This window comes from Diceros bicornis, unplaced genomic scaffold, assembly GCF_020826845.1.
Source record: "Diceros bicornis minor isolate mBicDic1 unplaced genomic scaffold, mDicBic1.mat.cur scaffold_54_ctg1, whole genome shotgun sequence".
NCBI classification, from domain to species: Eukaryota; Metazoa; Chordata; class Mammalia; order Perissodactyla; family Rhinocerotidae; genus Diceros; species Diceros bicornis.
This window is the reverse complement of record NW_026691418.1, coordinates 458938-531026: the sequence shown is the minus strand read 5'-3', so window position 1 is coordinate 531026 and position 72089 is coordinate 458938. Positions and strand designations below refer to the sequence as shown.

The 72089-nt window shown below is 37.7% G+C and overlaps 1 pseudogene; it reads right to left on the bottom strand.

The window, feature by feature from the left end:
* Window positions 1-28524: 28524 nt before the first annotated feature.
* On the bottom strand, window positions 28525-29580 carry LOC131403057 (homer protein homolog 2-like; annotated as a pseudogene).
* Between the last annotated feature and the right edge of the window lie 42509 nt (window positions 29581-72089).

Genomic DNA, 72089 nt, shown 5'->3' with positions numbered 1-72089 from the left:
AAGTGTACCTCTTCTTCAGGTTTTTGGAATAGTTTGAGAAGTATAGGTACTGAATCTTCTTTGAATGTTTGGTAGAATTCTCCAGAGAAGCCATCTGGTCCTGGACTTTTATTTTGTGGGAGGTTCTTGATTACTGTTTCAATATCTTTACTTGTGATTGATCTATTCAGGTTCTCTATTTGTTCTTGATTCAGTTCTGGGAGGTTGTATGAATCTATGAATTTATCCATTTCTTCTAGATTGCCCAATTTCTTGGCATATACTTTTTCATAGTACTCTCTTATTATCCTTTGTATTTCTTGAGAATCTGTTGTAATCACTCCTCTTTCATTTCCAATTTTATTTATTTGAGCTTTCTCTCCTTTTCTCTTAGTGAGTTTGGTTCAAGGTTTGTCAATTTTGTTTATGTTCTCAAAGAACCAGCTCTTAGTTTCATTGACGCTTTCTACTGTCTTTTTGGTTTCAATATCATTTATTTTTGCTCAAATTTTTATTATGTCCCTCCTTCTGCTGACTTTGGGCTTTGTTTGTTCTTCTTTTTATGGTTCTGATAGGTGTGGTTTAAGACTCATTATTTGAGATTTTTCTTGTTTGTTGCATCCCATATGAGTTGGTAGAGTGTATTTTCATTTTCATTTGTCTCCAGATATTTTTTGATTTCTCCTTTAATTTCTTCAGTGATCCATTGGTTGTTCAGTAGCCTGAAGAAAGAAAGGAAGTTTTTTAAGAGAAAAATGTATTAATTTCTATTTTATTTCTATTTCCCAATATTCAAATATTTTTGTTGAAGTCTGCATTGGTCTGTATGTGGATAATAATTTAAAAAATTTACATCATTATAAATGAACACCAAAGGTAGGAAGAAGTTTGGCTTTGATGAAATTTACATTAAAAGAATTATAAAGGATTATTCAGAACTACATATTGGTCTGTTATGTAAAAGAAAAATAATCATCAGGTGTTTATACTTAATGGATGTCATCACTTGTAATTAAGTATTATTTTCTTAGTCAAACTAAAAAATCTTTATTCAAATAAACAATGATATTTGACATGAATCTAACACACATATAGTAAACTAACTGGCATTATTGTCAGTTTGAGGGATATTTTTTAGATTAAGTATAGATTTCTTCACCAAATTACAGGATAACAGAAAAGAGAACATAAAATTTAGAAATAGTCTCTGGATAAATAAATATGAATGAATCATATAACAGGAAACAAAACAAAATAAAATAAAATTTTCAAGAAGAAGTTCAAGTAAATTCATGGATAATAAGTCTATAACACAGTACTAGGAAGAAGTTTTTCCTTGTTCTTTTAGTTTTAGGTTTTTGTTTGTTTTTTCATTTGTTGCTACCCCCAAACACCAAATAGTATGATGCACATATAGATACTCAGTAAATGAGCAGTTACTCTTTTCTGTTAGAACCTCAATTCATATTAACAAGGAATTTTTTTAAATGGACAATGAAAGGAAAACATTTTATGTATGAAGAATAATATTATGCAGCTGATGACGATGAGTTAAAATTGACAGCAAAGGTTATTTTGACTAGCATTCTTCATAAGTCATTTATTGTAAGATTTGCCTCGGAGTTCTGGACCAGGTATTCCTCTACTGGATCACAGCTTGGTTTGTGACCTAGACCAAGTCACCTAATTTATCTTGGATGTTAGTTTTCTACTTTGTGAAATTAGGGATTTAGGCCAAATGACTTGCATTTCTTTGAGTGTATCATACTCAAAACGCTGTAACTTCTTATCAAGAGAAGTAACAGAACACTGAAGCTTATGTCGTGAAGTTCTTTATGCTGTGAGCAGGTGGGTCTCTATATGTACAGCTATGGACAAATGAATTGTAAATGAACACAATGGATTCTAACATTAACAAATGCCCCCTCAAAGTTAGTTCTCTCCAAGTTAACTATAAAGTAGAAAACATTATCAACAGTAAAAACAAAGTAAAATTGGGACAAAAAGGTCAGTGTTCTCTCAAGTCATGTTAATTAAACCCAGTTGATGGATCATTGAAGAGCATATGACTGAAAGAAAAAGAAAAATATATTTCAGTCCTGTGGTAAGAGGAGGCTGGCTGTCACTAGAGACTATTCAAGATTTGGGAGAGGAAGAGTTCAGTTTAGGAAAATAACCATCACAGATGCACGGAAGGTTATTGGATGGAACTTAGGCTTAGGCTCATCCATTCTTTCACAAAGGAGGACCTGAGAGACGAAAATGAGTGGTTTCTGTCTGGGGGAGACATTTACTTGAAATTGTCTCTCTTGCCTGAAAAGCAGTGATAAAAACTGGCACTTGCTTAAAGGAGTGAAAAACAGGTAAGACTATTTTTCTTTCTGAAGAAAATGAAAATTACCCTGAAAGGGGCATGTGCCTAGACACACATAGTTGGAGGGGTTAAATCTAGGGAAAGGAAGACACGGATATGGGGGGAGGTTTAAAGGAAAGAGGATCAGCCTGCTCATGGGAAGGCTAAAATCTAAAACAACACAGGTAGAAGACTCGTGGTACAGAAGCGACAAGAAGGGGACCCCACTATGTTGGTCACCTGAAGGAGGGGTCCAGTCCTCCCAGCGCATCACAGAAGACACCTCTAGGAGGGACAATTAAAAGGTGAAGTTCCAGTCTGCGGATGTCGGTCTGGGGAATGACAACCGGAAAACTGGCTGCAGGGCTGCACCGCCCGCCCGCAGAACTGCGCCGAGCCCTCACCCAGCCTCTCCCGCCGGCGCCCGCCTGCAGAGAGGGCTGGCACCGGCGGTCTTGGCGCCCTGCAGCCGCCGGCCTGTCCTGGGCTATGTATCCGGTACCCCCGGGCCTGTTCGCCTGTTCCCCAACCGCTGGCAGAGCCAAGGGTCTGTGGAGGCCGCGAGGTGAGCCCCCCGGAGCACAAAGGGAAACAGAACCATCGGGGGCCCCGTAGGCCTTGCCCGCCAGAGACCCAAAGGAGGGCGCGGCACTCGGGTTGTGTCTGTGTGTGTTTACCATTATTAGTTGTTGCTGGTGTGGGTTCTTCTTCTTTTAGTTCTTAAATCAACCAGAGGGTATTGGTACTGTGGACCGAGGTATTAGACCCATCAGACCCTCCTGACTGGAGAATGTGACCACCTGCTTAAGGCCAGGCTGAGTCTGGGGCTTTTTTATCAAGCAGGCACTGCATGATGACGTTTAGGTCAATGCTGGACCATATATAGGAGGTGGCCCTGTAAGATTAGTACCATGTAGCCTAGGTGTGTAGTAGGCTATACCATCTAGGTTTGTGTAAGTACTGTAGGGATGGAAAAAGTTGTCCTCTACCCTTCCAGCTGGTTTAAAATTAAATTGACGTGAAATGGATTAACAGGAGAAAAATGAAAGTTTAATAATGTATACATGGGAGAAACCCAGGAAAACAAGTAACTTGCCAAAATAACAGAATCCCTCACTTTAAATACCTTCCTGGCCTCAAGACAAAAGAAGACATTGGGGGTGGGGAGAGTCAGGGACTTTAAAGGGAAGGAAGGCAAGTCACAGGTAGGTGAAAAGGAGCAAATATTTGGAAAACAAGTGGCCACACAGAAACAGAAGAACAGACAGGGGAGCCCAACAAACAGGCTTTTCTAGGTTCCTCCCTGTCCACCACCTAGTTTATGTGATACTAAGGTGAGACCTCCCTTCCTCAAACAGTTTTTTCTAATCTGATATCTTTTAGGCAGTTAAGGGGGATGTAACAAGAAAAACCTCTGTCTTTTTTTTTTTTTAAATCATCCTAAAATAATCTTCATGTTAAAAACACATTTTCAGGTCACAGATTTGTTCCCATCCAGCACACTCTGATGTATACACAGGAAGGAAATTGCCTGAGGAGGTTTTTCTTGGAACTATCCCCACCCTCAAACAATGCATGACTGTGCTTACCAGGCATCCGCTTGTTATCTCACCTTAGACTCAGGTGCGATTTGTTGCCCTACAAGATTTATATCAGGAAGCCACTTTTCCTTTAGCCTCCCATCACGAAATTGACACCTGTGAATAGAGACAGAACAGGTACCTTACCTAGCCAAGCCAAACTTTATTTTCACTGAAAGGCTAAAACCCGTTTTTCCCACTCTGACTCTCTTATGGGGTCTCTGCCTGACATTATTGCTGCTACAAAATGGTCTCATGAAATTCCAGTTTACTGTTTCTCTCTAAGCATAAAGGAATTAAACATTTCAATTCAGAAAATACCCGAGTGTCTCCCCTGGCCACTCAGGCAAGGGGACAGGAGATACAAATATGAATTAAGTGCAATTTCTGCCGTTCAGTAACTCAAAATCCAATGGATCAGAATATGCCTACCAAGAAATTAGGTAGTGTGATTAATGATATACTAATGATGTGGGCAAAGTGTCTGAATTGTGTAATATATTTTCCAGCATATTAAGGTCTTTAGCATTATAATCCTATTGACTAGATTTTGCCTTTTTTTTTTAGAATTTCCAAAGAGGTCATTGTAGAATAAATGGGAAAATATCAGTGATGTAAGTGTGAGTCCTGAGGCCTACACCAAAAGTTGCTGTGCTAGATATGGAAATTTGGCCCTCACATCTACTTTAAAATCAAAACGTAGCAATATGATAACAGTACATACTTCTAATAAAAGTAATCAATTGAGTACCATAGCTTTTGTTATGGACTGTACAAACATCTCACTTTACTTGCGGAATAGAACGATATGTAGTATATATGTGTTTATACTCTCATTCCAAAAAGGATTTTAAGAAGCTTATTGAAATAAATTTAGCCTTAAAAAAAAAACCCTGAGATGATCATAAATGTAGGGTACTGGAATCTAAATGACTAGGAAGTCTTTTTGTCAATATACAAAGAGCTTGCCATGATGTCCAGTAAACTCACATTTGGCTGGCTGTTCTCAAATTTGATTCTGCTTTCTCTAGCTCTGAGCACAAAGTAAGAAATATAGATAGTACTATGCCCACTAAAATATGAGAGATGGTAAGATCCTACAACTAGTATATTTCTGATTTCAAAGCCCTCATTCTTTCCATTATGCTAACTATCCAGAAATACAATGTGAGGAGTCCTAACAGGACACAATCACTGGAACCCTTAGACACCCCAATTACCACAGTTACTTCTGAATTATGCAGGTAGGCTTTTGCTTGTGTCACATTTATTTCAAATGTTTGAATAGAGCTGTGGACAAGATGTTTTTCTATCAATTTTTTCTATCAAAAAATGACTACTAAAAAATGTTTAAGAGAAGGTTAAAATCCATAAGTTTAATTTATCTACATTTTAAATTACAAAATTTATGTTATATTAAGGAAATAGGTATTTTAAAAATCGGTCAGATAAGACAGAAAGACATGTCCGGGGAAGAGAGAAGTCCAAAGGAAAATAGACATAAGAAGACATGTATAGAGAGAAGAAAGTGGACAGAGACAGTATTAAAAATGAGGTTAAGGGGCAATGGGGAGAGAGCTAAGGCCCATGTATCCTGTCTAGCCTGCTTCTGACCCCACATTACTCAAGCGTATGGTTTTTCCTCTTCAACAGCCTCCATTAAAGTTGTACCATAATTCTATCCTAGCCAGGGTCCTAGTTCTTCAAAACTTCCACTCTTAGTTTTTGTTCTACAGGAGCAGAACCTTTTTCTAAGTTGTCTTGTTGATTCCTTATCAGTCTTTGCAGAATAATCATTAAGGATCTTATTTATTCTATAATTTTCGTCCTTTTTCTTAATGTATTTGAAAAACCTATTTTTGGTGTTAGAATCTCTTACTCTTCTGCCAAATATGCCTTTCTTGTTAACCATGCAGAATGTTTTTATTTTTGTTGTCATTTTGAGTATCTGGCATTTTTTTCCTCAGTTCACTCAATGTTTATTCCACATATGTTTATTGAGTGCCTACCACATGCTAGGTATTATGCAGATCAAGGGTGAAACCAGATATAGTCCCTCCTTTCATGGAGCACACAGGCTTCCAGTTCCAACCAAGATGGAATAGGTCCACTACAACCTATTTTCCACTGCTCACAACCAAAAACTCTGAATAAAATGTAAAGAACAACTACCTGAGGACTCTGAGAAGTAAACAAAAGCAGGTGGATTGTGAAGGAGAGTCAAACCTACAGGAGTGGATTTCTCTTGCTCTTGCTTCTTTGACCTGAAGGCAGGCCCCAGTCATGCAACTATGCAAGGACAGCAGAGGAGGCCAAAACTAAAATAGAAAACCTGTTTTTATGGCATAAAGAGTTGGGGAAATAGACCCTATAGTCCACAGAGAGTGTGAGCAATCCTTTGGGTTGTTTTTTTCCTCTAGCAGGTTTTCCCAAAGGGCAGGCCATATATATGGCATTATGGGCAGCTAAAATGCATTAATAAAACTCATTTTCTGACTGGAGAAACCAGGAAAAGAGACCTTGAGAAATACAGAGTGTGTGCTGGTGGTTGGGTTGCATAGAATAAAAGGGAGAGAAAGCTGGGGAATGGAGTTCCTTAATTCTGTGTATGAACACCACCAAGTGTCTTACATCACCTCCAGTTGTGCATGCATGAGACAGGCCCAAAGCAGCATAGCAATGGCTTTAGGAACTGACATAAGATTTCAAACAAACCACTCTCCCAGTCACAGACTAACCCCTGATTGCCTCACACATGGGACAGACCAAAGGTAGCTTAACAAAGCCTTTGGAAACAATTGAGGTTAGGACCAATGCCCACAGAAAATGAGAGAGTTTATGATCTGCAACTAAGCAAGTTGATTGCCTGCTAAAACAAACAAAACATTTTTAAATATTCCTCAGAGGATTTTAACAAGATTGAGAGTCTATAAATTAAATGTCCAGGATTATCCAGAAATATTTGACATATGAAGAACCAGGAAATGAATGTCTTAAGGGAAAAGAAAATCGACAGATGCCAAACCAAGATGACATAGATGTTGGAATTATCAGACAAAGATGTTAAAGCAGCCACTATAACTATATTTCATGTACTACAGATAAGCATAGTTGTAATGAATGGGGAGATACTCATTCACAACAGAGAAATAGACACAGTAAAAATGAAGCAAATAAGAATGATGTCAGAATCATGGTGGAGTGAGCTGTTCCATTAGTCCCTTTCCCCTAACTTACAACCAAATGGACATTCATTAACCAACAGAGGATTCCCTACAAAGCACAACAGAACATCTGAGAGACCCACTCAGCTATACATCCGAAAATGGGGTACTGGGTCCCCAGGAAGCAGTGAAAGAATGAGAGCAGATCACCTCCCCCTCCGCAGTGGCAGTGATCTAGGTCATGGATCCTCAAGCAGCAGCCAGCATTCTTTTGCTTTGGGCACTGCAGCCTGGGATTCAGAAATGCTCCATACCAAGTGATGTGGCTCAGCCACCCTGTGCATGCCCCAACAAAGGCCAGCAGCCCAGGAAAGCTTCCCATGTGTGCAGAGAAGGCCCACACACGTGGAAAAACATGCCTCTCACCTCCCCACCCTCCTAGCCTACCAGCTTGGCCATTCCTGGCCAAGGCAGCAGTTCCACAACAGAGGACTTGTGCATGCATCTGTGACCCACCAAGGGGCTGTGGCCAGTGGGCAAATGCAGATAAGCCCTATTGACACACCTTCTATCAGATGCAGAAGGTTCAGAAAACACAAATCCTGCCTCCCCAGCGGTGGAAGGTGGAATCTGCGACCTGATACTACCACTATGCACCAGCAAAGGATCAGTTCATCAAACACCATGAAGAACTACATTAACACTCCAGACCAGAAGGAAAATGACAAGTCTCCAGAAACAAACCCTGAACTCACAGAAATTTACAATCTAAATGACAGAGAATTCAAAATATTTGTCATAAAGAGACTCAATGAGTTACAAGTAAACTCAGAAATACAGTTCAATGAATGCAGGAATAAAATTAATGAATAGAATGAATTCTTTTGCAAAAAGATTGAAAGTCTAAAAAAATAATTCTTGAGATGAAGAACACAATTAATGAGATAAAAAACAATGTAGAAACCTTAAAAACAGAGCTGATATTATGGAGGACAGAATTAGTAATTTACAGGACGGAGATCTAGAAATGCATCAGGTGGAGGAGGAGAGAGAACTAAGAGTTAAAAAAAATGAAGAAACTCTTTGAGAAACATCCTACTCAATTAGGAATTACAACATAAGGATTATAGGTATTCCAGAGGGAGAAGGGAGGGAGAAAGGAGCAGAAATCTTGCTCAAAGAAATAATAGCTGATAACTTCCCAAACCTTGAGAATGAATTGGTCTTAGAAGTATATGAAGCCAATAGAACTCCTAATTGCATCAATGTAAAAAGACCTTTTCCAAGGCATATAACAGTAAAAATGGCAAAAGTCAAAGACAAAGGAAAAACATTAAGGGCAGCAGGGAAGAAGAGAACAATCTATAAATGAACTGCCATCAGGATTTCAGTGGATTTCTCAGCAGAAAACTTACAGCCTAGGACAGATTGTACTTATATATTCAAAGTACTGAAAGACACAAGCTTTCAGCCAAGAATAGTCTATCCAGCAAAATTATCCTTCAGATACGATGGAGAAATAAAATCTTTCCCAGATAAACAAAAGTTGAAGGAGTTCATTGCCACTAGACTTCCATTGCAAGAAATGATAAAGGAATCCCTCCTACCAGAAACAAAAAGGCAAAGGTTTCCAAAGCCTTGTGCAAGGAGATAAATATGCAGACATATTCAGAAAATTGCAGCACTCTGTCAGAACAGGTTAGCAAACACAACATAAAAGATAAAGGGAAGAAAAGCTATAGTTATCAAAAATAACTATAAACATCATTTTAATCACAAAATCACAACACAAAACAGAATAATTTTTGACAACAATAACGTAGAAGGGGAAGAGGGAGGGATGGGATTTGCTTAGGTTAATGGAGATAAGAGGCTATCAGAAAATGGACTATCTCATCTACAAGATCTTTTATACAAACCTCATGGTAACCAGTAAAGAAAAATTCAGATCAGTAACACAAATTATAAATAAAGAGAAAACTATCGCAGGAAACCAGCAAACTGAAATGGCAGTCAGAAATACAAGGGAAGAGAAACAAGGGAAATATAGAATAACCGGAAAACAAGAGATAAGATGGTAGTCTTAGGCCCACATATATCAATAATCACTCTAAATGTAAATGGGTTGAATTCTCCAATAAAATGACATAGACTGGGGGCCGGCCCGGTGGCGCAAGCGGTTAAGTGCGCGTGCTCCGCTGCGGAGGCCTGGGGTTCGCTGGTTCGGATCCCAGGCGCGCACCGACCTACTGCTTGGCAAACCATGCTGTGGCGGCGTCCCATATAAAGTGGAGGAAGATGGGCACAGATGTTAGCCCAGGGCCGTCTTCCTCAGCAAAAAAAAGAGGAGGATTGGCGGATGTTAGCACAGGGCTGATCTCCTCACCAAAAAAAAAAAAAACAAACAAAACAAAACAAAAAAAAAAATGACATAGACTGGAGGATGGATTAAAAAACAAAACCTAGCAATATGCTGCCTCCAGGAAACACATATCAGCTCTAAACATAAATACAATCTCAGCGTGAAGAGATGGATGATTATACTCCAAACATATGGTAAGCAAAAGAAAGCAGCTGTTTCCATACTTATATCAGACAAAGCAGACTTCAAGATAAAAGAGGCAATGAGAAACAAAGAGGGGCAGTGTATAATGATAAAAGGGACGCTCCACCAAGATGACATAACACTGATGAATATATATGCAGCTAACGCAGGAGCACCAACGTATATAAAACAACAATTAACAGACCCAAAGGGAGAAATTAACAGCAACACAATAATAGTAGGAGAGCTCAACACCCCACTTACATCAATGAATAGATCATTCAGACAGAAAACCAACAAGGAAATAGTGGGTTTAAATAAAACACTGGAGCAGATGAACCTAATAAATATATATGGAACATACCATCCAAAATGAGAAGATTATACGTTCTTCTCAAGTGCACATGGAACATTCTCAAAGATAGACCATATGTTGCGAAACAAGGCAAGCCTCAATAAATTTATGAAGATGGAAATCATGTCAAGCATCTTTTCCAACCACAATGCTATGAAACTAAAAATCAACTACAGGAAACAGCTGGGAAAGTCACAAATATGTGGAGACTAAATAACATGCTACAGAACAACCATTGGATCAATGAGGAAATCAAAAGAGAAATCAAAACATACCTGGAGACAAGTGAAGGTGAGAAAACATCATACCAACTCATATGGGATGCAACAAAAGTGGTTCTAAGGGGGAAATTCACAACAATACAAGCCCACCTCAACAAACAAGAACAATCTCAAATAAGTAATCTTAAACTACACCTAACGGAACCAGAAAAAGAAGAACAAAGCCCAAAGTCAGCAGAAGGAGGGAAATAATAAAAATTAGAGCAGAAATAAATGAAATAGAGACTAAAAAAATGGTAGAAAGCATCAATGAAACTAAGTGCTGATTCTTTGAGAAGATAAAAAAATTGACACATATTTAGCCAGCCTCACTAACGAAAAGGAGAGAAGTCTCAAATAAATAAAATTAGAAATGGAAGAGGAGAGATTACAATAGATTCTGCAGAAATACAAAGGATTATAAGAGAATACTATGAAAAATTTTATGCCAACAAATTGGACAATCTAGAAGAAATGGATAAATTTACTCATACAACCTCTCAGAACTGAATCAAGAAGAAATAGAGAACCTGAAAAGACCAATCACAAGAAAAGAGATTGAAAGAGTAATGAAAAACCTTCCAGAAAACAAAAGTCCAGGACCAGACGGCTTCTCTGCAGAATTCCACCAAACATTCAAAGAAGATATAATACCTATCCTTCTCAAACTATTCCAAAAAACTTAAGAAGATGGAATGCTTTCTAACTCATTTTATGAGGCCAACGTCACTCTGATCCCAAAACCAGACAAGGACTACACAAAGAAGGAAAATTACAAGGCAATACCACTGATGAATATAGATGTAAAAATTCTCAATAAAATATTGGTGAACTGAATACAGCAATACATTAAAAAGATCTTCACACAATGATCAAATGGGATTTATGCCAGGGACACAGGGATGGTTCAACACTTGCAAATCAATCAATGTGATGCACCATATTAACAAAACGAGGAATAAAATTCACATGATCATCTCAATAGATGCAGAAAAACATTTGACAAGATCCAACATCCATTTATGATTAAAAAACCTCTCAATAAAATGGGTACTGAAGGACAGTTACTTAGCATAATAAAGGCCATATATGACAAACCCACAGCCAACATCATACTCGATGTGGAAAACCTGAAAGCTGTCCCTCTGAGAACAGGAACAAGACAAGGATGTCCACTAGTGCCGCTCAAATTCAACATAATACTGGAGGTTTGGCCAGAGAAATTATGCAACAAAGAAAAATAAAAGGTACCAAAATTGACAAGGAGAAGTGAAACTCTTGCTGTTTGTGGATGACATGATCCTACATATACAAAACCATAAATAATCCACCGTAATGCTGTTATAAATAATCAACAGCTACAACAAAGTTGCAGGATAGAAAATCAACTTACAAAAATCAGTTGCATTTCTATATACTAATAACGAATGAACAGAAAGAGAACTCAGGCATACAATCCCATTTACAATTGCAACAGCAAAACATAAAATGTCTAGGAATAAATTTAACCAAGGAGATGAAAAACCTATACGCTGAAAACTATAAGACATTTTTGAATGAAATCAAAGGTGATATACAAGAAATGAAATGATAGTCCATGCTCATAGATTGGAAGAATAAATGCAAAGTGTCCATATCACCTAAAGCAATCTACAGATTCAATGCAATCCCAAGCAGAATCCCAATAACATCTTCATGGAAATAGAACAAAGAACCCTAAAATTTATATGGAACAAGAAAGGATTCTGAATAGGCAAAGCAACCCTGAGAAAAAAGAACAAAGCTGGAGGTATCACAATCTTTGCCTTCAAAATATATGACACGACACAGCTATAATAATCAAAACAGCATGATACTGGCACAAAAACTGACACACAGACCAATGGAATAGAATTGAAAGCCAAGAAATAAAACCACACATCTAGGAATAGCTAATCTTTGACAAAGGACCCAAGAACGTACAAGGGAGAAAGGAAAGTCTCCTCAATAAATGCTGTTGGGAGAATTATAAAGCCACATGTAAGAGAATGAAAGTAGACCCTTATCTTAGAGCATACACAAATATAAACACAAAATGGATTAAAGACTTGAATGTAAGACTTGAAACCATAAAATTCCAAGAAGAAAATATACACAGTACACTCTTTGAAATCGTTCTTAGCAGCATCCTTTCAAATACCATGTCTACTCAGGCATGGGAAACGAAAAGGTAATAAATAAACAAATGAGACTGCATCAAACTAAAAAGCTTCTGCAAGGCAAAGGAAACTATGAACAAAACGGAAAAAAAATCCACCACTTGGGAGACAATATTTGCAAATCATATGTCTGACCAGGGGTTATTCTCCAAGATATACAAAGAACTCATACAACTCAACAACCAAAAAGCAAACAACCTGATCAGAAAATGGGCAGAGGATATGAACAGACATTTTTCCAAAGAAGATATACAGATGGCCAACAGGCACAAGAAAAGACGTTCAACATCACTAATTCTTAGGCAAATGCAAATCAAACCTCAATGAGATATCACTACACAACTGTCAGAATGGCTATAATTACTAAGACAAAAATCAACAAATGTTGGAAAGGATGTGGAGAAAACGGAACCCCCATACAGTGCTGGTGGGGATGCAAACTAGTACAGCCACTATAGAAACAGTATCGAGATTTCTCAAAAAATTAAAAAATAGAAATACCATATGATGAAGATATCCCACTACTGGGTATTTATCAAAAGACAAAATCTTCCCATTTGTAACAACATGGATGGGCCTGGGGCGTATTATGTTAAGTGAAATAAGCCAGAAAGAGAAAGACAAACACTGTATGATCTCACTCATATGTGGAATATAAACCAACACATGGACAGAGAAAACTGGACTGTGGTTACCAGGGGCAGTGGGCGTGGGGGGTGGGCACAAGGGGTGAAGGGAGTCATATATATGGTGATGGACAAACAAAAATGTACAACCCAAAATTTCACAATGTTAGAAACCATTAAAACATCAATAAAAAAAAGAAAAAAAAAACCCAAAGAACTCTAAATCAACAATTCAAAGAGACTTAAGCACTTTCTCTGCACGTTCACTGCAGCATTGTTCACAGTAGCCACGACATGGAAGCAACTCAAATGCCCATTAATGGATGAATGCATAAAGAAGATGTGGTGTATATATATACAATGGAATACTACTCAGCCCTAACAAAAACAAAATCGTCCCATTTGCAAAAACATGGGTGGACCTTGTAGGTATTATATTAAGCAAAAATAAGCCAGACGGAGAAAGAGAAATACCGCATGGATTTCACTCATATTTGGAAGATAAACAAACATATGGATAAAGAGAATAGACTACTGGGTACCAGAGGGGAAGGGGGTGGGGGTCTGCGAAAAAGAGGTAAAGAGGCACATTTATACGGTGTTGCATAAAAATTAGACTATTGGTGGTGAACATGATGCAGTCTTTACAGAAATTGATAAATAACAATGTACACCAGAAATTATACAATGTTGTAAACCATTATTACCTCAATAATATAACTTTAAAAAATCTGTAAATAACTTATACAATAGGGAAATGGTTAAGTATATTAGAAAACAATCTGAATGAATTTTATGTAGCTACTAAAATAACTGTGATTAGAACATGAGATGTGTATTATAAAATTTTGAGTAAAAGGAATGTTTACCATGAAAAAAGGAACCACTGTCATAATTCAACACGTCATGATATTTTTGATGTTTTCAGAAAATTAGAACACCTTTACTCTCTGTAAATGGTTTCGTAAAACTTTCTGCCTGTGAGGAAACTTCTTCCAGCCCCCTTTACCATTAGCTCCCATATTCTTGGGATATGATTCATTGTGATTAATATTATAATATTTTCATTGTATTTATGCCAAGACAGAATAAACACTTAGCTGAGGAAATTCTGTGACTTTTAGTTCCAGAATCTTTATGCGTTTCCCAACTATACTGCAAAGCCCTCGTTTACTTTTCTATTATTTTGCCAAGATGTTTTTCAATAACCGCAGCATGCAAAATATGCTCGTCCATCCCAGTGAGTTTCCAGAAGTACAAGTTCAGAAATAACTGCTACACTGTAGATATTCATAGGAGTGTTTCGTGTAAACCAAAACTTGGCAATAACATTAAGTGCTAAGTATAATCTATTAAACAGATGCATTTGTTTGGGTCTATGAAAGCTCCATGAATCTCAAGATTTTCGGTTTGTTTCATGTTCATATAACCACTTTCTTTCTCAGAGAGTTGAGCAAACATGCAATAAGAAAGTTATTGCAGAGGTCTATTTCAACATGATCCAAATTACCCCTTAAACCCTGCTGCTCCTTTGTAGACTTCCATGTGTTCTTCCTTGTGGTTTCTAGGTGATGACATATCAAGCTATATGCTTAAAGAAACTCGATGCTTCGTACTGGGGATATTTAGAATTATTTTTCAGGGACTTTATAATAGCTATACAAAAATTTCTTATGAGTGAATGAGTCTGATTGATGAATGATATTAATGTTTGAAATGTGTACTTTCTCACGTAAGAATAAAACATCCTTTGTGTTTAAATTTAAGTATATAAAAAAGAAGCAACTAAAAATTTTGAACTAAAAAATACAGTAAATAAAAAATTCACTACACAGACTCAATAGCAGAATAAAAATGAATGAGGAAAGAATTCATATAATTGGTTATAGATAAAAATTGTCCAATCTGAAGAACAGTGTGAATAACGGATTAAAAAATGAACAGCTCCTCAAGGCCCTGTGGGACACTATTATGGAGTCTACAGTCTAATGAAGCAAACACATTAAACACTCTGATGAATACATAATCACCAACTGGGATCAATGTTCTGAAGCAAATGATCAAGGTACCATAAGGGCACATAAAAACTGGACCTGACTTAACCTGCGGGCAGAGGTGGTGTCATAAATATTTCTCTGAGGACATGATCCTTGAGCTGAGAGATAGAAAAGCATTAACCAAATGAAGGGGAGATTGGTGGTGAAAAGAGTTTTAATTAGAGGAGAAAAACAAGTGTTAAGGCCCTGCAGAAGGAACAGGACAATTTCAAGCAACTGGAAGAAAGAATGGATAGGAATAAAAAAATGGATGAAGAATGGTATGATGTTAGGCTAGAGAGGGAACCAGGGACCACATTGTGCAGGATTATGTAGGTCATTGCAATGGACTGAATGTTTATGTCCTCCAGAAAGTCATATGTTGAAATCTTAACTCTCAGTTTGATGGTATTAGGAGGTGAGGACCTTGGGTGGTAATTAGGTCATGAGGGTAGAATCTATGTAAAGAGATTAGTGCCCTTATAGAAGGGACCCCATAGAGATCTCTGGCTCTCTTTTTGTCACGTGAGGACACAAGAAGTCAGCAGTCTACAACTTGCAAGAGGGTTTTCACCAGAACCCAGCTATATTAAGACCCTGACCTTGGATGTCCAGCCCCCAGAACTGTGAGGAATAAATTTCTCTTATTTATAAGCAACCCAGTCCACGGTACTTTGGTAGAGTCTAACTAAGACAGTCATGTTAAACATTTTTGTATTTATCTTAAAGCTAGTGAGGAGTATTGGGAAACTCAACTAGTGATCTGGTAGAGGCAGGATCCCCAACTTTTCTAGAAAGGAGACTGAGAAGGAATAAGAGGAAAGATAGAGGGGAAGTGAGAGAGTAGTTTAACGAGAGCCAAAAGTACAAAGTTTCATCATGTCATATGGTCACTTGTAGATTATTTATGACCTTAGCTAGATTTGTTCTGTGGAGTGAAAGGAGAACATTGAGAATGAGTGATTTGTGGCGAAAAGGAGACTGTGTTGAGAATCAGCACCTCTCCAAAACGTATATTGGTAAAGGGAAGAGGACAGATGGGGCAGAAACTGAAAGGGGATGTGGGTTTCTGGGAAACCTTTATTAAGATGAGCTCATTTAAAAGTCCTTGGAAAGGATCTCGTTGAAAAGATGTGGGACAGGATTGTTAGTTGAGAATACAGGAAGTAATATAATCCAAAATGCAAGTGGTCTGATTGCCTCAGATAGGAGGAAGGACACTTCCTTTAAGGTAAGAAGAGAGAGAAGGAGAGGAAGATAGATTTGTAACTGGAAGTCGGAGGTAAGTGTGTCTACTGAGAATGAAGGGGACTATGTGCAGGATCCATGGTTTGAGAAGAGTGGAAAAGATTTGGAATAGTCACTAGGGAAAGAGAGTTGACAGAGAATGTGTAAGTTAGGATTGGTACATTTTAAAGGCTTTTAGTTATGAATTTATAGTGATGCCAGGTTAGTCTAGGATAGCTTTCTATAGCAGTATTCAGCTGCTCAATTAAGTGAATGGTGAAATGGGGTAATAGATTGGTGCAGGATTGAGATTTTTCTAGAAAGGTGCAGAAACAAAACAACAATAAACATATTTCAAGGGAGTTTAGGATATTAGTGATTTTGGGAGAGATGATGGATCACAGTGAATACAAAAGGAAGTAATGTAGGGAAAGGGCTAAAGGCCTCATGGCACTGTACATCCTGACGAGATTGAAGAATAATTGCGGGAGATGAAGTGAACGTAATTGAACAAGCAAACTGAAAGAAGATGAGGTAGTATTCAAAAAGGTGGATGTTTCAATTTTCGATTATTTATAATAGAAAATGTCAGAGGATGGAAGGATCAGCATGGCCGTTCCTTTATGGAAGGGAAGTAAAGAACTGAGGAGCCAAGTAGTGGATGAATTATCGACGTGTATAGTTAAGACGCACAGGGATTACAAATTTTGTGGTCAGGTAGTCATATCTTTGGTGAATAATGGAAAAGGACCGAGATGAGGTCAATATATAACAGTGACTAGAAGAGGGAGAAGGTGACATTGCCAAATTATACAAGCTTCAAAAAAGCAAAATTTTAAAAACGATTGTTTAGAAATAGCAGTGGGATGTCAGAAGGAGTGTAAATGAATCAACAGCAATTATGTACGTGGACTGTGGGGGAAAGAGTGGTTTCAGATAGGACACAGAATTTGAGAGAATGCTCTGAGAAGAAGTTGAGAGTTTATAATTGTCTATCAGAAGTTCCAGAGTTCTCAGTGAAAGGGGTTTGATCGGAGGCTATGAAATGATGGCGAGAGTTCTTAACACCTTTATAAATGATTTCCAATGACCTACTTCTAAATAATTTTAACGTTCTATGACTAATTCATTATTTATACTCTACTTTCAAGTTGTCCCTAAGGTCCTTAATTTTATTTTATTTATTTATTTATTTTTTTGTTTATTGCAGTAACATTGGTTTATAACATTGTAGAAATTTCAGGTGTACATCATTATACTTCTATTTCTGCATAGATTACATCATGTTCACCACGGAAATACTAATTACAACCCATCACCACACACATGTGCCAAATTATCCCTTTCGCCCTCCACCCTCCCCCCTTCCCCTCTGGTAACCACCAATCCAGTCTCTGTCTCTATGTGTTTGTTTATTGTTGTTATTATCTAATACTTAATGAAGGAAATCATAAGGTATTTGACCTTCTCCCTATGACATATTTCGCTTTGCATAGTACCCTCAATGTCCATCCATGTTGTCACAAATGGCTGGATTTCATCATTTCTTATGGCTGAGTAGTATTCCATTGTGTATATATACCACATCTTCTTTATCCATTCGTCCTTTGATGGGCACTCAGGTTGCTTCCAAGTCTTGGCTATTGTGAATAACGCTGCAATGAACACAGGGGTGCATGTATCTTTATGCATTGGTGTTTTCAAGTTCTTTGGATAAATACCCAGCAGTGGAATAGCTGGATCATATGGTAGTTCTATCCTTGTTTTTTTGAGGAATCTCCATACTGTTTTCCATAGTGGCTGCACCAGTTTTCACTCCCACAAGCAGTGTATGAGAGTTCCCTTCTCTCCACATCCTCTCCAACATATGATGTTTCCTGTCTTGTTAATTATAACCATTCTGACGGGTGTGAGGTAATATCTCGTTGAAGTTTTGATTTGCATTTCCCTGATAGTTAATGATTTTGAACATCTTTTCATGTGTCTGTTGGCCATCTGTGTATCTACAATGGAGAAAAGAAAGTCTCTTCAACCATAGTTTTTGAAAACTGGGTAGCCACATGCAAAAAAATGAAAGTAGACCCTTACCTTACACCATACACAAAAATTAACACCAAATGGATTAAAGACTTGAATGTAAGACCTGAAACTATGAAACTTCTAGAAGAAAACCTAGGCAGTATGTTCTTCGACATCGGTCTTAGCAACATATTTTCAAGCACCATGTCTGACCGGGCAAGAGAAACAATAGAAAAAATAAATAAATGGGACTACATCAAACTAAAAAGCTTCTGCACAGCCAAGGAAACCATCAACAAAATGAAAAGACAACCTAACAATTGGGAGAAGATATTTGAAAACCATACATCTGATAATGGCTCTATCTTCAAAATATATAAAGAACTCATGCATCTCAACAACAACAAAAAATACTAACCCAATTAATAAATGGGCAAAAGACCTGAACAGACATTTCTCCAAAGAAGATATACAGAAGGCCCTTAATTTTAATAGTTCCTTTTCTAAAATAGAAAAACCAGAAAGTGAGATGGATATTTAATAGGTTTTTTCTCTCTTTTAAAAAATATATTGAAGTTATTATAGCCATTTTCTAAATGTTAACATCCAAACCCTGAGAGAACTTTGGTCTATGTCTGGCACAGTGTCTGACATATTGTAGCACTTTTACGAGTGTAGGATCAAAGTTAATATATAGTGCTTCTTCTGAAAGTTTTAAATTATAAATTGCTCTTTAGAGCATATGTTCACAAAAAGTGGCAAGTAAATTTCAATTTAATGGTTGAATTGTGAAAGTTTCATGTTGACATTGTCTGTATCAGTAAAGATAGTTTTTCTTTTCTTTTGTTTTTAGTACCACATGTCTTTAAAATGGAAGAGAGTGAAGATGGTATCAGGATACTGTTGTAAACAAAATGGAGAAAGTGATTATGATGGTGATGGTCAATTTCTGGCTCAAGAGGGCTTCAAAATTTCAAGAAACTTGATTAATATAAAACCCCTATTAATGTCTATGAATATTAGAGAATTTTAAGCTTGTCTGGAAAGCATTTGTCTTAAAAGGCCAAAGATTTGCAGGCCTTTAGGAGAGAGAATGTCTGAGACTGTTGGCCTGAATTGATCCTGAACAGAGTATCTGGGAAACAGAAAACACGGTCTCCATTTTCTTCCAAATTCAACAATTGATATAGTTAGTAATTGTTATAACTCTCATATTGTTGTTAGTGTGAATCACAGGGTTGTTATGTTAGAAGACCTTACAAACCCTTAGGAAACAAAAAAATTATTAAACTTTTCTGGTATCTTATTGATTGTAAGTAGAAAAACACATTTCCAGACACGATTTGCTAGTTTTCTTAAAATTTGTACCACGTGATAAGTGTTCATCTCCTTATTTGTTTCTCTGTATCTGACCTCTGCAGTGACACTTTGCCAATCTGTCTTTTTTCTCAGGAAAGCTGAAAATTAAGTGAGTTACAATTATGACTATCTTGTCAGCAAACATTGTGCTTCCAACTGCATCGTACACTTTGTTCAGTTGCCAAAGAATAGTACATGTATTCAAATTATTCAGAAGTATGTAATGCTTATTATATATTCTTCTAGTATTGTTACATTTCATAAAGGTCTTTTGATGGAACTCACCTACATTGGAAAGTATTTTCCTTCCCCAAATTGCCAACTGTGTTTCCCATGTTGCTAACTCTTGCTACTTGCCACCTGCAATTCTCATGATGGCTTTATGTTGTTGATGTAAAATCACTCATAGCAGATTTTACAAGGCTGTTCATATAACATGACAAAATTGATGGTGAAAATAAAATTATTGATTCATGTAATAATATAGCAAAGCCTGATATGTTATTTTATGATGGAGGTTATATAATTTTATCAAAACCAGACAGAGTGCAAAGACCTGTACAGAAATGATATCATTTATAAATAAAACAATCCTAAATATAAAATGTAGTTATAAAGATGTGGAAAAAAATTACCAAAATTCATTTTCTCAAAATAAAATATTTGCTGTCTCATAAAGTAGTGTTTAGTTTCTTAAAAATGACTTCTTACTTTCATTACATTCTTTCTCTTTCCTTCAGGTGTCTGATCTAGGCCCATAAGTTTTATGATCAGTATTTCATTCCTGGTTTATTTAATGGTGTTATTTTCCCATAGTTATTCACAGTTATTATATTCGTTGGGATATAGAATTTTGAGAATAACCTAAAATCTAGACACTATAATAAAAATGAACATGATCTGCATTGTCTGTCTCTTGAGTGTGCTCAGGGGCTTCACCCTCAAACCCATGAGCACCTGATTGTACCTATCAACGTGAGTGCAGTATTGTAAATTAAGAATGATGATTTTTTTATGAATCAGTTCAAGCCCAGTTCTCCTTTACACAATGATCAACTTACATGTGTCATCAATAAATTTTTATCCTATTCTATTTCTTCCATAGTCTGTACCATGTTATTCCAAATCCCACAATTATTCCAAAGTAGAGTTGCCAGATTCAGAAAATAAAAATGCAAGAAACTCAGTGAAACTTGAATTTCAGTTAAACAACAAATTTTTGTGTGTGTATAAGCAGGCAATATTTGTGTATTTGCATGAAAAATTTTTCTGCAATATTTGGGACATATTTCTACTAAAAAATTATTTGTTTATATCTGAAATTGAAACGTAAGTAAGCCCCTTGTATTCTGCTTGGTAACTCCAATTCATGGGATCTATTGTCCTCCCCAATCCAAGCTCAGCATCAGTTAACTCAGGAGCCTCACTTGAGTGAGAACAGGAACCAGACAAGGATGCACACTCTCACCACTCCTATTTGACATAGTACTGGAAGTCCTAGCCAGAGCAATCAGTCAAGAAAAAGAAATAAAAGGGACCCAAATTGGAAAGGAAGAAGTGAAACTGTCACTATTTGCAGATGACATGATTTTATATAGAGAAAACCCTAAAGAATCCACCAGAAAACTTTTAGAAGTAATAAACGAATACGGTAAAGTTGCCTTCACATTTATATTTATATTTCAAGTAACCTTGAAAACACAACCAAACATTCACCAACCTCAAAAGAAGAATATGAAGGAATGTTAGGTTTTTTTCTTTATTTTGATGTTATACATATGATTTTTTCTAAACTCTAGATTGAATTATTTGGAGACAATATTGCTGCTTGCATCCAGCGCAAGTGATACATGAAAATAATTTTAAAAATTCTTTAGTGAAATTTTCACAATAGCTTCTGATGTTAGATATATCTTGCTTAAGAGTTAAAGGAGATATGGAAACAAGGTGTCTGTTGACAGAAGAATGGATAAAAAATGTGATATATATACACATATTGTATATAGATACATATACAAAAGAATGTCATTCGGCCTTAAAAACAAGGAAATCCTTCTAATTGTGCCAACATGGATGAACTTGGAGTTCATTATGCGAAGTGAAATAAGCAAAACGGAGGACGACAAATACTCTTTGGTATCATTTATGTGTGAAAAATATAAGAAAATCATTGAATCTTATAGAAACAGAGAGTTGAATGTGTTTTCCAGGGACTGCGGTGTGGGGGAAATAGAGAGAAATTAGTAAAAGTGAACAAACATTCAGTTATAAGATAAATAAATTCTGGGAATCTAATGTATAACAGGGTGCAACTATAGTCAATAACACTGTATTTTTTAATTGAAATTTGTTAAGAGGGTAGAAAATAAATGTTCTCACCAAAGTATGTATGTATATAAGTATGCATGAATAAATAAATACATATATAGATAAATAAATAAATAAGTAAACATCTCATCACTTAAAACAGAAGAGTTAAAGGGAATAATCTTTACTACTGGTGACCTAAGTATTTTTCAAGTTTTTGGTGTGTGTTCCTGTGTGAAGGACAGTCTCAAGAAAAGGATCAATGTTTGTTCACTTTGATGCCACCACATGGATATCATAAGGTGGAGAAAAGTTGTGTTTATGCTCTTGATAATTTAGTTGAACTTTAGAAATTCCCTACTGAGATGAAGAGAGTTTTCATAAAGGGTATGTGAGATGGAAACTAACCTGGAAGAGAGTCAAGACTATTTTGAGGAGATAACATTAAGAGGACTTATGCTAAGCATAATAATAGCCCCCAAAATATGTCAACATATTGCTTCTCAGTACCTATCAATATATTAGATTATTTGAAGAAGAATTAAACTTGTAGGTTGAATTAAAGTTATTAATAAACTGACTTTAAGATAGATTATCTTGGATTATCTGGATGGGCCCAAGGTAATCACAAAGGGTCTTAACTGTGGAACAATGGGTCAAGAGACACAGTACCTGAGTTATGCTATGTAAAAAAGACTCAATTGTTTATCGCTGGCTTTGAAATTATAAGGGGCCAACAAGCCAAGAAATATGTGGCCTCTATAAGTATGATAAGTAAAGGAAATAGATTATCCCTAAAGTCTCCATATAGGAATGCAGCCCTGCAGAGACCTTGACTTTAAACTAGTGAAATCTTTTCAGGCTTCAGACTGCCAAAACTGTAGATAAAAATTTTCTGTTGTTTAAATCATCAAGTTATTAGTAAATTATTACAGAAGTAACAGTAAACAAATATAGGATTTGAATATTGTCATGTCCCATTAGGACTTTTTAAAAAAACAGATTGACATTAAGGGATTCCAGTCTCCTTTCACTTGAAACCCCCCCAAAAATTGCTTAAAATTCTTGAAATTACTCCATTATCTCTCCCAAGCGTTGGTTATAGAAAATAAGTCAGAATTTTACAAATTCCGGAAAACGTGGAAACATTCTCTTTTGTTTTGGTGAATCTTTTCCCACTTACTTCACTTCACTTGCACAAAAAACACTGAATAATTTTTCTGTGCCTATCACTGTTATGGGTGGTAAATATTAAACAAAAGAAGGAAAAATAGCAAAGAAATGCTTACTAAAGAGGAATACCCAGGAATTAAAGAAGTATAGATAGTGGACACCTTACTCAGACATGATTATGAGTCAAAATGTAATATGTAGGTTTTACATACCTATTATTTCTCAAATCTATTATAATATTACACATGTAAAATAATAGTGAGGCTGATTATTTTAGAATTTATAGGAGATATTTAGGATATATCAAAAATTATTGGATGAAATAAAAATGATGATAAATATGACTTTGACCAAGAAATAAATAATGTTGATGTTTTTTATTTTTTTCAGACAAACAAAATATACGTTTCATCTTTGCTATTAAGATGAACACACTTTCCACTCACGTTACCATTAAGAAAAGCTTCTTTTCCAAGCTGGCATTGGATCCTCAATGAACAGCTTCCTCCTTTTCTTCTGAATCTTCACAATTCTGTGTCTTAGGCAGAAGTCTACATACTTCACCAACAGTCCCCTGACCCTCATGTGCATACTGATGCTTCTCGTTTTAGTATTTTTGGTGTCGCCAGACATTTTAGTAACTAAATTTTTGGAAGGACTTCAAATGTAAGGTGTATTTTCTTGTAAGCAGGGTGATTAGATGTATCTCCATCTGTAGTCCTCCTGAGCATGCTCTCGGCCATTACCATCAGCCCAGGCACATCCTGGTTGTCTAGGTGGAAACATAAATTCACAAATTAAATTGTGCATATTTTCATCTTCTTATGGTCCTTATGTGTATCTTGCAATGGTAACCTTATCTACACTGTTGCTTCTTCCAATGTGACCCAGACTAATCTTCTGATTCTCAGTAAACACTGCTCACTTTACCCAGTGATCTCTACTCATCAGTGGCCTGTTTCCCACTCTGATATCCAGAGACTACTTCTTTGTAGGAATTATGCTGGTCCCAAGTATGTATATGATGATTCACTTATTCAGGCATCCGATATGGCCCCAGCACATTCACAGCAACAGCCTCTCCCCAAAAGCCAAGAGAGAAAAGGGCCACCCAGACCATCCTTCTGCTGGTGAGTTTCTTTGTGATCATGTACTAAGTGGACATCATATTTTCATCCTCTTCATCCTTGTTATGAGAAGATGATCCAGTCTTCTCAGATGTCCAGTGGCTTGTGCTCAATCTCTACGCTGCTGCCTATGCTTTGGTGTTAATCGGTTCTGACAAAAGCATAGTCAACATTTAAAAAAAAATAGGTTGTAAAGGTAACATCAATTTTTAACATTTCCAATGAAAATTAGTCTTGACAATAGATCCTCTGTCATCAATTAAAATTACTGCTAGGAGCCTGCACCATGGTGTATTGGTTAATTTGGTGTGTTCCACTTCGGTGGCCCAGGTTCATGGGTTTCAGTCCCAGGAGGAAACCTACGGCCCTCATCAGCCATTCTGAGACAATGACCCACATACAAAATAGAGGAAGATTGGCACAGATGTTAGTTCAGGGCTAATGTTCCTCAAGTAAAAAAAAGAGGAAGATTGGAAACAGGTGTGAGCTCAGGGCAACTATTCACTAGCAAAAAAAATTAAAAATTATTGCTAGCACAGATTTTGCCCTCTGATTTAACTAAAATGTATGGAATTATAGTTTAATATATCTAGATACCGAAACCTGTGATAGAAATTTCTTTGTGTTTATTTCATTCTGTATTCAACTTGTTTGGATATTCTCATATGTTTACAAGTTTCCTACACTTTTATTTTGATTTTCAAATCTTCATAGAGGGAAAATTTTTCTTCATGTTCAAGTGTACACTTTAGAAGCTTCTTTGGAAATCAAATTTTTACTTGTGAAATTATTTTGTTTTACACTTGTTCATTTAAAATATTTTAGCTAACTATTGAATTCTAGCTTGAATATGTTTTTCCCCTGAACACTTAATGTTTTATTTCTATGGATTATGGCTATTAAAACTGGAGAAGTTCAGGGGCCTGCCTGGTGGCATAGTGGTTAAGTTCATGTGTTCCACTTTAGTGGCCTGGGGTTCATGGGTTCGGATCCCAGTCATGGACCTACACCCTGCTCCTCAAGTCATGCTGTGACAGCATCACACATGCAAAATAGACGGAGATTGACACAGATGTTAGCTCAGGGCCAATCTTCCTCACCAAAAAAACACCAAAAATAAAAAAACAGTGGAGAATTCGTTGTCATCTTTGTAGGATATCTCTCCTGTTACTACTTTCAAGCATGTTTCTTCTCTTTGTGCTAGGATGTTTGACTCATATTTTTGTTCCACTATTTCTCTTTTTTTATTTATTTTATGATGCAAAACATTTATGGATAGAAAGACCCGTGTCTGATTTCAATTTTAGAAATATATAGATAATTGTTTATTTCATTGTTTCTTTTCATTCTGTCTCTCTTTTAAATTTCAGTTTTATAGAGGTAAAATTGACAAATAAAGTTGTAAGATATTTAAAGTGTACATTATGATGATTTAATATACCTATACATTGTAAAAGGATCCCCCCATCTAGTTAATTAACACATCCATCCCTTGACACATTTATCTCCTTTTATTGTTGAGAATATTTGAGCTCTACTCTCTTAGCAAGTTTCAATTATACAATACAGTGTTAGCAACTATAGTCACCATGATTTACATTATATTCTCAGAACTTATTTGTATTAGAGATGAAAATTTGTACTCATTTACCAACATCTACCTATTTCCCCCAACCCCAGCCCACTTTTCAACTCTCTGTTTCTATAAGTTTGACTTTTTTATTCAGATTCCACATATAAACAATATCAGGCATTGCCTTTTTCTCTTTGGCTTGTTTTGTTTAGCATAGTGCCCTCGTATTCTATCCATGTTGTTGAAAATAGCAAGATTTTGTTCTTACTCATGATTGAATAATATTCTATGGTATACACCACATCTTTACCCATTCATCTGTTGATAGATACTTCGATTGCTTTCATATTTTGCCTACTGTTAATAATGCTACAATAATCATGAGAGTGTAGATATCTCTTCAAGATTCTGTTTTCATCTCCTTTGGATACATACCTAGAAGTGGGATTGCCTAATATTAGTGGGATTTCTTTGATTATTAGTAATAATGAGCGCCTTTCATGTACTTGGACATTTGCATATCTTCCTCTGCCCATTTCTTAATCAGCTTGTTTGGCTTTTTATTTTTGCTATTGAGTTTTCTGTGTTCTTTATGTAATTTGGATATTAACCTCTTATCAAACATACAATTTGAAAATATTTTATCCCATTCCATAAGTTTCCTTTTTTTTTTAGTGGTTTTCTTTTTTTTGCAGAAGATTTCTAGTTTCAGTAGTCCAGATTGTTTAGTTTTTTTCTTTTTTTGCTTGTGCTTTTGCTGTCAAATCCAAAACATTGTTGTTAAGATTGACGTCAAGGCGCATTCCCTTTATATATTCTCTAAATCTCATGATGCAGTTAGATATGTTTTCTTTATTCTCTCTGCAGTCATCAAGTCTCTCTAACTGAAGTTGTGTTGCATTCGACTGTGTCTTTCTGTGTTCTGCACTTTGAATGGATTCACTCTGCTTAATATTCCCATTCACTCATCTTCTCATCATCTTGATCTAATTTAATGTTTAAGCCATACATTAAAATTTTTAACTTAAAATATTTTTAACTCTTTAATTTATATATTTTTTCCAAGTATTGTTTGTCAAGTATTTTTTTTATCTTTCCTCATTATTTGATTTCCAATATTTCCATTTTTGTTTGTTTTAAAATTTTAAACATAATTCTAACATCTATTTTTACAGGCCCCTTTTCCTTAAGTTGTTTTCCTGTGTGTTTCCTAATTTCCTATTGTGCTCTCACACGTCGGAGACCTTCCATGGGGAATTGCTCTTGTCCGGATCTGTTTGATTTGAGTTGCTCTGGAATCAAGGTGGACGCCCCACCCAGATAGAAGGGCTGTGTGATCACCCAGCATCTGGAGGAAGAACTGACTTCCCTGTTTCATTACTACTCTGGATAATTTGTTTTGTTTACTTCTGTTCCTGTAAAGTTCCCACAAGTTCATTTCAATTCTGTGGGACCTTTTAATGATTATTGTAACTTCCTAAAGATTTTCCATTGTCAGAAAGAGATTTCTTCTCTGTTGTTCTTCAAAATTACAGACATCGAAGTGATGCACATGAGTAAAATATTTCACACAGATATTTTGTGAGAGGTAACAGTGCCTTGAGTTGTTGAAATCTTGAGTTTCTTGATTGAGGCACATACACCCTGCAATATACCATATGACTGTAAGTTGCAGAGTGTGCTTATTATATTTTTATGTTTAATTGAACAAATATTTAATAAGAACCTACTTTCTGTCAAATACTGTGCTAAGCACCAAAACTTCATGTTCCCACAGCACAGCAATATGCTCAGAAATTAAAACCAAGAATGGAGTCATTGTCACAACCTCATAAACTGAGGGCAGGTAGGAAGGGGATAAAGTAAATGCAAGTGATTCCCGTGCCAGAAAATGCACCCACCAGAAACTTTTTTCCACTGGACAAGTCTCCACTAAGTGGTTGTTTTAAAGCATTTCAATATCTATTGAGAAGAAAATTGTCATCTCTACATCTCATGCACTGGTGCCTGGTAGGCATTCAAATATTATGAACATGATTTTTAAAAATACAGGTGTAAAGGATATTCATATTTGGACTATAAAACACTTTTTTCATTTAATATGGTTGCAATAACCCTTAAAAAATATATAGGAGCTAGTCCATTGGTGTAGTGGTTAAGTTTGTATGCTCTGCTTCTGTAGCCCAGGGATCACAAGTTTGGATCCCAGGTGCAGACCTACACACCACTCATCAAGCCATGCTGTGGCAGCATCCCACATACAAAATAGAGGAAGATTGGCAACAGATGTTAGCTCAGGGCTACTTTTCCTCCCCGAAAAAAAAAGGAAGATATAAATATCCCTGCTGTGACTGCATAAATATTTAAGGCAGACTTATTTCTGGATCCTTAAGCTAGATCCAGAAATCTAGCTTCTTCCAGAAATCTAACTTCTTCCAGAAATCTTCCGGTTGCCCACAATCTCGCAAGGCCAGAGAAGCAAGAGGAGATTTCTATTCTGGAGAGGAGAGAGCAGGTGACACAAGTGGCTTGGAAACGCAACAAATTGCACCTGCATTTACAGAAGCAACACAGAAAGGAGAATGTCCTAGTCCTATTTTGTCTCACACACACACTTGGGACTCATGTGGTCTCATCCCTGCCCTAGTTGTCCTTTTCCAACTTGGAGAGGCTTACACAGAAGTCATGGAGTTCATTGATCTTCCCGTCCAGCACCTCTAGGAGGTTCTTCAATTCTGCCTTCAGGTGGCATGGTTGCTAGTTACTTTCCTTAGTGACTGTCTTTAGAGAAAGCACTCGGTCTTCCAGGTGCTCTTGATTCTCGCTCTTTGCTGCCTCTAACTTCTCAGAGATGTATTCACACTCTGACATGAGCTGAGGTTTGATTTCACTTTGTTTTCAGAGGTCTTTTAACCCTGTCTCCTTTTCTCAGAGTTCTGACCCCAGATCCTCAATTCTTCTCTTCAACTGGGTATTCTTCTCCTTCTCTATGTTTATCTCACTGCTTTATTCTTCCAAGTCTTCAATATTCTTCTATAGCCAGTCATTCTCTTCAAGGCAGATAAAGAGCTGCCCCTTCCACTGCTCCACACTAGCCACTGACTCCTGAAATGCCATGGGCAGCCAGATATTGCTCTCCTGCAGGGGCTGCAGCTTATTCTCCTATTTCTACACATTGGCAGCACTCTATGTCACAAATCAGCTTGTCCTTCTCAGACTTCAGCTGTGTGTCGAAGGTAGCCATATGAGAGGCCTTTTCATTGTGTACCCCATTGACACTGTAAACCTGAGTAGAGGGTGAAGTTCCACACCCAGATTCTTGGGAATGATTACTCAAGGATTTGATTTTCTCCTGGGACTTGTTTCTGGCTACTTTGGCTGCATCTTTTACCTCCTAAAATTTCTCTGCAAACTTTGTCAGCTGCTGTTCAGGGGAAAAACGCAAACCAAACACCAATTTGGCTCTACTGTTGGTCCACTGCCCAAACTTCTGTGATATTTTAATTAAAGTAATATTAAGTGTACTTGTGTTGTTTATAATCACTTTGGCTCCTTACGAACTTAGGATCCATTACTTGTTTTTGTGACACCTAGAAGTAGGATATGGTGGCTTCCTGCTCACTTGCTGACACCCAGTTCTTGGTGATGGAGTCCACCTGGAAGACATGCTTGGATGGTGAAGATGGGCTGTTCTCTCATCTTCTGCACTGCTTTTCTCAGTTACTACCCACGCAGCACATAAGGTGGCCTGTGCCCACACGGCTCAGCGCTGGCACCTCTCAACTCTGTGAAGCTGCTGCTCTCGCCACCTCCAGGTGCAGCAGGGAATGTGCCACCAGGCGCAAGGTGATCAAGTTGCCCAGCTCCCTAATCAGTATCGTTACATATCCTCATGGTTTCCAGCACCAGGGCCCCCGATTGTGACTAATTTTTGGTATTTGAAAGTCATGTTATGTTGTGCATAAGTATCAAAGTGTTAAAGCTTCATTTTAGTGATGGGTAAGAGAAAATGTTCAGAATCCACGAATTTCCTGTCATATTAAGCTAGCAATTGGCAGAATTAGTCACCTGAATTCAGGCCCCTTGATTCCTTTCATTATGCTTCCACTTAACAGTTCTCTGATTCCTTAAAAGTAATCTTAATTTAGATATTTTATTTAATCCAGAAGTTATTTAAAAGAATGTTTTAAGTGAAATCAGCTGGAGGTCATATATTACTTTTTAAAAAATTTTTTGTTTATTGCAGTAACATTGGTTTATAACATTGTATAAATTTCAGGTGTACATCATTATACTTATATTTCTGCACAGATTACATCATGTTCACCACCCAAATACTAATTACAACCCATCACCACACACTTGTGCCGAATTATCCCTTTCACCATCCTCCCTACCCACTTCCCCTCTGATAACCTAAGTGCCCATCAAGTGATGGATGGATAAAGAAGATGTGGTATATATACACAATGGAATACTACTCAGCCACAAGAAACGATGAAATCCAGCCATTTGTTACTACATATATTACTTTTTGTTTACAGTTTAATTGATAGTTTCTATTGTCATTTCAGAGTGGCTACTGCAGAGTTTCTGCTTTCATGAAATTGTTGACAATTTGAAGCCTAAAATCTTTCCATTTTTAAGGAGATTTCTCTGGATATTTAAAAATAACGTGTATATTCTGTTTACTTGTTGAAAATACTGTCCATCTGTCTATCTACTCAACTACAGTAGTAAAACTCTTTAATAAAGTCATATAACCATCTTTAAGATCATTTATTTGTTGTATAACTCTGCACAATATAGTTGACATAGGTCTAATTGCTTATCTTTAGAAAATCCTAATTATTAGGATCACCCTTGGCTAGTGTCTGGGAATGTAGATTTTGAAATCGGCTTGCATGTTTTGTTATTGTTGACTTTTAAGTTTTCTTTGAATATTTTGAAAAACAGTCCTTTATCAAATATGACTTCTGCAAATATTTTCTCCCAGTCTGTGGCTTCTCTTTTTGTTCTCTTGATAGTGTCTACAGGAGAATAAGAAACTTTAATTGTAATGAAACCTAGCTTATCAATTCTTTTATTCATGAATTGTGCCTTTAATGTCATATCTAAAAAGTCATTACAAAATTCATTTTTAGTTATGTTTTTATTTTTTTTTTTAATTTTCTTTTTGTAAGGAAGATCAGCCCTGAGCTAACATCCATGCTAAACCTCCTCTTTTTGCTGAGGAAGACCAGCTCTGAGCTAACATGTATTGTCAATCCTCCTCTTTTTTCCCCCAAAGCCTTAGTAGATAGCTGCATGTCATAGTTGCACATCCTTCTAGTTTCTGTATGTGGGACGTGGCCTCAGCATGGCTGTAGAAGCAGTGCATCAGTGCCCACCGAGGATCCGCACCCAGGCTGCCTGTAGCGGAGTGCACGCACTTAACTGCTAAGCCATAGGGCTGGCCCCACCAAATCCAAAGTCATCTAAATTTTTGCTGTTATCATGTAGGAGTTTTATACTTCTGTGTTTTATATTTATGATTCATGTTGTTTTAATTTTGTGAAAGGCTTGAAGTCTGTGTCTAGACGATTTTTTCTTTTCTTTTTCTTTCTTTTTTTTTTAATAAGGAAGATTAGCCCTGATCTAACATCACTTGTCAATCTTCATTTTTTTGCTTGAGGAAGATTAGCTCTGAGCTAACATCCATGTCACTCTGCCTCTACTTTTTATATGTGGGTCACCACAACAGCATGGCTGACAAGTGGATTAGGTCCAGACCCATGTTCTGAACCTATGAACTAGGGCCACTGAAGTGGGACATGCCAAACTTAACCACTATGCCATGGCCCGGCCCCTGGATTCATTTTTTTAACGTGTATGTCCAATTCCAGCACTATTTGTTGACAATATCTTTTCTCCATTGAATTGTCATTGCTCCTTTGTTAAAATCAGTTCACTATATCTATGTGCGTCTATTTTTGGCCTCTCTAACTTATGTCACAGATATATTTGTCTATTCTGCCAGTGCCAGAGTGTCTTGATTACTGAAGTGTAAAATAATTCTTGAAGTTTCATAATGTCAATCCTCCAAATTTGTTCTTCTCTTTCAATACTGTGTTGGCTATTCTGAGTCTTTTGCCTTTCATTATAAAGTTTAGAATCAGCTTTTGATATCCACAGAATAACCTGATGGCATTTTGAGTGGGATTGTATTGATTCTATAGATCAAATTAGGAGACATGCCATCTTGACAATATTGAGTCTTTCTATCCGTGAACATGAAATGTATTTCCATTTGTTTTGTTCTTCTTTATTTTATTAGCTTTTTAGTTTTCTTCGTATATATCTTGTGCATATTTTGTTAGATTTCTCCCCAAATATTTCATTTTTCTGAATGCTAAGGTAAATGGTGTTGTGTCGTTTATTTACAAAATCCTCCTCTTCATTGTTGATATATAGGAAAGCAATTTACATTTGTATATTGATCTTCTATTCTGCAAAGTTGCTATTAACACTTATTAGTTAAAAATCTCTTTTAGTCATTTTTTTGCATTTTCTACATAGGTAATCATATCATCTACATAAAATAGGAGATAATTTTATTTCTTCCTTCCAAATCAATATATCTTTTATTTCCTTTTCTTGTCTTACTGCATTAGCTACGACTTTTAGCATGATGTTGAAAATATATGGTGAGAGGGGACATCCTTGCCTTGTTTCTGATCTTAGAGGGAAAGTGTCTAGTTTCTCACCATTCAATATGATATCTATAGGTTTTTTTTGAAGATATTATTTATCAAGTTGAAGAAGAACACTATATTCCTAGTTTAGTGAGCGTTCTTATCATCAGGGGGTGTTGTGTTTTGTCATATGCTTTTTCTGCATCAATTGATATAATCATGTAATTTTTCCAGCATTTTTGAGATATAATTCACATAACATTGTGTAAATTTAAGGTATACAACATGTTGATTTGATATACTTATATATTTCAAAATGGTTACCAACATAGTGTTAGTTAACACCTCCAATATTTCACTTAATTACCATTTCTCTTTTGTGAAGAGAACATTTAAGAGCTAGTCTCTTATCAACTTTCAAATATATAATTCTGTATTATTGACTATAATCATCATGCTGTACATTAGATCCTCAGAACTTATTCATCTTAAAACTGGCAGTTTGTACTCTTTGACCAACTTGCCCTCATTACCCCCAGTCTCCAACCCCTGGTAATGAACATTCTACTCTTGTTCTGTATGAGTTAAGCCTTTTTTAGATTCTACATATAATTGATAGCATACCATACAGTCATGCATTGCTTAACAACAGGGATACGTTCTGAGAAATGCATCATTAGGTGATTTTGTTATTGTGTGAACATCATAGAGTGTACCTACACAAACATAGGTGGTATAGCCTGATATACACCTAGGCTATATGGTACTAATCTTACGGGACCAGTATTCTGTAGATGGTCCATCATTGACCAAAATGTCATTATGCGGCACATGACTGTATTTGTGTTTCTCTGTCTGACGTACTTAACATAATGCCTTCAAGGTCCATCCATGTTGTCACAAAGGCAGAATTTCCTTCTTTCTCCTGGCTGACTATTAGTCCAGTCTGTATATATACCACATCTTCTTTACCCATTCACCCATTGATGGACAGTTAGGGTTTTTTTCATATATTGACTGTTATGAATAATGCAGGAAAGAACATGAAAATGGAGATATCTCTTTGAGATCCTGTTTTCATTTCTTTTGGATATATACCCATATGCACGGATTGCTGCATAATATGGTAGATCTATTTTTAATTTTTGCAGGAGCTTCCATACTATTTGGATAGTGATTTCACAAATATACATTCTCACAAACAGTGCCCATCTTCCTGTTTTCTCCACATTTTCACCAACATTTGTTATCTCTTATCTTTTTGATGATAGTCATTCTAACAAGTGTGAGGTGATATCTCATTGTGGTTTTAATTTGCAAATTTTTATTTGTCTTTGTTCTATTTGGTTTATTTTCAAATATGCCTCATAACGTCTTCTACACTTTACTTACTCTTTAAAAAATTAAAATTATTTGTGCTTTTTTCTTAAGCTGGTATCCAATCTCTCACACCACTTGAATTCTAATTATGAATTTTATGGTTTCAGAAGATTATTGATTCAGATGATTATTGGTACATACTTTGTGATTTGGTTATTAGAGCTTATGTTATGTGCCATAATAAAGTTAACAACACTATTTTGCTCCTTGAAGGTCTAAGGGTCTTAATGATAGATTGGTAGACACAAAATTTGAATTTACTTATTCCATAAGCTATGCCACAGCTGAGAACTTTTCAAAATCACGTCTTGGTTTAGGTTTTCATAAACTATACACAATGAACGAATATAACTCAGAACCAATATGAAGTCAGGTCCTTTTTTTCCTACACAGTTGAAGTATCAAGAATAAAATAGATTTGCTCCACTGTGCAATATTATTGCCAACTTCTTTTTCACACATATTTTATCTTAAAGTAAAAATTCTGGAAGTGTTAGCTTCATGTAGGTATCTTCAGTTTCCATTGTCTGGGTTCTATAGATTGCCGATATTTCTCTTTTGCCTCCATGGATGACATAAACTCACATTTCAGGTTAATATTATCAGGAAATCCATTCAGTGGAACCCACGTTTCCTGGTTGTTTTTCAATCTGGCTTGATAATTGTCTTTATTTTAATCCCTAGAGTGTTCTCCTATTATCTTATAGAATCAACTAGACATTTAAATGAATATTATTTTATATATCATTCATTATTTGAAAATTATGTGTGTATTAATTTCCTTATTGACTGAAACACCAGTATTGCCAAACATAACTTAAAAAAACCTTTCCAGATTAACTTCAAGAAGCATTTCTTGTAGGATATCAGAGCCCATTTAAAAATACTGGTTTTGTGAATCCAGAATGTTGTGGGTTTTTTTCCTCATTTATTCTTTTCTTATAGCAATTCACTTGTGTTTTTGTCTAGTACATTTACAATTTTATTTTTTAGACAATAATATCTGATCCATTTGTGCTTTTTCCTTATTTATACAGTACAAAAGAGATACAATTTTCTCAGACCAGTTCTTTTAAAGTCTATTTTCCCTCACTTAATTGAGAGGTCGCCATTGTCATACATTAAATTTCCATATTCTACTGGGTTTATTTCCAAATTTCCTATTCTTTAATGTCTTTTATTTCATGTCCCAATATCCAACTTCTTTAATTAAAGTCCGTTTAGGGTCTATTTTAATGCTGTTAGGGCTAGCACACTGGTTGTTTTTGTTTTTAGAACTTTTGTCTTGCTTGTTTGCTCTATTTCTATAGCTATAGAGAAAGAAACTCAACTCAGATATTTATGGATATGGGCTTATTTTGAAATTAATTTAGCAAAAATGATCTTTTGTATCCAGAACCTTACTAATCAGAACATGGTTTATCATACCATTTACTTAAATCTATTTTGTTTCTTTCAATGCATTTCAGAGTTTTATAGACTCTCCTCATATATGTTTACTCATTTATAGTTTATTTTCTGTTTTGTTATTGCAATAAGAATCTTCTATCTCCTAACTGGTTTTTGCTTTCACATATAAAGTATATTAATTTTTGTATGTTAACTTAATGACATTCTAATTTACAAAAATTATCTAATTGTTTTAGTATTTTCTTCTGTTTTGGTGGGATTTTCAAATATAAAATTGTATTATCTGTAGGAGAGAGATCACCTAACTTATTTGTTTACAATTTAATGACTTTTTTATCTCTTACCTGATTACCCCAGATATATTTTAGTAATTAGTCTGTTTTAAATGTCTCTTTCCATTGAGATCAATTTGCCAAGTTGTATTTTGTGGAAAATACAGATTTGTATAAATTTTCAATTTTATATCCAGGAAGTTTTCCATGTAAAGTCTTACAATTTTTAAGCATTGCCTGTTTTGATGTTTTTTGCTCCTCTTTTCATTTTTAAATTTTTGCATATTTCTTTCTTATTTAATAGTTTACTTAATAGCTATTCTATTATCATGAAGATATAGCTATTCTAGCTATACACACAATGCATTCAGCCTGTTTCTATTGAATGAAACTTTAACCCCTGGAAAAAATTTCAGTACCTGCTACAAATAGGAGACATTCATGTTTGCATAACATCCTTAGGTGATTCACTAATGAGATTACTCTGTTCCCAATTTCCATCTATACAAGGCTTTGCAGGTGAATTTTTCAATGAATTTTGCATCTAAAATAAATGTCTAATTTTATACAACTAAAAAGCAACCCTCATCATAACAAAATATATATTTCAGTACATAAAAAGAACTTTTTCTACTATGTAGATTCTTCTTTTCCCTCTGTCTTCAAAGTGATTGAGTGGAAATTATTTTTAAAGGGATTGCAACTGTTCTTCTAACTGTTACTAGAAATTCCAGTGGTAGAACTCAGCTTGTATCTTCACAAATCCATTCATGATATATTATGGAGCTTAACGCCTTAGCCTGTAATCATGAACTTGAGTTTGTATTGTGAGTCTGTCGTTTTCTGGCTTTGCCATCGTGGAAGGCTACTACTCGTCCCTGAAGCCTTAATGTCTGTAAAAAGTGTAATAATGGTATCTATCTTATACATTGCTGTGAAGATTATAGACAGGAGTAGGCATGAGAAATTTAGCAGAGTGTCTGGTAACTCATGAGTGTTCATTAATATAACCTAGTATTAGTTGCTCTCCCAGACAAGACCAACAACAAAAAAAAGAGACAAAAATGATGCATTGAAACGAAGAGGTACACTCTATCGACAGTGAAAATTAACAGACAATATCCATGAGGAAGATCAGATATAGAACTTGGCAGACAAATATTTTAAATCAACTTGATTAAATATGGTCAAACACATAAAAGAATCCACGGACAAAGATGTAGAGAAAACCACAAGAATAATGTGTCTACAAATAAAGCATATCATTACACAGATAGAAATTATAGAAAACAACCAAAAAGACATTTTGGAGCAGTAAAGCACTGATGTGGTCAAAACCTTGTTTATGAATTGTTTTACAATTTCCATGAGACAGTCTCCCATGCCCCTACTTACTGAATCACTTTTGGTTAGGAGTGAAGGAATTTACCTCAGGAGGTTATCAATGACTTTATTCTCCTACCTACATATTCCTTGAGACATACCATACCTTGGAATGTGAGGACACTCATTCATTAGCTTCCATGCCCTAATCTTTGAGACTAATCAGATAACCTAATACTTTTGCCTTTGACATTTCTATAGAATAGTAAAAATAGCTAAAAATCATATAGATTGGCCCCACACAGACATTTAAATGCAGCTCTTTACTGCTCGTGGGTCCTGTGCCCACGCTGAACACAAAATAAAGATGCATGAATGAACAACTGGCTCATGTCTGAAAACTCATTTTAGACTCAGAACTCAGCAACCTCATATCAGCACTGTAACTGAAGTTAAAAATTTCATAGAAGATTTCAATAGCAGATTTGATTTCACAGACTAAAAGTGAAAATGATTATATAGGTAAACTGAAATTATTCAACCTGAGAACAGTCAAGAAAATAGAATAAAGAGAAACAAACAGAGTTTAAGGAGCTCAGACTAAAAGCATACCACAATACACATAGTGGGACTCCCAGTTAGAGAGAGGCTAGAAACAAGTGCAAAAAAAATTATTTGAAGAAAAAAATCATTAAAAAATTCCCAAATATGATAAAATACACAAATCCACAGATTCAAGGTGCTCAATGAACTCCAAGAAAGTTAAGTTCAATGAGATCCACAGTGAGATGCGTTATGACAAAAATTGTCAAAAGACAAAGAGACAATATTGAAAGCAGCAATAGGAAAGTGTCTTGTCACATACAAATGTTCCTCAAAGAGATTGGTAACAGATATCTCATCAGAATCCATAGAGATCAGTAGAAAGTAGAATGACAGGTTCAATGTGTTAAAAAGGGGAAAAAGTTCTGCCAAGAATTCTTTATGTCAAATGACACTTCAAAAGTAAAGAAAATATGACAGAGTAGGAAGCCCCTCGAATCTGTCTTCCCTCCTAGATAAAAATTGTACTTGCATAACCTGTCTGATGTAAGTATTTAGGAACTCTGAGTTTATTGAAGGCTTACAACTTCCAGGGGAACGCTTTCATGATAAATTGTGGTCAATTTAGGTCAATCTCAGCTCTTAGCACAATAAGACCTATCAATCTCTCATCTCCAGTCCCAAGCTAGGCAGCAATACTTATGTTCCTGGATCAGTTGGCACACAACTTTCACGAGCCAGAATCAGCCAAAATAACCTTGTCCTCCAACTATCAGGAATCTGTGCTTTAATTGCTGATTGCTGCTTCTGATCTCAGAGATGCAGATAAAGACAGAGGACGCCTTTTTTGGCGCACTTCTTCCTATTGTTGCAAGCCCCTGGCCCTCTGGCTAAAGTGACTTCTCGGGCACTTCAAGTGCCTAAACATTTTCCCTTCACTTCCAATTTCTCTTTTTTCCCTTTTGGAAGCCAGAAATTATAACTAGGACAAAAAAAATAAACAACTGAATATACAGAAATACCATCCCTCTGTGGTCAGATCCCCATCCCCTTAGATCTGGTAATATCATCTTTTTAGTTGCCCCACTAGTCCTAAGGCTGGTCTAACTTTCAGATGATGTTAACCTCTGGGTTCCCTCTCTGTCCCTTATTTATCTGTTTAGCCCCTTTAGGGCATTTTTTTATGGAAATTACTTTATTTCTACTGAATAGTATTGAGTGCCTGCTTTTGCAAGCAGCAAAACTTATTTTTCCCCCAATTACAATAAGAACTAATGGCTATAACTCTTTACTTTTTTGTTATTTTAAACACCACCTCTTGTTTTATGGTTCAGTGTCACCAATTCATGGGTTAATAAGAAAACAGCCTTTCTGTGAACTTTTTGGTAGACAAATTACCCTCATAATACAGGCTTTGAGAACATCCAGAAAAACAAAGGGACATATATATTGCTGAAAAATTTAAGCTTTCTTGTCAGCAGATAATTTTAATACTATAGAATTGACATTTCCACTCTGATAGAGTAGAACGACTTTTTAATATATTTTTGTGTTTAGCTTTTACATCACTCAAAGGAATTCTTCTTAGTCTGATTTTCCTCAATATCTTAATATTTTCCATGATAATACGATCTTACTGGCATTTTAAATCTTGGCAGAGTTCCATGCTATCTATAACAGTAGTATACAAAGTAGCTGTGTAATAGTCTAAGAACTAATAAACCTATTTAGATTTCCTAACACCAAAAAATACGTTAGATTTTGGGGAAAATAGAACAAAGAGAATTAAATATTGGTATATCAATATCTGTGCAGGCAAACAGAGTGGCCAGTATACTTACTTTGATAAGCGCTTACAACAGTGATGGACACTAAAGTCTTTTATTGAAAAAGGAAATGTTAACCAAGATGGTAAAACTATTACTTGGTTTGTGGAAAAGTGTCTCATAAGCCTTAATTTTTGAAAAAGAAAAAAGAAACCCACTACTCTTCTCAGCTTGACAAAATAGATGTTCCTCAGTGTATGATGGGGTTACATCCCGATAAACCCATTGTAAGTTAAATATATTGTAAGTCAAAAATGTACTTAATACACCTAACCTACTGAACATCATAGCTTAGTCTACCTAAAACATGCTCAGAACACTTACATTATCATATAGTTGGGCAAAATCATCTAACAAAAAGCCCATTGTATAATAAAGTGTTGAATATCTCATGTTCTTTATTAAATACTATACTAAAAGTGAAAAGCTTAGTGCTTGTATGGGTACTCATCCAGAAAACACTGACAACACAGTACACTGTAGAGTGTGAGTTATTTACCCTTGTGATTGTGTGGCTGACTGGGAGCTGCAGCCTGCTGCTGCTGCCCGGCATCACAAGTGTATCATGCCACATATTCCGACCCCAGGAAAAGACCAAAATTCAAAATAGGGTTTCTACTGAACACATGTCACTTTTGCACCAGCTTAAAGTCGAAAAAGTGTAAGTCAAACCATTATAAGATGGTAACCGTCTGTAAATAGTTTGTACACTTTGAGTTTACAGAGGCATCCTTTGTTGCTTAAATATCTAGTTTGTAGCTTACTTTTAAAGGAAGCTTCCAAGACTTTTGCAGTGAGTTTTCCTCATTATACATCCCTATCGAACAACTTGGTGTGCGCTTTGTTTTCCAGATTGAATCCTGACTGATACACCATTTTCAAGATACAATTTCTCCCAAATTAATTAACAGGTTGTTAGTGACCATCTGATAGTAACATAGCACTGAGCACATAGAAATGAATAAGACCCTAAAGGAATTTAGCCTCATGGGAGACAAATAAATCAATGTGTGATTACAGTACGGTAGTTTGAATAATCATGTGGGCTCTGAAGGCAATTGACAGGGGATGAGTTGGCTCTAGACTTGCTGTGTGAACATGGGCAAGTTAGGCACCCATTGAGAAGGACCTTGCGAAATGGGCTAAGGAGCTAGATTGAGGGGTACTCTTTGCACCACAAAGATCTATTTAGGAAGAGTGCCCCATGAGGATATATAGGACAGATTAAGAAGATCTGGCTGAATGCAAGGTTACCATTAATTTTTAAGATACTTCTATAGTTCAGGGTGATGGCAGTAGAAATAGGAAGATGGAGGCAGAAGTTATTTGGTCAGTTGAATCACCTAGAATTGTTGGTAAACTGGAGAAGAAAAGAGAAGGGTAAAGAAATAAGTGACAAACTTTTTAGTTTCACATGGTTATTCCAGGGGAGGATGACCTTTTTTCTCTCCGAATTCCTGTTGAACAATTGTTAGGTCCAAACTGTAACCCATTTCATTATTTCTAATCCTTTAAAGTGTTCGATTCTATCATCTTCCCACTTAGAATAAATGATGGGTCCTTAAAGAAAAAATAATGACAATATAATTTCTATCCCCCAGAGTTTTCCATATAATATTTCACATATATAGATGTTTAAAAGATTTCTTTGATAAATTTAGATATATTTTAAAATATTCATCAAAAGATGATATATTACCACAAGTCAGATTAAGTAATAACTTTTTTCATTTTTTTGTGTGTGAAGAAGTTCAGCCCTGAGCTAACATCTATTGCCAATCCTCCTCCTTATTATTTTCCTTTTCCTCCCCAAAGCCCCAGGAGATAGTTGTATGTGATAATTGCACATCCTGCTAGCTGCTATATTTGGGATGCCACGTCAGCATGGCCAGACAAGCAGTGCCTCAGTGCGCACCCAGGATCCAAACCTGGGCCACCAGGAACAGAGGGCTCGCACTTAACTGCTAAGCCACGGGGCCGGATCCCATAAGTTTTAAAAATTTAATGAATAATTCTAACTAAATTCTTTAGCTTTCCATAATATCAACTTCATAAATATTGACTGTTAAGTAGAATAAAAATATTATCTTACCTACACGAATTTGATCTTTTACAGTTTCAGAGTAGTAACCACCTTACTAATTGTCTTCAGTTATAAAAAGTTAGTGAGAAATTTATGATTAGAATTCAGAGACCCATTTAATGGGATTCTATGATTAAGTGGACTAATATTGAATATGTGATATTTAATATCACTGTTATTCTCTTTTAACAAAAGGCTTACTCCATGATTAGAAAATGAAAGTTCAGGGAGATGTCATCATCATGGTGACACAAGAGGATCCTTTTGTGTCTCCAGTGACAATCCACAGTGACTGAAATATCCATAAACGAACAAAGGCTACATTGTACAACACACTAGAATTCCAGAAAATTCCACACTTCGGAATGTGCAAAGGAGGATGGATTGAGCACATACAGTAAGCTAAATGAAGGAACCGTAGAGGCAGAGCCCAGGATTCTAGATAGCTGGCTGTGGCAGCTAAGCCAGCCACCTCTAGCCCAAAAGAACTTAATGGACAGCAGCAGAGCCAAATATGTGACTCCAGCCCTCCAGCTTCAGTGACAGCTGCACCCACAGGAAGCAGAACAGTTGCAGAAATGGAGACCCCTACCCAGGCATCTCACCTGTGGCTCAGAGACTGGTAGCAGTGGCAAAGATACATACAGGACTCCTACATCCCAACTGTAGTGGCGCCTCTGAACACAAAGTAACAGGCAAGAGCTGAGATGGTGTCCCACATAGCCAGTTCCCTTCTCCTCCCATCCATGGTGGAAGAGCTTCTGACTCAAGTGACCCTGCATGTGGCTGAAGTGTCAGCTATCCCTGTGCCCCTAGTAGCAATTCCAGTGACCACAGTGACACAAGAAACAACAAGGTACCAGTGACCCCTGGAAGTTCAGGCAGTGATGATGAGAGACACAGCAGTACCAAAAATAGAGGCAGTGGAGGGTAGAACATGCAGCTCTTTAAAAACAGCCAGAGGCAGCTCAAGTAAGAGAAACCAAAAACTAGTGCTATAACATCACCTACTAAAAAACAAAAGAAAGTCTTCTAATCTCCAAGCAATTGAAAAATGTGAATCAAAACAAAGCTATACCTAAATAGAAAATGTGTTTCAGTCTGGCCCAGTGGCATAGCAGATAACTTCTCATGCTCCACCTTGGTAGCCCAATGTTTGCCAGTTTGGATCCTACAGACCTACACACCACTCATCAAGCCGTGTTGAGGGAGAATCCTACATAGAACAACTAGAAGGATGTACAGCTGTGACATACATCTATCTACTGGGGTTTTGGGGAGAAAAAAATGGAAAAAAAAGAGGAAGATTGGCAACAGATGTTATCTCAGGGCGAATGTGCCTCAAAATTAAAATTTGATACAATGAATATGCTGGCAGAAGAATAACAGCAAGCACCACAATGAGCCACAATACCATGACATCACAAAAAGAAAACAATTCTCCAGAAACCAAACATAAATTCACAGAAGATTGTGCTCTAACTGATAAAGACTTCAAAATAGCTGTCATGAAGAAACTCACAAAACTACAAAAAAAAAAAAAAAACTCTGAAAGGCAGTTCAATAAGCTCAGGAATAAAATAAATGGACAAAAGAAATATTTTACAAAAGAGTTTGAAAATCTAAAAAAGAACCAAGAGAAATTATGGAGCTGAAGAATGCAATAAATGAGATGAAGCATTCATTAGAAAACATTGGCAATAGAGCCAATCATATGGAAGAGAAAATTAAGAAGCTCAATAATAGAAATCTGGAAAGGATGCAGGTAGAAGAGGAGAGAGAAATAAGACTTTTAAAATATGTATAAATTATAAGAGAATTCTCTGACTCCATTGGAAGGATCAAAAGATGAATAATGGGTATCCAAGAAGGAGAAGAGAGAGAGAAGAAAGCAGAAAGCTTATTTAAAGAAATAATAACTGAAAACTTCCCAAACCCAGGGAAGAAACTGTCCATACAAATTCATGAAGCAAATAGAACACTCAATTGTCTCAATGCAAAAAGACCTTCTTAAAAACACAGGATAATAAAGTGCTCAAAAATCAATCACAAAAATAATATTAAAAGCAACCAAAGAGAAAATAAAATAAACTATGAGAGAATTCCCATCAAGCTATCAACAGATTTCTCAGCAGAAACTCTACAGCAAAAAATAAAATAGAAACAATATATTCAAAATATTGAAAGATAAAAACTATTAGCCAAGAATACTCTATCCAGCAAAGTTATCTTTCAGATGTGAGGGACAAATAGAGGCTTTACTCACAAACAAATGCTGAGAGAGGATTCTGCCACTAGACCTGCCTTACAATAAACGTTGAAAGGAGCTCTTCTACCAGAAAAAAAAGGTAAAGGTATACAAGGCTTTAAGCAAGGTAACAGATAGACGGAATCAGTAAAGTGCAAATCTGTATCAAAAGAGAATAGTATACACTTAATTATACATAAAGGTTAAAAAGAAAGGAAGCATTAAAAATAACAATAACTCATTTGGTAACAAACTCACAATACAAAAAGGAATACTTTGTGATAACAAAACAGAAAAACAGAGAAAAAGCCAGAACATGTAGAGGCAAATAAAGATAAGAGGCTATTGGCAGCAAAAGGACTACATTGTCTTTGAAACAGTTTAGACAAATTACATGATAACCACAAAACAATAATTCAAAGCAGAGTCAAAAATAAAGAGGACACAGAGAAACACATCACCAAAAACCTCCAAACTGAAAAGGCAGAAAGAAACACAAAGAAAAAGAAACAGCGAAATCATAGAACAACCAGAATACAGAAAATAAAAGAGCAGTACTAAGTCCTTATACATCAATAATCACCCTAAATGTAACTGAATTGACTTAACCAATCAAAAGACATAGAGTGGCTGGATGGATTAAAACACGAGAGTCAATAATGTACTGCCTCCAGGAGATCCATCTCAGCTCTAAAGACAAACACAGCCTCAAAGAGAATAAATGGAAAGATGACACTGCAAGCAAATGGCAGCCAAAAGAAAGCGAATGTAGCCATAGTTATATCATACAAAATAGACTTCAAGATACAAAATATAACTAGACACAAAGATGGACATTACATATTGACAAAGACAATTCAACAAGAAGACATAATATTTATTAACATATGTGCACCTAACATAAGACCATGCAAGTATATAAGGCAACTATTAACAAATCTATAGGGAGAAACTAGTGAAAAACAATAATACTAAAGGACTTTAATACCACACTTACATTAATGGATAGATCATCCAGACACAAAGTCCACAAGAAATCTTCAGCCTTAACTGAAACATTAGACCAGAGGAACTTAATAGATATGTAAAATATTCCATCCATAAGTGGCAGAATACACATTCTTCTCAAGTGCACATTAAACGTTCTCAAGGTAGCTCATATGTTGAGAAGGTAAACTACTGTCAACAAATTTAAAAAGATTGAAATTATATTAATAATCTTTCCTTATCACAATGGTATGAAACTAAAAATAAACTACAAGAAGAAAGCTAGAAAAGTCACATATATATGGAGACTAAACAGCATGCCACTGAAAAACTATTGGATCAATGAAGAAATCAAAGGAGAAATTTAAAAAATAAAATACGTAGAGGCAAATGAAAACAACATACCAAAATCTATGGGATGCAGTGCAAGTGGTACTAAGATAAAGTTAACAGCAATGCAGGCCTAACTAAAAAAAAAAAGAAAAGCCTCAAATAAACAATCGAACATTACACCTAAAGCAATGAGAAAACAAAGAATAAAGCCCAAAGTCAGTAGAAGAAAGGAAATATGTTTTTAAAAAGCAGAAATATATCAAATATAGACTAAAAAGACAATAGAATGGGTAAATGAAACTAAGAGCTGATTCTTTGAAAAGACAAAAAAATGGCAAACCTTTAGTTAAACTCACTAAGAAAATAAGAAAGAAGCCTCAAATAAATAAAAGAGGAGAAATAACAATAAATACCACAGAAATGCAAAAGTTCATAGGAGAATACTATGAAACGTTATATGCCAACAAATTGGATAACCTAGAAGTCATGGATACATTTTTAATATACTACTTTCCAAAACTCCCCAAACTGAATCAAGAACAAATAGAAAACCTGAATAGACTGATCAGTACTAAGGAGATTAAAACAGTTAAAAATATTCCTCTCAGAGCCAGCCCTAATGGTCTAGCTGTTAAAGTGCAGCACACTCTGCTTTGGCAGCCTGGGTTCAGTTCCCGGGCACAGAACCACACCACTTGTCTGTCAGTAGCCATCCTGTGGTAGTGGCTCACATGGAAGAACTAGAAGGACATAAAACCAGAATATACAACTACATACTGGGGCTTTGGGAAGAAAAATAAGAGAGAGAGAGAGTGGAAGATTGGCAACAGATGTTAGCTCAGAGCACATCTTTCCCAGCTGAAAAAAAAAAAATACTCTCAAAAAACAAAAGTCCAGGACCACACAGCTTCCATGGCGAATTTTACAAAACACTTAAAGAAGACTTAATGTCTATCTTTCGCAAAATATTCCAAAAATTTTAAGAGGAAGAGACACTTCTTAATTCATTTTATAATACCAATATTACTGTGATACCAAAATTAGACAAGAACAGCACACTAAAAAGGAAAATTACAGGCCAACATCCTATATGCAAAAATCCTCAACATAATTTTAGAAAACCGAATACAACATATTAAAAGGTCATATACCATGATCACGTGGGATTTATTCCAAGGATGTAAGGATGTTTTCACATCTGCAAATCAATCAATGTGATACACCATCTTAACAAAATGTAGAATAAAAATCACATGATTGTCTCAATAAATGCAGAGAAAGCATTTCACAGGATTCAGCATGCGTTTACGAAAAACTTAAAATAATTGTTATAGAAGAAATATATCTCAAAATAATGAAGTCTGTATATGACAAATCCACAGCTAACATTATATTTAATGGTGAAAACCCGAAAACTATCCCGCTAAGACAGGAACAAGACAAAAATGTCACATAATATATATACATTCAACATAGTGCTAGAAGTCATAGCCAGAGCAAATAGGCAAGGAAAAAATAATAAAGGTATCGAAATAGAAAAGGAAAAAGTAGAACTGTCACTACTTATAGAAGATATAATTTTACGTCTAGAAAAACCTAAAGAATCCACCAAAACACTATTGGAAATAAATAAAAACAGTAAAGTTGCAGGGTACAAATCAAAACACAAAAATCAGTTGTGTCTGTATACATTAACAACAAACTACCAGAAAGAGATCAAGAACACAATGCCATTTAAAATCACAATAATAAGAATGAAATACCTAGGAATAAACTTAATCAAGCAGGTGAAAGACCTGTACACTGAAAACGAGAAGACATTGCTGAAGAAATTGAAGAAGAAAAATAAATGGAAATATATTCTATGCTCAGGGATTTTAATAAGTAACATAATTAAAATGTCGATATTACCTAAGACAATCTACAGATTCAATACAGTACTTATCAGAATCTCATAACAGTGGAAGTAAAGGTTTTAATGTGTATATGTGACACACATGGTTTAGTGTGACATCACACCACTTGTGTGTTTGACTACATTCTCATTGAGTGTCAAATCAGATAAATTGTCTGACATCAACCTTAATTTGCATATTATATTCCAAACATTACTATGTTGCTTGTCACTCCCAGTATTATGTATGACACCACAAGAATTGATTGTGTCTTCACTCTGATAGTGTGTTTGACTTCACTCCAATGCTGTGTGTGACATCGCTGACATTTTGTGTCTGACATCACTCTGATCGTTATGTGTGACATCACACCCATTTTGGGACATCAAACACCTTGAGTTTCATAAGACAAGGATAGCCTGTCACATCTGTCAAATTGTGTGATATCACTCCCATTGTGTGTGATGGCAGTCGTATTCCTAACTGTGATGTGACATCGACTCTTATTTATGAAATCACTCTCAAGTTTCTGTGAAATGTCTCACATTTTACTCTGACTTTATTTCACTTGTAGGTTTTGTGTAACTCGCATTGTTAAGTGTGAATTCACATTCATTATCATAAGAGACACCACTCCCATTGTCTGTGACATCACCAGTGTAGTGTGTACCATCATTCACATTGTGTGTCTGACATCACTCATTGTGTGTGTGACATCAAACTAATGGTGAATATGTGACAGGGCTCTCATTTGTGCTTGAAAACACACCCATTGATATGTGTCACTCCATTCACTTTTTTGAGACATAAATCACATATTTACATATGATATCACTCCTATTGTGTGTGATACATCATTCACATATGTTGACATCACACCAATTGTGTGTGATATCAATCCAATTTAGCATATGATATCACTATTGTTACGTGTGATGTCACTCCCAGTATTTTCTGTGACGTCACACTAGTCATCAAAGACATCACTCTGCTAGTCTGTGACATCACCTGCATGGTGTCTTCTGTGACTTCAATCATATTTTGTGTGACATCACTCTATGTGAGATATCATGCCTGTTGTGTTGTATGACATCACACCAATAGTGTGACATAATAACCACGTGTGACATCAGTCAAGCATCCTTTGTAATTTCTCACATGTTTATGTGTCACATCACATCAATAGTGTGACATCAGTCCCACTGCCCTGCGTGACGTCAGTGACACCTCCCTTGTGACGTAAGTCACATTTTAAAGTGTGACATCACTCTCAATTTGTGCAAGTGATATCACCCCCATTGTTACATGGGGCGTGACACACATGGTTAAGGGTGATATCACACCACTTGTGTGTATGACAACATCCTCATTGTGTGTCACATCATATCAATTGTCTGTGACATCAACCTTAATTGGCATATGGTATCACAAGCATTATTATATGAGGTGTCACTCCCAGTATTATGTATGACATCACAACTAATAGATTGTGTAAACACTCTGATAGTTTATTTGACATCACTCCAACAGTGTGTGTGACATCACTCCCATCATTATGGATGACATAACACCCATTTGTGGACATCACACAACTTGGTTGTGATAACACTAGGATACTTGTCACATCTCACAAACTGTGTGATATCACTTCCATTGTGTGTGTTGGCGGTCATATTCTTATCTATAAATTGACATCCACTGTCATTTATCAAATCACTTCCAGGTTTCTGTGGAATCTCTCACATTTTACTCTGACTTAAATCCCACTTGTGCCCTTTGGGTGTCTCTCATTGCTATGTGTCAATTCACAATCGTTTTTGTGAGAGACTCTACTCCCATTGTCTGTGATATAACCGCATTATTGTGAGCCTTCACACACATTGTGTCTGTGACATCACTCAGTGTGTGTTTGACATCACCCCAATGATGTATGTGTGACAAGGCTCACATCTGTGTAAGAAATCACATCCAGTGATATGTGTGACACCATTCACTTTTTTTGTGACATAGCTCGCATTTCTATATGTGACATCATTCTTATTGTATGTGCCACATCATTCACATATGTTGAATCACACCAATTGTGTGTGACATCAATCCAATTTATCGTATGTAATTGCTATTGTTATGTGTGATGTCACACCCAATATTCCATGTAACATCAAACTAATTGTTGAGGACAGAACTCTGCTAAAGTGTGTGACATCACTCACGTGGTGTCTGTGACCTCACTAATATTTTTGGAGTGACATCTCTCTGTTACGTGTGATATCACGCCTATTGTTTTGTATGACATCACACCAATAGTTAGACTTCACTTCCATATATGTGTGACATCAGAATTGTGGCCTCTGCGATATTATCCACAAGTTTGTGTGACATCATTCCCATTATGTGTTACATCACATCAATAGTGTGAGATCACACCCTCCCATATGTGAGATAAGTGACATTTCTCTTGTGACTAGCTCACATTTTAAAGTGTGACATCACACACATTTTGTGCATGTGAAATCACACCCATTGTTATGTGTGATGTTTCACACATGGTTGAGGGTGACATCACAACACGTGTATGTGTGACATCCTCATTCTGTGTGACATCACAACAATTGTGTGTGACATTAACCTTAATTAGCATATGATAAACCAACAATTATTATATTGGTTTCTCTCTCTGTATTATATAGGACATAACACGAATTGAGTGTGACAACACTCCGTGTGTTTGACACCACTCAAGTGACATGTGTGGGGCATTGCTCACATTTTGTGTCTGACACCACTCTAATAGTTATGTGTGACATCACACCCATTTTGGGACATCACAAGCCATGAGTGTGATAACCATTTGATAGCCTGTCACATATCTCAAATTTTGTGGTCTTACTCCCATTGTGTGTGACAACATTCATGTTCCTAACTGTGATGTAACATTAACTGTAATTTATTAAATCACTCCCAGGGTTATGTGACATCTCTTACATTTTCCTCTGACGTATCCCATTTGTGTGCTTTGTGGAACTCTCATTGCTATGTGTGAATTCACACTCAACCCCATGAGAGACACCACTCTTATTTGACGTCACCAGGTTGGCGTGTGCCTTCACTCACATTGTGTGTCTGACATCACTCAATATGTGTTTGACATCACACCAATGGTATATGTGTGATTCAGCTCACATTTGTTTGTGAAAACACACCATTGATATGTGTGACACCGTTCACAATTTTTTGCAACATAATTCACATTTTTCTGTATGACATCACTCCTAGTGTGTGTCCATTCACATATGTTGACATCACAACACTTGTGTGTGTCATCAATCCAAATCAGCATATGAAATCTCTAATATGTGAGATGTGACTCCCAATAGTCTTGTCACTTCACACAAATTGTCAAGGACATCACTCTACTAGTGTAGGTGACATAAATCACGTGGTGTGTCAGTGACTTCACTCATATTTTGTCTGACATCTCTCCATGTGTGATATCACTCCTGTTGTGTTGTATGATGACACACCAATACTCTGACATCACTCACGATTATGTCAGACATCACTCATGTGTACTTCGTGATATTACTCATGTTAATGTGTGACATCACTCCCATTGTTGTGTGACATCACATCAATAGTGTGTCATCACTCCCAATGTTATGTGTGACATCAGTGACATGTCCCTTGTGACATAACTCACATTTTAGAGTGTAACATCACTCTCATTCTGTCCATGTGACATCAATCCCATTGTTATGCATGACGTGACAAACATGGTTATGTGTGACACCACATTTTCATGTGTAACAACACCCTTATTGTGTGTCATATCAAATCAACCGTATGTGACATCAATTAAATTATCATACGATATCCCAACCATTACTATGTTGGTGTCATTCCCTGTATTTTGTATGACATCACACCAATGGAGTCTGACAGCACTCTGATAGTGTGTTTGACAACACTCCAAACTGGTGTGTGTGACATTGCTCACATTTTCTGTTCAACATCACTCAAAACATTATCTGTGACATTACACACATTTTTGGACATCACACAGTGTGAGTGTGATAGAGGTAGGATAGCCTGTCACATCTCTCTTATTGTGTGATATCACTCCCATTGTGTGTGACAGCAGTCATATTCCTATTTGTGATGTGACATCCAATGTTGTGTATGAAATCACTCCCAGGTTTCTGGAAATCTCTCACTTTTTACTCTGACTTAAATCTAACTTGTGTGTTTTGTGTAACTCTCATTGTTATGTATGAATTCACACTCATTTTCATGAGAGACTCATAAGTGGGAGTGATGTCACATGATTCGTGTGATGTCAAACAAAACAACAGGCATGATGTCACAACTAACAGAGAGCTGTCGCCCCAAATATATGATTGAAGTCACAGACATACCACACGATCGATGTCATACACACTAACAGAGTTCTTTCCTGGACAATTACTCTGACGTCATATGGAATATTGGGAGTGACATCACATGTAACAATAGCAATTTCATATGCTAAATTGGATTGATATCACATACAATTGCTGTGATGTCAACATATGTTAATGATGTGGCACACAATAGGAGTGATGTCACACATAATAATGTGAGCTTTGTCAGAAAATAAGTGAACGGTGTCATATATAATGATTGGAGTATCACTTACAAACAATAAGAGTGATGTCACATCTTAAAATGTGCGTTATTTCACAAGGGACAAGTCAACAAATGTCACACATAGCACTGGGGTTTTTGTCACACAACTCATACGATGTCACACGTAACGCGAGTGATGTCACACATGAACATGTGAGCAATATAACAAAGGACACCTGACTGATGTCACACATTAGTGTGATTTCAAAATATTGGTGTGATATCATACAACACAAGAGGCGTGATATCTCACATAACAGAGAGATGTCACTACAAATATATGAGCAAAGTCACAGAAACACCACGGGACTGATGTCACAACCTTGTAGAGTTATGTCCTCGAGAATTAGTGTGACATCACACAGAATATGGGGAGTGGCATCGCATGTAACAATAGCTATTTCATCTGTTAAATTGGATCGATGTGACACACATTGGTGTGATGTCAACATCTGTTAATGTTGTCCCAGACAAATAGGTGTGATGTCATACATATAAATGTGACTTAGGTCAGAAAAAAGTGAATGGTGTCACACATCAATGGTGAGTGGAGGGGGGCTGGTCGTGAGGGAGGCACTCAAGAGCTTCCTGGGATGCACAGGGAGAGGCACGTCCACTGTGATGTGGTGCCTGGGAATGGGCTGCCCCTGGCCAGGTCTGATTAGGGGACCCATCTCAAGGACCACAGACTGACAGATGCCACCACCCTTCACTTGGAGTGGGACTTGGGGCTCATCCTTGCTCCAGCCTCCCTGGCTATCTTGCTGTCATGCCACCACCATATGACTCGTTTCTCACACAGCCAGGTCCAGATGACACGCCCCAGAGGTGACCAGGGAACTTGCTTCTTACCCACCAGGGGCTGCTGTCCCACACTGCAAGAGTGCTCACCCTGAGGCAGGGGTTGAGTGGGGCTCGGTGTGGTGGGGGTAAACGGGATTTGGGGTGAGATGGCACTGGTGATGGCGGCGGTGGCACTGGTGACTCAGGCCAGGGATCTCGGGGACTGGAGGGCAAGTGGATGGGTGATTCCTCCACACCTCCCCAACCTCTGCTATGGGCCCTCTTGTGAGTTACTACTCTAGGAGCCCTGCAGCCTTAGGTTCATTGCATCAGGGTTAGGTTTAGTGTGAGGGTGAGGATTAGGGGTAAAGTTATGGTCAGAGTTAAGGTGAGGGTTAGTGGTGGGTGTAGGTTTAGGGTTAAGGTTAGTGGGAGGGGTAGGGGTAGGGGTAGGAGTATGTGTAGTGTTAGGTTTACGGTTAGGATTAGTGTTACCATTAGGCTTAGGGCCAGGGCTAGGGCTAGGGTTCAGTTTATGGCTGGAGCTGGGTTTAGTGTCTGGTGTAAGACTAGGGTTAGGTTTAAGGCTAGGGCTAGGTTTAGGGTTAGTGTTAGCGCTGGGCTAGGGTTAAGTTTAGGTCTAGTGATAGTATTAGGGTTAGGCTTAGGATTACTGTTAGGGTTAGGGCCAGCGCTACTCTTAGGGTTGGTGTTAGCCTTAGCAGTCAGGCTGTGGTTAGAGCTACGGTTATTGTTCAGGTCAAATTTATGTCTGGGATTAGGGTTAGGGTTAAGGTTAAGATTAGGCAAGGGTTAAGTATAGGCTAAGGGTTAGAGTTAGTGGTAGTTTTAGGACTACGGTTAAGGTGAGTGCTTGGTTAGGCTTTCAGTTATGGTAGTGGTTAAGGTTAGCATTAAGGTTAGGTTTATGGTTAGGTTTAAATCTAGGGTTAGGGAAAGGGCTAACGTTAAGACTGGGGTTAGGATTAGGGCAAATACTAGGGCTAGTTTTGCGATTAGGGCTAGGACTAGGTTTATGTCAGTGTTAGGGTTAGAGTTAGAGTTAGGGTCACGTCTAGGACTAAGGTTGGCTTTAGGCATAGGAGTAGGGTTAGAGTTTCGGTTGGGTTAGAGTTAAGCTTAGGGGTAGGGTTATAGATGGGGCTAGTGTAAACGTTATTTGTTGGGGTAAGGCTAGTTTTATGGGTAGAGGCAGGGTTAGAGTTCATTTAGAGTTAAGATTAGGGTTATGTTTAGGGTTAGTTTTAGGGAATGGGTTACATCCAGGGTTAACGTTTGAGTTTAGGTTAGGGCTAGGGCTTGGGCTAGGGTTAGGGTTATCTGTAGGGTTAGTTTTAGGGGTAGGGTTCTGGCTAGGGCTATTGCTAGGTTTGGGTTAGGGTGAAGGTGAGGGTAGGAGTAGGTTTAGTGTTAGTATTTGAGTTAGGGTTATGGCTTGGGTTAGGTCTAGGGTCAATGTTAGGGTTACGATTAGGGCTAGAGCTATGTTTAAGATTAACGTCAAGTATACATCTAGCATTGAGGTTACACTTAGGGTTAGTTTTAGGGTCAGGGTTAGGGATAGAGTTGTGGTAGAGCTCCGTTTAGAATCAGTTCCATGTCTAGGTTTTATGTTAGGCTTAGTACTAGGCATATGGTTAGGGTTACGGTTACATTTATGTTTAGGGTTAAGGGTCGCTTTAGATTTAGGGTTAAGGTTAGGATTTGGGCTACGTCTAGGTCTAGTGTTAGGGAAGGGATGGTTTAGGACAAGCATTAACTGTAGGCTTAGGACTACTGTATGGTTAGTGTTATGCTTAAAGTTTGTGATCGGGTTTGGGTTAGAGTTAGGGTTCTGGTTCCAGTTAGGGTTAGGGTTCAGGTTACGGTTTGGGTTAGTGTTTGGATTAGGGTTACGAGTAGGCCTAGGTTTAGAGTTAGTGTTTGGGTTAGGGCTCGGGTCAGGGTTAGGGTTTGAGTTAGGGTTAGGGTTTGGGTTAAGTTTAGGGTTAAGGTTGGGTTTCAGGTTCGGATTCGGGTTCGGATTCGGGTTAGGTTTCTGGTTCAGGTTAGAGTTAGGGTTTGGGTTCAGGTTAGGCTTCAGGTTAGGGTTAGGTCTAGGGTTCTTGTTTGGATTAGGCTTCCAGTTAGAGTTAGTTTCAGGGATAGGGTTAGGGTCATGTTTAGAGTTAGGGGTTACGGGTTAGTGATTGTAGTTAGGGTTAGAGTTACGGGTTAGGTTTAGGGCTAGGGTCAGGATTTAGGCTTAGGGTCAGAGGTTAGGTTTATGGTTAGGTTTACATTTAGGTTTAGGTTTAGTGTTTAGGTTAGTGTTTAGTGTTAGTGCTAGGGTTAGGGTTATATTTAGAGTCAAAGCCAAGGTCAGGGTCAGGACTCAGGATCAGTGTCAAGGTTAGGGTTAGGTTTAGTGTTAGATAAGTGTTAGGGTTAGAGTTAGCGTTAGTTTTCGGTTTTGGGTTTGGGTTAGGTTTCGAGTTCAAGTCATGTTAGGTTTCGAGTTAAGATTTGGGTCAGTGTTCTGGTTCTGGTAAGGCTTAGGGTTAGGTGTAAGGTTCGAGTTCTGTTTAGGATTTGGTTTCTGGATTGGGTTAAGCTTGGGGCTAGGGTTAGGACTAGGTTTCAGTTTTGCTTTACTGTTCCTGCTACATTTAGGGTTTGGGATGGGATTCAGATTTGGGTACAGGTTAGAATTCGGGTTCGTGTTAGTGTCAGGGTTAGGGTTCTGGTTCGGCTTTGGCCTCCTGTTAAGTTTAGGGTTAGGGTTAGGGATAGGGTTCATGTTAGACTTTGGGTTCAGGTTAGGTTTAAGGTTTGTGTTAGGGTTTGGATTAGAGTTAGTATTGGGGTTACAGTTCGAGTTTGGTTTTGAGTTAGTGTTTGGGGTCTGATTAGGTTTCAGGTTAGGCTTCTGGTTTGGGTTAGGGTTAGGGGTAGTTTTCTGGTTTGGGTTAGGGTTCGGGTTAGTGTTAGATTTAGGGGTAGGGTTTGGGTTCGGGTTAGTGTTTGGGTTAGGGTTCGGGTTCATTTTAGGGTTTGGTTTAGGCTTATGGTTCAGTTTCTGGTTTGGGTTTATGTTAGAGTTAGGTATCGAGTTCAGGTTGGGTTAGGTTTAGGGTTAGGGATCTGGTTTGGGTTAAGATTTGGGTTACGGTTAGGTTTACAGTTAGGATTTGTGTTCAGGTTCAGGTTTGAGTTAGTGTTAGGGTGAATGTTCTGGTTTGGTTTAGAGTCCGGGTTAGGGATAGGGTTAGGATTCGGGTTCGTTGTAGCATTTGGTTTAGGGTTAGGGTTTGGATTTGTGTAGGGTTTCGGGTTTGGTTTCAGGTTATATTTCAGCTTAGGGTTTGGGTTCAGGTTAGGTTTAGTGTTCGGATTAGGGTTATGTTAGTTTTTGGATTAGGGTTCGAGTTCCAGTTAGTTAGTGTTCAGAATGGGGTTAGGGTTCTGGTTTGGGTTAGGTTTTGGGTTAGTGTTAGGCTTAGGGTTGTGGTTCAGATTAGCGTTCAGGTTAGGGCTAGTGTTCATGTTAGGGTTCTTGTTAGGGTTCAGGTAAGGGATATGGTTTGGGTTTGGGTTAGGGTTACGTTTAGGGTTCTGGTTCGGGTTTGGGTTGGTGTTAAGTTTAGGGTTTGTGTTGGCCAGGTTAGATTTCGAGTTAGGGTTAGGGTGAGGGTAAGGTTTTTGGTTTGATTAGGTTTAGAGTTCAGGTTCGCGTTAGGCTTCGTGTTAGGGTTCGGGATCAGATTAGGTTTCAGGTTAGTGTTAGGTTTCAGGTTCGGTTTCGGGTTAGTGTTAGGGTTAGTGTTAGTTTAGGATTAGGGTTAGGTTTTGGGTTCAGGCTTGTGTTATTTTGGGGGTAAAGTTTAGGGTTCAGTTTTGGGTTCTGTTTAGGGTTCAGGTTAGTGTTCAAGTTGAGATTAGGGTTAGGGTTGGTGTTATGGTTAGAGTTAGGGTTAAGGTGAGGGTGAGGTTATGGTTAGGGTGAGGTTGAGGGTTAGGGTTAGGGTTATGGCTTGTGTTAGAGTTAGCGTTAGGGCTAGGATTATGGAAAGGGCTGGGGTTCGTGTAAGGCTAGTGGTAGGTCTATAGTTAGGCTAGAGTTAGGGTTAGGGTTAGTGTTAGTGTCAGGGCTAGGGCTAAGTTTAGGATCAGGTCTAGGGCTACGGTTTGTGTTAGGGTTAGGGCTAGTGTGCAGAGTTAGTATTAGGTTGAGGCTTGAGAACAGGCCCAGTGTTAGGGTTAGGGTTGGTGCCAGTATTAGGGTTAGTGTTTGGTCTAGGGATAGCATTTAGGCTAGAGCTAGTGTTAGGCTTAGCAATAGGGTTAGGGATAGGGCTGGTGTTAGGGTTAGGGTTAGATTTATGGGTAGGTTTAGGGTTAGGGTTACCGTTATGGTTAGGGTTTGGCTTTAGCTAAGGGTTAGGGATAGAGTTAGGGCTAGGACAAAGGTTTGTGCTAGGGCTATGACTAAGATTGCTTAGGCTTATGTTTAGGGTTATGGTTTGGTTACAGTAAGGGTTAGAGTTAGATTTAGTGTTAGGGATAGGGTTAGGGTCTGGAGTAGGTGTAGGGGTTGGCTAGGGCTAGGTTCAGGTTTTGGGTTAGGTTTCGGGGCAAGGTTAGGGTTACTGTTAGTACTCGGGTTAGGGCTAGTATTAGGGTTAGGGCTAGGGTTAATGTTAGTGTTAGGTCTAGGGCTAGCATTAGGGTAGGGCTAGGGCCAATGTTAGTGTTCAGTTATGGTTAAAGTTAGACTAATTGTTTGGGTTAGGTGCAGCAGCCGGTGTAGGGACACGGTTAGGGTTAGGTAGGATTGATGATGGGGGTAGGGTTAGTGGTGAGGCAGGAGTAATTTTAGTGCTAAGGTTAGGGTTTTGGTTAGCATTTGTGTTTGTGCTAGCATTAGGGTTGGGGGTATGGTTAGGGGTATGGGTAGTGTTAGGTTTAGGGTGGGTTAGGGTTAGGTTAAGGGTAGGTGTAGGATTAGGCCTAGGATTAGTGTTAGGGTTAGTTATATAGTTAGGTGTAGGTGTAGGTTTGGGGTTAGGGTTGTGTTTGTGTTAGGTTTAAGTTTAGAGCTAAGGATAATGTTTGGGTTAGTGTTATGGTTATGGTTTCGATTGGATTAAGGTTAGTATTAGGGTTTGCGTCAGGGTTAGAGTTAGCTTTAGGGTTAGCTTTAGTGTTTGAGCTAGGGTTAGTGTTAGGATAAAGGTTTAGGCCAAGTTAGGGTTAGTGATAATGTTAGGGTTAGAGCTAAGGCTAGGCATGCGTTTAGGGTTAGGGCTAGGTCTAGGGCTATTTTCAGGTGTGAGGCTGGGTTAGGTTTAGTTCCAGGGTAAGAGCTGGGGTAGGGTTAAAGTTAGTGTTAGGGTTATGGCTAGGACTAGTGATAGGGTTATGGTTAGGGTTAGGCTTAGGGCTACGATTAGTATTAGGGTTAGGTTAGAGTTATTATTGGATTTTGGTTAGGGTTAGGGTAAGCCTTAGGGTTAGCTGTAGATGTAGGTTTAGTCTCAGGGTTGGATTAAGGTTAGGGGTAAGTCTAGGGTATAAGTAGGGATTTGTGTTAGGGTTAGGTGTAGGGTTAAGAACAGGGTTAGGGTCAGTGTTAGGACTATACTTAGATTTAGGGCTAGGTTCAGGTTTAGGTGAAGATTTGGTTATGTTATGTTTAGGGTGATGGTTAGGGCTAGGGGTAGCATTAGAGTGATGGTTAGTGCAAGGTTTAGGGTTAGGACTGTTTAGAGTTAGGGTTTAGACTAGGGTTAGTGCCAGGTCAGGGTTAGGGCTAGGGCTGGGGCCGGTTTTAGTGTTAGCACTGGATAGGATTAGAGTTAAGATTATGTTTGGGTTGAGGTTAGCGTTAGAAGTATGGGCAGGTTTGGGGACAGTGATAGATTTAGAGTTAGAATTACTGTTAGGGTTAAGGGTAGGGTTAGGGTTAAGGTTGAGTTAGGGTTGGGGTTAGTTGTAGGCATATGGTTAGGGATAGGGTTAGGGTTAGTGCTAGGTTAGGCTTAGAGTTAGTGTTAGGGTCAGGGCTAAGGTTAGAGTTAGGGTTATGGCTGCTATTAGTATTACTGTTAGGGCTATGGCTAGTGTTAGGGTTACGTCTAGGTCAAGGATTAATCTCAGGCAAGGTTTAGAATTGAGTTAGGGTTAGGGTTAGAGTTATAGTTTGGGTAGGAGTAAGGATAGTTTTGAGATTGCATTAATGGTATGCTTAGGGCAATGGGTAAGTGTTGTGTTAAGTTTTGGTTAACAGAGTTGTATGTGTAGTGGTAGGGTTATGGTTAGAGTTAGGTTGATGTTTGGGGCTAGGGTTAGGGCTACGGCGACTGTTATGGTAAAAGTTAGCATTATTTTGGGAGCTAGGCTTAGGGATAGGTTTAGTGTTAGGATTCGGTTTAGAGTTAGTACTAAGGTTAGGGTTAGGTCTAGGGTTTGATCAAGGGTCAAGGTTCGGCCTAAGGCCAGGGTTCGGGTCAGGTCTAGGACTGGTTTAGGGTTAGGTCCAGGGCAAGGAGTAGGCTTAGAGTTACGGTTAGGATTAGAGTTAGTATTGGTTAGGGCTAAGGTTGGGGTTAGGGTTAGGGTCAGGGCCATTGTTAGGGTCAGGGATAAGGTTAGGGTTAGGGCTATGGCTTGGTCAGGCATTAGGATTTGTGTTACGGCTAGGGTTAGGCTCAGGCCTAGGTCTAGTTGAGGGCTAAGCATAGGGTTAGTGTTAGATTTAGTGTTAAGGTGAGGATTACCACTGGGGTTACTGTTAGTGTTGCTTAGAGCTAGGGTTAGGGTTAGGATTAGGGTTAGTGTTAGAGCTAGAGCTGGGTTATGTTTAGGGCTAAGGCTAGGATTAATGTTATGGTTAGGCTTAGGGTTAAGGGAGGGGTTTTGAGTTTGTGTTAGGATTAGGTTTAGCGGTATCTATAAGGTTATGGTTTGTGTTAGGACTGGGTTAGGGCTAGGTTTAGTGTTAGGGTTGGATTGTGTGTAGGGTTAAGATGAGGATTAGGACTGGGTGTAACGTTAGGGTTAGTGTTACTGCAAGAGTTATCGTTATGGTTAGACTTAGGGCTAGGTTTATGTTACATTTAGGGTTTGCTTTCTTTTTAAGTTTAGCGTTAGGTTTAGTGTTAGGGTTAGGCCTGGGGTAGGGTTTCAGGTTAGGGCTAGGGGTAGGATTAGAGTTAGGTCTAGTGTTGTCGTTGGGTGTGTGTTAGGTTTAGGGGCAGTGGAAAGTATGGAAGTAGGGGTAGGTTTAGGCTTTGGGTTAGCACTAGGGTTAGAGTTAGGGTTATGCTAGTGTTAGGGTTAATTTTAGGGCTAGGGCTAGGACTAGGGTTAATGATATGGTTAGATTTGGCTTAGGGTTAGAGTTACAGTGAGGGTTAGGAGTAAATATACTATTAAGGTTATGGCTAGGCATAGTTTTTGGGGTCTGGGATAGGCTTAGGGTTAGGGCTAAACTTGGGTTAATGTTATTGTTACAAGTCTTAACCTTAACCCTAAAATGAATGCTAACATAAATCCTAATGTGAAGCCTAATTATCAACATGGCCTTAGCCCTAATCCTAAACCTAACCATAGCCCTAGACCTACCCTTACTGTAACCCAACCCCAACCCAAACACTAACCATAGCCATAATAATAATCCAAGCCCTAACAATAAGGTTAAGTTTAGCCCTATCGTTAACACTAACCTTAGTTCAAGCTGTAACACTATCCTTAGCACTAACACTAGCAATAAATCTAATGCTAACTGTAAACGGACCCTTAACCCTTCACCTAGAACTAGCCCCAGCAAAGCCCTACACATGAAACTAATCCTAGTCCTAGCCCTAACCCTAAAACCCAGACCTATCAATAGCTGTAATCCTAACAATAACCCTAACACTAGCCCTGGCCCAAAGCTTAACACTAACACTAAACCTATCCCTGACTCTAGCACAAACACTGAGGCTAACCCTAACCCTAACTCTGACCCTAACACTAATTCTAACCCTAACCCTAATCCAACATAAACCCTGACCCTAACTGTAACCCAAACTCTATCCCTATCCCTAACCTTAATGCTAAGCCTAACGCAACCCTAACCCAACCCAATCACTTCCCCTAAGCATAAAACTGACCCTAACCATAATCAAAACCTAACCCTAACAATATCATTAACCCTAACACTAATCCTAGCCCTATCCCTACACCTACCCCAAACCTAACCCTAACCCTAAACCAATGCAAAGCCTAACCATACTCCTACCTCTAACACAAACATAAGCAGAACCCTAACCCTAGCACAAACACTAACATTAACCATAACCCTAACAATAACACTAACAGTAGATCTCCCCCGCCTCTAACCTTACCCCTAACTTTAACCCCAAACTTAACCCTAATGGTGCTCTTAACCCTACCACACCCTTAACCCAGACCCTTAGCCTAATCCTAACCCTAACCATAACTCTACCTTAATCCTAACCCTAGTTCTAATCAAAACTATAGACCTGGTTCTAACACTAACCATACCCTAGCCATAACCCAAACCCTATCCCTATCCCTAGCCCTAAACTTAACCATAACACTAACCCTAACCCTAACCCAAAAACTAACTGTAACACTAACCCTAACCTAATTCAACCCCACCCCTATCCTTACGCCTACCTCTAAGCTTATCACTGATGCTAACCCTAAACATACCCTTATACGTAATCCTAAACCTAGTCCTAAACTGACTGCTATGACTAACCCTAACCATTTGCCTACCTGTAACGTTAACTGTAGCCATAAACCTAACCCTAACCCTAACCCTAGTCCTAACCCTACCCAAGCCTTAACCCTAACCACAGCTATCGTCCTAACCCCAACCCCAAATCCACCTCTAACCATAACCCTAGCCCTAACATTAATTCAAGCCTTACACTAACCCTAGCCCTAAACTCAGACCCAACCTAACACTAACCTTTATCCTTACCCAACCCCAAACCCTATCACTAACCTTAACATTAACCCTAATACTAGCCATAATCCTAACACAAGCCCCAGCCCTAGGCCTAACCCTAACAGTTACCCTAATGGTACAACTGGGCCTAACACTTAGCCCAAACCTAAACACTAACACCAAACGCAGCCTTATGCTTAGTCCTAAAACTGATACTAAACCTAGCAGTAGAACTGAACTTAGCCCTAGCCACAGCCCTAAACATAGACCTAGACCAAGCCCTAGCACTAACTTTAACCCTAGTCCTAACACTAGCCCTGGCCCTAACCCTAACCCTAATGCGATTCCCAAAGCTAAACATATCACCACCCCTAACCTTAACTGTAACTCTACCCCTATCCCTAACACAACATTTCCCCAGACCCTAACACATACCATAACCCGGCCCTACCCTAAACCAACGATAAACGCAATGCTAACCCAAATCATAACATTAAGCCTAATCATAACCCAATCCCTAGCGCTAACACTAACAACCTTAAGCATAATTCTAACCCTAAACCCACACTTATTCCTAACTCTAACCTATGCCTAACCTTAACCATAACCCTAAATCATAGCCTACCACTATCCCTAAGTCTAACCTTGACCATAGCTCTAACGCTAATCCTAACTCTATCTTTACACCTACTCCCCCTAAACCATAAACTTAACCCAAACCCTACCCCAACCCTAACCTGAAACCTAACTCTAATGCAACCATAATCCCAACCCTACAACTAACCATAAAACTAACTCTAACCCAAACGCAAACCTAGCCCTAACTGTAACCTAGCTCAACCCCTACCCCTAACGTTAACCCTAACCCATCCATAACCCTAACATTAATCCTAGCCATAACCCTAAACATAATATCAAGAGCAGTTCGAGCCCTAACCCTGACCTAGCACTAACACTAGCCCTAAGCCTAGCACTAACCATAATCCTAACCCTAACCATTGTGCTAATCCTTACTGTCATGCTACCCTGAGCCCTAACTCTCACTCTAACCCAACCCTACCCCAATCTCAACCCTAACCCTAACCTTAATCCTAATACTAAGCCCAGCCCTAGCCCTAACCCTAAACCTGGCACTATTGCTAACACTAACCATAACCCTGTGGTAACCCTAAACCTAGTTTTAGCCCTAGGCCTAGCACCAACCCCAAATTTAATGTTAATGCTAACCATTGCCCTAAACCTAACACTAACCCAGCCTTACACATGAAATGAACCACAGTACTAGCCCTAACCTTAAACCCATGCCTAGCCCTAGCTCTCGCCCTAACCTTAACACTAATAGTAACACTGTCCTTAACCCTAGCACAATAATGCTAACCCTAAACCTAACCATAATACTAAAACAAACCATCCCCACGTGCATAACTCTAACCCTAAACCTAAACCTAAACGTGATGCTACCCTACAACTACCTCTAAACCAAACACTTACCCTACCAGAACCCTAACTCAAGCCTGAACCGTACCTTATCACTATCCCTAGACCTACTCTAACGTTAGTCCTAGAACTAACACTAACTCTAACGCTAGACCTAGCCCTAACCCTACCACGAACCCTAACCCAAACTCTAACCATAACCCGAAACCTAACTCGCACACTAATCTGAACCCAAACGCCAACCCAAAACTGAACACAAAACAACTCGCACCCTAACCCTAACCTTAAACCTAATCCTAACCCAAAACCTAACCCTAACACTGACCCTAGCCCTAACCCTAACACTAACCATAACACTAGCACTAAACCTAACCCTAGCCCTAGGCCTAATCCTAAACTTAGCCCTAACCCTAACCCTAACCCTAATCCTACACCTAACCTTAATTTTAACCCCAACCCACACACAAATGTTTTGATGTCAACATATGTGAATATTGTCACACACAAAATAGGCGATGTCGTACATAAAAATGTGACTTACACAAAAAAGTGAATGGTGTCACACATATCAATGGGTGTGTTTTCACACACAAATATGAGCCACGTTACAAATACACCATTAATGTGATGTCACACAGACTTTGAGTGATGTCAGACACACAATATGTGTGAAGGCTCACATCAACCTGGTGATGTCACAGACAATGGGAGTGGTGTTTCTACAGAAAATGAGTGTATATTTACACATAACAATGAGAGTTACACAAAACATACGTGGGATATGTCAGAGTAAAATGTGAGCGACTTCATAGAAGCTTGGTAATGATTTCATACATAACAGTGGATGTCACATCACAGTTAAGAATAGGACTTCCTTCACACACAATAGGAGTGATATTACACAACTTGAGAGATGTGTCTGGCTATCTAAGTATTATCACACACAAGGTGTGTGATGTCCCAAAATGGCTGTGAAGTCACACATAACTTTGGAGTGATGTCAGACACAAAATGTGAACGATGTCACAGACACGACTGAAGTGATGTCAAACACACTATGAGAGTGATATCACAATCAATTTGTGTAATGTCATACATAATACTGAGTGACACCACATATAATACTGGTTGGGATATAATATGCTAATTAGGTTGATGTCAAACACGATTGTTGTGATGTGACACAACATGAAGATATTGTCACACACAAATGATGTGATGTCAATGATAAGCATGTGTGTCATGTCATGCATAACAATGGAAGTGATATCACATGCACATAATTGAAGTGACGTCACAATTTAAAATGTGAATTATGTCATTAGGGTCATGTCACTGATATCATGTAGTATCTGGTGTGATATCACACAATTGATCTGATGTCACACATAATTGGAGTGATATCACACATAAACATGTGAGTAACATCACAAAGGACACAAATTATGTCACATATATATGAGAGTGATGTAACACTATTGGTGTGATGTCATACAACTGAGTAGGAGTGAATCACACATAAAAGAAAGATGTCACCCAAAATATCTGAGTGATTTCACTGAAACCCCATGGGAGTGATGTCACAACACTAGTAGAGTGATGTCCTCGAGAATAAGTGTGACATCACATGGAATATTGGGAGTTTCATCACATGTAACAATAGTGATTTCATATGCTAAGTGAAATTGATGTCACACACAATTGGTGTGATGTCAACATATGTGCATCTTGTCACACAAACAGGTGTGAGGGAATATGTAAAAATGTGACTTATGTCACAAAAATGTGAATGGTGTCAAACATATCAATGAGTGTGTTATCACACACAGATGTGAGCACTATCTCATGTACACCATCGGTATGATGTCACACAGACATTGAGTGATGTCAGACACACAATGTGTGTGAAGGCACACAGCAACGTGGTGATGTCACAGACATTGTGAGCGTTTTCTCTCATGAAAATGAGTGTGAATTCACACATAACAATGAGAGTTACACAAATCACAACAGTGTGATTTATGCCAGAAAAAATGTGAGAGACTTCACAGAAAACTGGGAATGATTTCATGCATAACAATGGATGTCACATCACAGTTAATAATATGGCGACCCTCACACAATGGGAGTGATATCACACAAGTTGGGAGATGTGACAGACTATACCTAGTGTTACCACACTCAAGGTGTGTGGCATCCCAAGAGGGTGTGATGTCACACATAGCGATTGGAGTGATATCACACACAAAATGTGGTTATTGTCATAAACACACACCCTTGGAGTGATGTCAAACACACTATAAGAGTGATGTTCCACACTGTTGGTGTTATGCCATAAATTATACTTTGACTGACACCAAGATAATAATGTATGGGTTATAACGTGCTAATTAAGTTTGATATCAGACACAATTGATGTTATGCGACACACAATGAGGATGTTGTCACAGACATGTTGTGTGATGTCACCCATAACTATGTGTGTCACATCACACTTAACAATGGGAGTGAAGTCACACTATAAACATGAGTTATATCACAAGGGACTAATCATAGATGTCACACAGAGTGGTATTGTTGTCATACAAGTCATATGGTGTTACATATAAGAGGAATGAAGTCACACTATTGCTGTGATGTCTTACAACACAACAGGCTAGATATTAACCCCACAGAGTGGCGTCACTCCAAATATGTGATTTAAGTCACAGAAACAGCATAAGTGTGATGTCACAACACTAGTTGAGTGATGTCACAACACTAGTTGAGTGATGTCCTTGAGAATTACTGTGATGTCAAAAGGAATACTAGAAGTGACATCTCATATAAAAATAGCGATTTAATATGCTAAATTTGATTGATGTCAAACACAGTTGGTGTAATATAAACATATGTGAATGTTGTCACACACAATAGGTGTGATGTCATACATAAAAATGTGAATGGTGTCACATATATCACTGGGTGTGTTCTCACACAAATGTAAGCCCTGTCACACATACACCGTTGGTGTGTTTTCACACACACATTGATTGATGTCAGACACACAATTTTTGTGAAGGCATACAGAAACCTGGTGATGTCGCAGACACTGGGAGTGATGTCTCTCATGAAAATGAGTGTGAATTCACAAATAACAATGACAGTTACACAAAACACGCATGTGAGATTTGTCAGAGTAAAATGTGAGTGATTTCAGAGAAACACGGGAGTGATTTCATACATAACAGTGGATGTCACATCACAGTTAAGACTATGACTGCTGCCACACACAATGGGAATGATATCACACAATTTGAGAGATGTGACTGGCTTCCTTAGTGTTATCAAACTCAAGGTGTGTGATGTCCAAAAATGTGTGTAATAACACACATAACGATTAGAGTGATGTCACACACAAAATGTGAGCGATGTCACATACACACCATTGGAGTGATGTCAAACATGCTATCAGTGTGATGTCACACTCCATTGGTGTGAGGTAATATATAATACTGGTAGTGACACCAACATAATAATGGTTGGGATATCATATACTAATTAATATTGATGATGTTACACACAATTGATGTCATGTGACATATGATGAGGGTGTTGTCACACACAACCAAGTGTTGTGATGTCACCCATAATCAAGCCATGCCACGCATAACAATGGAAGTGACATAACATGCACACAATGGGAGTGATGTCACACTTCAAAATGTGAGTTATTTCACAAGGGACATGTCACCAATGTCACACATATCAGTGTGAGTGATGTCACACTATGTGATGTCACACGTAACAATGTGAATGATGTCACCCATAAACTTGTGAGTAATAATACACAGGACACGTGACTGATTTCACTTGTCAAATGTGAGAACGATGTCACAATATTGGTTTGATGTCATACCAGACAACAGGCATAATATCACACATAGAGAGATGTCGCCAAAATATGAGTGAAATCACAGAAGACACCAGGCTAGTGATGTCACATTCAGAAGCAGAGTTATGTGTTTGACAATTAGTGTGTTGTAACATGGAATATTTGGAGTGACATCACATGTACCATTAGTGATTTTATATGCTAAGTTGGATTGAGTTCAAACTCATTGGGGTGATGTCAACATATGTGAATTGTGTGACACACACACTAGTAATAATGTCACACAAAAAGTGTGAGCTATGTCCCAAAACCACTGGATGATGTCACACATATCACTGTATGTGTTATCACACACAAATGTGAGCCCTGGCACACATATATCATTTGTATGATGTCACACACATTGAGTGATGTCAGACACACAATATGTGCTAAGGTAAACATGAACCTGTTGAGGTAACAGACAATGGGAGTGATGTCTCTCAGGCCAATGAGTGTGAATTCAAACATACAAATGAGAGTTACACAAAACAGAGAACTGGGATTTAAGTCAGAGTAAAATGTGAGAGACTTCACAGAAGTCTGGGAGTGATTTCATTCATAACAGTGTATGTCACATCACAGTTAAGACTATGACTTCTATCACACAATGGGAGTGATATCACATACTTTGGGAGACGTGACAGTCTATCCTAGTCTTATCACACTCAAGTTATGTGATGGCCAAAAATGCATGCGCTGCCACACATAAGTATTGGAGTGATGTCAAACGCAAAGTGAGAACAAAGTCACACACACACTGTTGGAGTGATAAACACACTCTCAGAGTGTTGTCACAATCAATTGGTGTGATGACATACATAGCATTGGCAGTGACATCATACATAATAATGGTTGCGGTATCATATGCTAAATAAGGTTGATGTCACACACAACTGGTGTGATGTGACACGGAATAAGGATGTTGTCACACACACAAGTGGTGTGATGTCACGCATGACAATGTGTCACATCACCCATAATGATGGGAGTGATATCATACGCACACAATGGGAGTGATTTCAAAATTTACACATCCGTGATGTCACAGATAGCAATGGGAGTGATGTCACACTATTGATGTGATGTCACACATAGACATGAGAAATATCACAAAGGACACAAGACTGATGCCATACACATGTGGGAGTGATGTCACACTAATGATGTGATGTCACACATGGCAATGGGAGTGATCTAACACATAGATAAGTGAGTAATATTACTAATTACACATGACTGATATCACACAATTGTGGGACTGATGTCACACTACTGTTGTGATGTCATACACCACTACAGGCGTGTTATCATGTTACTGAATGAATTCACTCTCATTTTCCTGAGAAACACCACGCCCATTGTCTGTGACATCACATGGTTTGTGTGTGCCTTCACTTACATGGTCCATCTCACATCACACCATTTGTGTGTGACATCACATTAATGCTGAATTTTTGACAAGGTTCACATTTGTTTGTGAAAACACACCCATTGATATATGTGACACCATTCATATTTTTTGCAACATAACTCACATTTTATGTATGACATCGCTCCTATTGTGTGCCACAGAATTCACATATTTTGACATCACATCAATTGTGTGTGACATAAATCCAATTTACCATATGAAATTGTTATTGTTATGTGATATCACTCCCAATATTCCATTTGATGTCACACAAATTGTCAAGGACATAACTGTGGCAATATGTATGACATTATTCAAGTGGTGTGTGAATTGTTTGTGACATCAACCTTAATTAGTGTATTATATACCAAGCATCGTGTTGTTGTCACTCCCTATATTAGCTATGACATCACACCACTTGAGTGTTTCATCACTCTGATCATGTGTTTCACGTCAGTCCAATGGTGTGTGTAAATAATTCACATTTTGTGTGTGAAGTCACTCCAATCATTTTGTGTGACATCACACCTAATTTGGGTCATCGCACACCTTGAGTGTGATAACAGTAGGATAGACTGCTGCATCTCCACAATTGTCACTATTCTGTATGAAATCACTCCCAGGTTTCCCTCAATCACAATGGAACTGATGTCACATGCAAAAATGAGTGTGACTTCAGTCAATGAGAGTCATATAACACGCACACCATGGGATGTATGTAAGACAATAGCGTCAGAAATTTCAAAAAACATGTAAGTGATTTCACACAACAGTGGAAGTAACATCACAGCTGAGAATATGACAGTCATCACACACAATGGGAGTGATATCTCACACAGTTTATGTGCTATGACATGCTATCATAGTGATATTACACTCGATGGGTGTAATGTCCCAATATTCGCCTCTTGTCATACATCAAAGTGGGAGTGGTATCACACATAGCAATCAGAGTGATGTCACACAGAAAACGTGAGGAATGTTCACAGACACACAATGCGGGTGATAACACACACTATCAGAATGACATCACCTAGAAGTCATATATTATATTGTGTGAGAAATCACAAATTACCATGGCTGTGAGGTCCTATGAACAGTTGGAGTGATGTCACAAATTTGATGTGATGTCACACACTATATTACTGATATCACACACACAAGGACAATGATGTCACACATAAAAATGTATGTTATGTCACACATAAGATTAGGAATGACATCACATGCATACAATAGGATTGATGTCACAAGAAAAATGTGAGTGATATCATAAAGAACACGTCAGTGATGTCACACATAATATTGGGAGTGATGTCACATTATTGGTGCAATGTCATACATAATGGGAGTGATATCACACATAACAATATGGGTGATGTCACACACAAAATATGAGTCATGTCTCATGCACAATGGGAGTGATGTGACACATAAAAATGGAAGTGCTGTCACGTTTAACAATAGGATTGATATCACGCACAATGGGAGTGGTGTCTTATGGTAAAATGTGAGTTATGTGACAGGAGACATATCAACGGTATCACACATAGCTTTGGGAGTTGTGTCACACAATTGTTATGATGTCACATTTAAGAATGGGGTTCATGTCACACAGACATGTAATATAACAAAAGACATGTGATGGTGTCACACATAAGTGGTAGTGATGTCGCACTATTTATGTGAAGTCATGCAAAACAACTGGCATGATATCTCACATAACAGAGTGATGTCTCACCAAATTTATGACTGAAGTCACAGACACACCATGCATGTGATGTCATGAACACTGGCAGAGTGATGTTCTCAACAATAAGTGTGATGCCACATAAAATATTTGAAGTGACATCAAATGTAACAATAGTGATTTCTCATGCTAAATTGAATTGATGTCAAACAATTGGTGTGATGTCAACGTATTTGAATGATATGACACACACCATAGGAATGATTTCATACATAAAATGAGATACATCACAAAAATATGTGAATGGTGTCACAAATATCAATGGGTGTGTTTTCACACACAAATGTGAGCCCTGTCACACATAAACCCTTGGTGTGATGTCACAGACACATTGAATGATGTCACACACAATATGAGTGATGGCACACACTACCCTGGTGATGTCACAGAAAATGGGAGCAGTGTCTCTCATGAAAATGAGTGTGAATTCACACATAACAATGAGAGTTACACAAAACACTCAAGCGTGGTTTGCCAGAGTAAAATGTGAGAGATTTCACAGAAACCTGGGTGTGATTTCATACATAACAGTGGATGTCACATCACAGTTAATAATACGACTGCTGTTCTTCACAACGGGGGAGATATCACACAGTTTGAGAGATGATACAGAACATCCTAGTGTTATCACACTCATAGTGTTTGATGTCCCAAAATGGGGGTCATGCAACACAGAACATTTGGAGTGATGCCACACACAAAATTTGAGCGATGTCACACACTATTCTAGTGATGTCAACACACTACAAAAATGATGCCACACTCAATTTGTGTGATGTCATACATAGTACTATTAGTGTCACCACACATAATAATGGCTTGATATCATAGGCCAATTAAGGTTAACATCACTCACAATTGATGAGATGTGACACACAATGATGTTGTCACACACACACAAGGGGTGTGATGTCACCCATAACCATGTGTCTCATGTCACAAGTAACAAATCATGTGATATCACATGCACACAATGGAAATGAGGTCACAATCACTGATGTCACAGGTAGCAGTGGGAGTGATGTCACACTACTGATATGATGCCACACATATAAATGTGAATGATGTCACACATAAATATGTGAGTAATATGACAAAGGACACATGACTGTTGTCACACATAAGCTGTTAATATTCTACACTCAAGCTTTCTATCCAATGTATTGAAAGAGCACTTCTGCTGAACTCAGCTTGCCAGTAGCTCTAGGGAACATACTCTAATGAGAGCTTTTATACTTTTCACTACAACTGGTACAGATTATCTGTAACATTCATTCAATGAAATTATAGTGTGAAGAAAACCTCTTTTTTTAAATCTCTTCATGATCATCTTGAAAAATGCCCTTTCAAGCGTTGCAGTTCACGTCTTTCATTCAGGTTCTCTCTTACATGGAATGAAAGAATATGCTCATTGAACTCAGTTTGCCTCTAGCTGTTACGAAACTGCTTCTTATGAGACGGATTAAACTTTTCACTAGACAAGGAAGAGAATATCTATAATAACCATTTATGAAAAGCACAGTGTGGAGAAAAACTCTTGCTTGTACCTGTTTAGCCTCTGCACTGAAAAGTACTTTTTCAAACATTGCAGCTCAAGACATTTACTCAGGGTCTCTCTCACATTAAATGAAATAATATTATTACTGAGCAAAAGTCGACATTAGCTGTAAGTAAGATCTAACCATGAGAATTTTTTACATTTTCACTACTGCTGGATGAAAATACCTATAACATCCATTGAAATTATATGCACGGTGGAAAAAAATCTCATTTTAGTTGTTGAGGATCATCTTGATGAGTGAATTTTTCAATCACTTATCTTCACAGCCTGCACTCAGGCTTTCCCTCAAATATAATGAAAGAACACCCGCTCTGAAGTCAACAACCCTGTAGCTGTAAGTCAGCCTCTCTTTAGAGGGCTTTTACATTTTTCACTACAGCTGTAGTATCTATAGCATTGATAAAATGAAATTCAAGTGTGGAGAAAATCTCTGGCTGCTATCTGTATAGGATCCTCCTGCAAAAGTGCCTTATCCATCATTGTAATTAATGACCGTCTCTCAGGCTCTCTCTCCTATGGAATGCAAGCATGTACTTGCTGAACTGAGCTGGCAAGGAGCTTTAAGCAGGATCTTCCTCTGAGAGACTGTGAACTTTGACTGCAGCTGCAAGAGAATATCTGTAATATCCATTCCATGTAAGTTCTCTTTGGAGGAAAACACTTCCTTTGAGTCACTGTAAGTCACTGTAAAGTGACTTTTCATCTTTGCAGTTCATTGCATGCACTCAGGCTTTCTTCCTGATATAAAA